Here is a 72,089-nt window from a genome sequence, read left to right on the forward strand (position 1 = left end):
GTATATTATTTACATGGTATAATTTTCATTAAATTTATTAGCAAAACTTGAAAAACATTAAAATTTTAATGTATTTTTGAAAAAAAAAACTATACATATAACTTTGGAAAATAATGAAATGGGAACAACGTCACCAATAATTATTCTAGATTACACCAAGTCCACAATTGCATGATCAACTCCCAATTACATTGTTTCCTCTTTGATATATACATTATAGGAAAGGTTTAAGGGTTTGGTTTTTCGGTCAAAATGATATATTTTATTTTTTGATTTTTTAGGTTTAAATTTTAAGATCATCTTAAGGGGATTAGTGTGTGTTCTTAGAATTTTTAAGAACAAAACTAATATTGATTGACATACTAATTAACTCAATAATATTTTTTATCATCAAATAAAAAAATAAACTCCACTTTAATTTGAAAACTTGCTAAAATCAATATGTTTAGTTTGCCAATTTTAAAAATCAAACCAAATGAAACTAGAGGTGAGCAAAAACACTGAAAAACCGAGAAAACTAAAAAAAAAATAACTGAAAAAATCGATTAAAAAAATTAAAAATTTGAAAAAATAACAGGTTCGGTTCAGTTTCAGTTTTATAAACTTGAAACCGAAAAAACTGAATCGATCCTAACCCAAACAAAAAAAAAAAACTGGACAAAAACAGAGCCAAACTAGAAAAAAAACAGAGCCAAACCGGTGTGAACCAGTTTTTTTACTAAAAAATCAAATCAAACTGAAATCGCCCAGTTTGGATTGATTTCGGTTTTTTTTTTTAAATTCGGCTTGGTTACCTTTTTTAATAAAAATCGAATCAAACTAAAAATAATAATCCCTAAATGAAGTTGAATTCTCACAAAAAAAAAAAAACCAATCATTGTTTAAATTAAATTCTTTCTCAAATCTATAAATTACTAATTCTTTAAGAAAATTGTTTCTAATCACTTTTTTAAAAAAATTTGAATCGGCTCGGTTCAATTAAAAAAAATCTCAAATGATTCTGTTGAAAAACTTTAATTGATCCGACAAAACCCAACTATTGACTTGTTAATATTTGTTTTAGAAAAATATGATCTTTTTCTAAATCAAGTTCAGTTTTAAAAACTATGTTTAAGGTGATGTTTGTTTCTCGGAAAGTGGTTTCCGGAAGATCACTTTCCAAACTTTCCTGTATTTGTTTGCCATTAGAAAAGTTGATCAACGAAAAACACTTTCCATTCAAAGAAAAATTTGATTTGGTTTCCAGGAAAATGTTTTCTGAAAAATTTGGGTGGAAAACTATCTCTGGAAGTTATGAAAAATTTAGAAATGTCATATTATTTGCTAATTATATTAATTTGGTCCTCAAATTTTTGATTGCTATATATATTTTGTCTTAAATATTTATTTTTCAATTTCATTTCTTAAAATTTAATTTTTATATTAACTTTGGTCCTTATTTTTATAATTGTTATTTGCTTTTCCCTTATCATTTTTTTATTGAAATTTTTTATCTATCAAATTTGATCTTTATTCTTTTGATTGTTACTTCTTTTATTTGAAATAATTTATGAAATGTTAATTATTATTATTTTAATTTCTTTATTTTTTTTTATTTTTTAGATTTAATCTCTATTATTTTGATTATTATTTATTTTATTTGAGATAATTTATGAAATTAATTTTTTTTTTAATTTCATTCTCATTCAACCTTTTAATTTGTAAGATTTGTTCCTCATTATTTTAATAAATTTAAGAGAAATAAAACATTAATAAGTTATTTTCCAACTCATTTTTCATGACATAACCAAATACTGGAAAGTGTTTTCCAACTTATTTGTCATTACACTATTAAACATCAGAAAATAATTCACTTTCCTGAAATTTATTTTTTTAAAAAAAACTAGTTTGCAAGGCTAAATCACATTCAAGAAGTCTTGGGTCAGTTTTTTCACAAAGCATGGTAAGGCTCTATAGCCCATATAAATAACCCAAAGACTACAAATCAGATTTGGAGAAAAGAGAAAAGCCCAGCTCAACAAAATGCAGTCCCAATAAGAATAAAAGGAAAATCCAAGGACCTTCAAGCAAATACAAATGATATTGCTCCGCTCATAAAACCCTAGCCACTTTCCCTCATATAAATTCCCCTAGTTTAGTCACTCTCCGTCGTCTGTTGAAACTTACAAGCTCGGCCATCAACCCTATTAGCATCCTTCGGCTTCTAGACCTACTCAGCTTTTAGCCATGGTAAGTGAAATCTCTATCACGTCCTTAAATCTCTTCGTTGTACTCTTAGCCTCCCTTTTTATTTTGCTGTTTTTGTTAATGTTGGTGTATCTGATTTGGAGGACTGAAAAAATTTAAATTTGTTTCTTTTGTCTTTTTTTCCAAGAAAATAAACAAGAAAGACAAAGGGAAGTGGGTTTTTGCTGATGTTTCGGATTTTGAATTTGCATATGTTTTAGGCGGAGAATGTTTGTGAATCGTAGGAAAAATATATTGTGCTTTGTTTTGATCGTTCATCACTGTGCTAGGGTATAGAGTAGTGGGGTTTTATTTTAATCATGCTTCGGAGGTGGTATTTGTTTATCAGATTTAGATTTGTTTCTTCTTAGTGTATTTTTGTTCTGATACAGTTTTGTTTATGATTTTATAGTCGAGGAGAAAGACAAGAGAGCCAAAGGAAGAGAATGTTACACTTGGCCCAACTGTAAGGGAGGGAGAGCATGTTTTCGGGGTGGCTCACATTTTTGCTTCATTTAATGATACCTTTATTGTGAGTATTCGTTCATATTAGCTAGAATGGAGTATAAATATTTTCATTATTGTCTGGTTTGATTTCATCTGTAAGTGATTTTGCTTGGTTGAAATAATTGCAGCATGTGACTGATTTGTCTGGGAGGGAAACCCTGGTTCGCATTACTGGTATGTGTTTTATAATGGCTTATTTTTCCTAATAATTGGTTCTTGAATCTGAGTAAGACATGAAAAATATATACGCTTTGCTTACTGCTCTATTTGCCTTTTCCATTTCAATTCCCTGTTTTGACTAGCATGATTTATTCTTTGTTGCCCGGACTTCTGTCTGTATTATACATGGGTGTGTTCGGACTCAATTAGGTCATTACCCTGATTACAGGGGTAGTGTTTACCTATGTCTGTGTAATCGCATTTGACACGTGCACTTAGGTGTGCAGTGGAAATCTTTTAATTATCTGAAAACACAATTTCTTACTGAATTTATCATTTTGTTACCATATATTGTTCAAGTATTCACTGTAGCCACCTTTGATGGTTTCAATGTTTTGAGCTGTCATATAATTGGGTAGTTTGCTATATTTTGGTTCTGCATTAACTCATTGAACTGTTGCTCTGGCATATGGCTTCAGGCCATTGTCTGCAATTAATGTAACTCTATATCTCCTTGAACCTAACATGTACAGGTGGAATGAAGGTTAAAGCTGACAGGGATGAATCTTCACCATATGCTGCTATGCTTGCTGCACAGGATGTTTCACAGAGATGCAAGGTTTTTGTTCTACTCTATACATAATACAATGATTTTAGAAAGTTCTTTTTTAATTTATAAGCTGTTTATTCACAAGTTCTTGCATCAACACTAACCTGGTTTCGAAACTAACAGGAACTTGGCATTACTGCTCTTCACATCAAGCTCCGTGCTACAGGAGGTAACAAAACTAAGACCCCTGGACCAGGTGCTCAGTCTGCTCTGAGGGCATTGGCTCGTTCTGGAATGAAAATTGGTCGCATTGGTAAGATATTGATTAGAAATAAAGTTCTAAAACTATTGATTGAAATTAAGTTCTAAAAAGAGTTTAAGATGCGGGTGTTACTTGATTTGAACTGTTGTTGGGGATGATTGAGGATTAAGCTTCAAGCTTCGGTGCACTATTTTATGTTTTCTGTCGAACACTGCAAGGTTTCTGGAGCTTGACATTTTAAATTTGTTACACGACTTTTAACAAATGTGAATTGTTTGTGTTCTGTGTTTTGAGTTATAAGTATTTAGCTCATTCAGTAATTGAACTAGAAAAGCATCTCTCTGAATCTTCCTCCACTGGCAGTAAATTTCATTTTTATTTTACTTTGCTGATGTCTTGTTTGTTTTCAGAGGACGTCACACCAATTCCTACTGACAGCACCCGCAGAAAGGGTGGAAGAAGGGGTAGAAGGCTGTAAGCTATCTCCCATCATAGCAGTTCCATTATGGGTGGTGGTGCTTTGATTGCTTGGTGACGGTTCTTTTCAATCCGGGATGTTTTTGTAGTTTTTATTATCCTATCAGGAGTTGACTTTGAATTTATATTTAAGCTTTGTAGAAACATAAAGATATGATGGAGTTTTGCTTGTGACTTTGATGTTCTAAATGAGGTCATTACTTGTATTGAAGTAATATTTTTTTTGACATGCCATTGCAAAGATAGTCATTTGCTCAAATTATCTACAAGTCATCCCTTGTTACATTATTTTTGAATCTGGTGTTTCATTCTCTGACTGTTAGCCTTTGCACTAAGCATTCCACCTGAATCTCACCGGCACTGGTTGTTCCCTTTCCGTTAACCATTCAGAAAGTGGCCTTTCATGTTCTATCTTGGGTTGATGTTATTTTGTTCTCGCACTAGCCGTTTGTACGTTTTGTTTGTAGCAAATGGTAAAACCTAGGAAACATTAGACGGCCTCTGCCATCAGAGCAAGAGCTTCTAGCCCTCAAGTTATCTCACTTTTTCAAGCAGTCTGACGAGATTACTAGAAAACAATGCAGTTACTATCTTAGGTTCAGAAATAATCAACAATCTTTCAGAACTCTATTCCTTTCTTGATTTAGCTTGAGTAACTTTAGACAACATAAATGCTCTGGCTAATTTTGTGTATCCTTATCTGCATCATGATGTCTTTCGGTTGATTCGGAATATACAAACATCAAACCTTTCCCCTGAAGGTTCATTGATGGATTATGGAGAGTAATTATTACCAATATAAAACAATTAGTTAAGATACCCCCTAGAGGCGATTGTTTAATAAAACTCAAAAACGAAAAAATAAAAAGGAGGAAAGTTAGAGATGGCAGAAGATCACCAAGGAACAAGAAGAAATGGTGGTAACTGTTAATGAAGTCTATCCTCAAGGTGTGGGTGCAAGACCAGACCTTGAAGCTAGAATGGTGGCAACACCGGTCTTGATGGCCTTAGCCAAGATGTTATCATCAATGCCAGCGGCGAAAAGGGTGGTGGGAATTGATACGGTCCCCGCACTAGCACTCACGAAGGCAGAAATTGCCAAAGCTGGTTCTTGAGCATCGACCCTGTATTGGAAGTGAACAAGCCCCTCCACCCTGTAGTGTGTCAACGAATCATACTTGAACAGAGTCGTCAACAAGGAAAAGGACCTCAGTTGAGCGAGGATGAGTGTGAGGTGGATTAGTAGTGCCGGCCGGGAATTGAAGCACTGCACAAGAAACACTTTGCCCGATACGAGCAGGGAATTCAGCTGCACTAACTTTCGAGACCGTGAAAGCTGTAGGTAGCGGTGCACCGACAGTGAACGTGAAGACTGTTCCACCAACTTTGGTTGCATTTAGTGGGACTAAGCAATCAGAAACAATATCTGGATCTCCAGCCATATCCATCGGGACGAAGGCAAATGAGGCTACTTAGCAATGAGAAGAATTTAATGGTGGGTGTAGCTGAGGCCATACTGAAGAACTTGATGTGAAGAGGGTAGGGCTCCAACGGTAAGATAATTTGATTTAAAAGATGAGGACGCACAAGCATTGAAGAGAACATTACCCTTCTGGCTGCAGGCCATCGCTAGATTCCTAAATTGGTCTCATGACCAATATAGATAGAGGTTTGAAGTAAAGAAAGACACCAAAAACCTTCTCGTGTGCCGCTGCAATTCTTTCTCAAATCCAGAATACAACTAATCCCACAATGGTCTCATCTTTGCTAAACAAAAATAAAATCCTGCCCTTTCTCTTAGTTGCTTTGTCCACTTCTTCGATGGTTCAGGCAAGCGATCCTGACATTGTATCAGACTCCGATGTCCCTGAAAACTCAATTCCTGATGCAGACCTCTTCACTTTTACTGGAATCCGCGATATCACCCCAATCCATTGAGCTTCCTTTTCTTGTTGCTTCTTGAGGCTCGTTTTATTGACACCACAAACAGACTTTTCACTCAAACGCTTTGAATTGGCGACACTTTCATGTTCCCGGAGGGACCTGTTCATTTTCAATACAATGCTGACATCAAGAACCCTGCCATCTCCATCTCTTCATTTCGTAGTGCAAATGCTGGAACCGTCTCGGTTCCTGCCTCTGTCTTTGCCAATGGAATCGATGGTGTGGTCCTTGCCAAGGCCTTCAAAACTGATGTTTCCACTACCCAAAAGATCAAGGCAGGCCTTGCAGCCAAGGCTTAGACTGAAGTTCCCCTTTCCTGTACCTTCTGTTGACACTATTCATCTTTTCCAAGGGGAGGCCAAGATTCATTGCCTACAAGCCATGTAGAAGTAGATTTGATATCTTAATGTTTCATTTCATCTTGGTTTTTGGCTAATAAAGCAGATGTGTTTTTATTAAATGCAATTTTAGTTGTAATCGTATGATTGGAACTGAATTATTATCATCAATTGTATGACAATATTTAGTTTCAGAAGCTGAAAGCAATTCTACTTGAAATGATTCATCACATATTGCACAAAACTGAGCCAGTCTACGAAAATAGTTTTGCTGCTGCCTGCTTCCTTCAATTAGCACAAGAACACAGAAATTTCCACCAGAATTTCAAATGGGAAGGATTAACAGCTCCCCATTTTTTCCAGATCTCCCCTTGGTTGCCAGTCTTGACTTCAACAGCTCCCATCTTAACTGGTCAACTTTGAACGTGGTATTTGGGTCCAGTGCCGGTAGCTGATCAACTCTGAGAAGCTCATTACCTTACCGTATTTGCTCGTAGTAATACGAATATATATTATCTTCGATCTTAATAATATTAATGAAATCTACATTTAAAACACAATTAACGAATATATATTACATGTTAAATAATATTTTATTTTAAACAATATTTTTCACTAAAATATTAATTATTAATTATCTAAAATATCATGTTTGATTATTATTGATAGAACAAAGTGAAAACTCCCTATATTTTTAGTTGTCAAAATTGACGGGTCATCTTTTACCATCCAATTTTTAATGTTATAAATTATCTCAAAATTATTTGAATTATAATTTCATCATTTTTAATAATTCATATATATTTAAAGTGAAGGTAAACACAATATAAGTATTAGGGATGCTACTATATAAGATAAAATAATTTTTAATGAATTAAAGGAAATAAAATACTTTTGTTTTAATCTTATATTATAATCAACATAAACAAGGTTATTAAGTCTTCGATGCTCCAATCTAGTTCTCTTCTTAGAGTGAATATGTTAAAAAATACTTTAATTTCTCTCGTATCCCGAAGAACTACAAGTTTGGCTTAACACTCGTATGGCCAACTATTGTGGATTTTGAGCACTAATTTCATATGTTATCCATTAATCTATATACAAAATTAATAAGTAAGACTATATCAAAGAATATTTGAAAATATAAAAATAATATACCTACTTTCCTAAACAACTTCATATTACTTGTAATTTTATTTTGCAATTGTAATTTTAAGAACATCTAGAAATCTAAAAATGGTGCTCATATGTTTATCCATTACATTTGCATCATATTAAAATCAAGGATTTAACCAAAATGTCACCATATAAAAATTTCTATATAGTTATCCATCCCATCGATTATTGATAATACCTATGAAAGGTTGCACTCTAGATTTTCTCTTTTGAAATCTTCTCAACATATCTTCCTTTACACAATTAATAACATCATACAAATATCTCATTAAAGATCTATCATCACCATCAACCATTCGTAGAACTCAAGCTAAAGGTCCAGTCATTAACATAATTATTGCACTTTCTTCCCAAAATAAAGAGTTAAACACCATGTTAACAAACTTTTTTCCTTTGCTATATTTAGCAGAAGCAAAGGAGACTCATTCTTTAGATGTCATCATAACTCTCATCCTATTTTTATGAGCTAAAATGCTTTGTAATGCAATGATATTGATAGCAAACCGAGTAGAAGCCATACGAAGTATTTCTTTTTCTATAGTGAATTTTATCATCAAATGCAACAAATAACAATGATACTATAGATGATGACAATTAATGATTGATCCTTTAGTCTAAAATATTATTTAAAATAGAATATTGTATAACATGTAATATTTATTTGTTAATTGTGTTTTAAATATAGATTTTATAAATATTAATGAGATTGAAGATGATTGTGATGATGAAGTTATAAAGGAGCATGATTATGTTTTATTTTATATTGATGAGACTGACTCTATTCCATCGATATTTGATTTAAATTTTGCTTCTATGGACATTCAAGAACTTGGAGTGTTCATTCAACAAAAGTGAATGTGTTGTTGATTCAGAATTTCTGTTTTTGAATTCTTTATTTTAAATATTTTAGAATTTATATTTGGTTTGTATTTTGGATATTGAATTAAATTTATGTTGTTGGTTTAAAATTTAACTTTGGTTTATATAAGTATTGCATTGTAACTAATTAGAGGTTTTCTATAAGTGTTGTATTAAAATTCTTTTTTTTTTTTTGTTGATTTGGGTTGACTCGGGTCAACTCAGATAACCCGTAATATAGTCATTATACTGGGTCAAATTTAAAAACTATGATAAGACAATTAGCCAATTCTAGAGAAGTAAAAAAGATCACTAATTATTACACTTGTAGAAGGGCAATGTTGGCTGCAATTATGAATATTAATTATATTCTGATACAGATTATATTACTTATTTGCTTCCAATTAGAATGTTGGTAGCAACATAATTAAATTAAAGTTATAATTTAATTTAAATTCAATTAATAATTTATTATAATTTTTCAATTTAAAATAAAATATTAAATTAAATTAAATTATATTGTTTGGAATACATATAAAAATAAATTACATTTATAATCTTATCTATTTTATTTTATCTAGAAAAGTCTTTTACGGTTCAATTAGAGAATAAAGTTGATGCATACTTTTTGTATGAAAACTTCAAAGTTCTTAAATTTTGAAGATATGCAAAAGCTTTCTTATATGATTTGAAATTAGAAAAATTGATGCATGCTTAACATAAAAACAAATGTCACCATCACGAAGATATTTTTTTAAAAAAAAAATAATTGACGGTCAATTTGGCTAATTGGATTGTCATTCATAGTTTAGTATATGTTTTTACGATAGATTCTATCCAAGTAAGTTAAGATCAATCTAATTGTTTTTTTTAAATAAAAAATAACTTTATTTTGATTAATTTTTTTTTTAAAAAAAATTAATGCTTTATGACTTGACTTTGCTAGATTAAGCCAGGTCAACTACATCACTATCACTAGATCCATCTAAATTTTTAACTTGGTTAACCTTTTTTTTTATTTTTAGCCTAGATTATTCCAGATCATTAGGCCGCTAGATCTCAAATTACAAAAATGAAATTGTGCTAATTGAAAAGAATTAAGCTTAAAAGCAGACTAAAGGACTAAATAATTAAGTTACAAGGAAACCAAAATAAAATAAAAGTTTGCATTAATATTTTTTTTGACAAAAGATATTTAAAAATAGCTATAATTACAGTCCAATCATCACTAAAATAGATTATGATACATGTGTATGTTAAAAAAAAAAACATATATATATATATATATATATATATATATATATATATATATATATATATATATATATATATATATAGAAAAATCCTTCACCTAAAACATAGACCAATTTTTGTTAGTTTTCCTACAAATACTAATAATAATTGAACCTAAAATTAAAATCTACAATTATTAAAAGAAATTCTACATCTGAAATAAAACATTGTATTCTGTTTTTTTTTTTTGGGGACATTAAACGGCAAGACCCAAACTACAGAAGAAAACATTGTATTCTGATTCATAAACCTGGTTAGTTTTTTTTTTAACCATTGAAATCTTTGATCATCTCCCGTAAATAGCTGATCAAACTCTATCGGTAGTTGTCGCTGCAGCTAGCTTTTGGCAAAACCAACCTTTTTCATGTTCTTTTTTTTTTTTAATAAAAATAAATCTGGTAGAAAATAAAACTTGAGTTAATTACTTAATTATAAATAATTCTATAAAAATTCCACACATCACTTGCCTTCAATACTAAAAAAAAAGAAGAGATTATTCTAGATTTATTATTTAAAAATCACTAATTTAAATATTACAAACTTTAAGATCATTGGAAGTTTACATGATTATTAATCTCAGGATTTTAAGAAATTAGTTGATAAACGCATAAGCTAATTCGGATATTCATGATTATATATATATAAAAAAAATTAAGTTGTTACGTATTTAAGCAAGTAAAAGCTATTCATTTTAACTGCAAGAAATTAATGTGAAAAGATCCATCAATTGGGGTGTAATGCAACACACAACAAATCTTGCCGACAAAAATGTTACCACTTGGAAAATGAAAGCATAGTTACAAATCCCTAGCCGATAATTAATTTGGAGTAAGATTGGATTCATGGTCAGGAATGTTAATTTAAAAAATATTTTAAAAAAATAATAAATTGATGATCAATTTTTTATCAAGTTAAACGACTCAAATTAACCAGAACACCAAGTTAATTTGAGATTTTAATTGTATCAATTGAGTTTTTTAATCCAAACTAGTGCAGATGATAAATAGTCCTGGTTTTCTTGCTAAGGATTTTAACACAATGAAAGAAAGTAGGTGAAGAAGGTAACCACCCCAGTTCTGGAAATGTGAAGTAGCTCAACTTTTATAAAAGTAGAAGTAAAGATACATTAACGATTTCCCCTTTTGCAGACTCTTTTTTAATGTTTAATGACCTTACATCTTAACAATATGAACTTTCATGATTCCATTCATGTGGTCATCAAGCTTTTCATTTTCACCTAACATGATAAATGACAAAAAGACATTCTCTAGCTCTTCTATTTTTTTATTTTTTTTAGATTAACACGGTATTCGAGTCAGTTTACACGTATTTTAATTAACTGCATGAGCCCTAAAATTAATAATTATGTAAGTCTCCAGTGGCTCTAAATTTATGAGATTTAAACTAGTGATCTCTAAGGAATAAATTTAGAATCTGATCAATTGAGTTATATCTTTTAGAGTTAATTTTATTTATTTATTTTTGGGATGAGGTGTTATTGAGGAAATGAATGTATAAATCTTGCATGTGCATTTATTGAGCAGAAATGAACCGACAGGATTCAAGATTGAGCTTGACCAAGTATGATGATGATGAAGAAGAAGAAGCAATGCATTTATTATTACGATATCACAAATTACAATGAGGCAAAGCATGGAATTCTGATTGCAATATTAATTAATATGGAAAAAATAATTAGCTTGACTGAGGCGCTGAATGTAATTCTAGAGAACCTAAATTATGTGACATGGTGTTCTGTTTCTATGTAGCAAGATCCAAAAATCATGCTATTAAAGATATTCTTTTCGATAGCAGTGGCTAAAACTATATATATAAAAAAACTACAATGTTTTATCTCCCAATGTACCCATTGACACCTTAGCTAGAAAGAAATTTTAATGTGTACTAATTAAGGTTAAAAAAAAACTAAAATTAACCAAAATCATTATAACATTAGTTAATATTCCGAGATAGACAAAGATATTAAAGACAAAAACATAATTAGTTTGAGTGACGGAAATAAAAATATAAAAATAAATTTGTTTTTGGAATAATTTTAAAATAAATTTGTGTATTTACAAAATAAAAAATACAAAAAAAAACATGTCTTATACAATTTTTATTTCTATTGTCTTTTTCAATAGCAGAATGATAATTGAAAATCATAATCGCTCAAAGAATTAAGTGTTTGTTTTTTAAATAACTTTTGTGATTGTGGTTTTAAAAAGTTAGTTTCAAAAAAATATGATTTGGTGTGGTTGGTTATATTTAGATACATGTTTGGTAAAAATTGTGGTTGAGGTTTATGTGTAGTAAAAAAATATAAAATGTTTGGTTAGTTGTATTTGGAAGATTGATTGATGTTGTTTTTCAAAGTGCTTTTTACTTAGAAATGTATCGAAATATTTTTTTATTTTTTAAAAATTATTTTTGATATCAACGCATCAAATTGATCTGAAAACACAAAAAATATTAATTTGAAGTAAAGAAAAAAATAAAAGATTTTCAAAAACATTTTTGAAACATAAAAACAATCAGCATTTTATGAAACTCAGTTAAAAAAACATATAAAAACTACTTCATAAAAACTGTGTTTTAAACTCGATTTTTTAATGGGTCTCACAGTATAAAATGCATTTCGGTATGTTGCCAAACATCTTATTGTGTTTTTTGTGCCGCAAACACAAAAAATAAAAATAAACAAACACACTCTTGGCCGGCATTGATCTTTATCAAAATAGCAAAATTATTAAGTTGAATAAGCAAGAATCATATTCACTCAACTTGGTTCTACTTAAATCATTTATCAGTAATGGTACTAAGATATAAAATTAAACATGACTGGTTGTATTAAAAAAATATATATATGAAAAATAAATTTCTTTAAATTTCAACGGATAATCAATAATAAAAATAATAAAAACTCAGAACCAAGTACCCTCCCATAAAACACAAGTACTAATAACATGTTTTATATTTGGAAAATATTTCTAACATTGACTACACTCAATTAATAACAATAGAATCCATATGCAACCATCAAAAAAAAGAAAACAAAGAAAAAAAGAAGCCCTTGATTCATTGGAAGAGGAGAAAAATAAAAGAAATAACATATGGATAGTGCTAGCTAGAAGCGCACTCTCCTTCGCTTAATCATCCACATGACAATGCTGTACAATCTGATACTTGATCCCTGTTCCGACATTGATTCCATTACTCCGGCTGCCGAGAGTTATATAAGCCGGACAATTCACAAATATTCTGTAACTGCCAGACAACCAAGAGCCAACCTTCCATCTTAGCTTCCCGTTGATCTTGATATTAAAGAGCAGAACCCCAGCATTCACGTCTTGGTTAATCGAAACAGCAAGATATGGAGACACAGGCACGGCGTCACCACACAGAAATGGAGACCATTCTGAGACGTCACTGTGGCCTTGGTAGGTCGGAGGCAGTTCAGTTGCCAAGGTTATCTGTTGGTTATGGTAAGAAGCATAGATGTCAAGCTTTTCATAGTATATACCAATCTTGTCGTTGGGGTTTTTGGTGGATATGGTAACCTGCATGTTAGAAGAGAGGAAATTCGGGTCTGACAGATTCAAGCCATAGATGGTAGTGTCTTGAAGGATGAACCTAGGCTTGTGGGGCTGCAAAACTATCCATACAAGGAAGATTACCACCAGAATGGTGATGATGACGGCAAGAACGCCTATGATTATGTGGCGGTGGTGCTTGTTCTCATCGTGGTGGTGGCCACAGTCTTCCACTTCCTTGGACATGGTTGTCAAATCAAGTTTGGGGGCGTCTAAAGAGAAAGATATTGCAAAGAAGGATTAATTAAATAATATTACAGACAAAGGAAACTCATAAAAATAATGCGAAGAAGGATTGATCGATGAAGAGACTGGAGAGTGTCAATTGTGTGCTATATATAGAGGAATTGAAGTGATTTATGTAACTAGAAACTATATAGTGTCAAGTGATGTATCGTCAGTTCAATATATCATATGGCGTACGTGACTTATATATATATATATATATATATATATATATATATATATATATATATATATTACTTTTGAGGGGCATAGAGTTTATTTGAGAATAGAGTCTTGATCAGCAAGATCTGGTGAATCATGAGGCCAACCACCAGCAAGTGTAGAAGGGGAGTGAAGCATAATACGTGTCTCTCTTTTGAGCGATACAATTTATCTTATACCATCATCCATATGTGCATCAATGGCGAAGAACGTACGGATACAGTAGGAATTGAAGGAAAATATGAGTTAAGTTGAAAATTTAAGTAAATTATTTACTTAATGGGTACATTTTATATTTTGTTGATTATATGTTAAGTTGAAAATTTAAGTAAATTTAGAGGAATGTGGCTTATTTTTTTAGAAAAAATTGATAATAATTAAAAAGTACTATTAAAATAGACTGGATAGTTTTAACTTCATCAATGATAGCTAATTAATTGGGTACTAATAATTTTTTTAGTTTATATTATTAATTAATACATGATGTCATTAATATTTTATATATGTTTCATAGAAGTAATAAATAATTATTTTTGAATGTATCAAGTTTCACCTGAAAGTTGCGCATGATGAATTATTGTAATGAGGACGAGGGTCTTATTAATTAAACACTATCTAATCCAAAAAAAAAATATATTAGTTTAGACGATATTAGATGTTCACGTAAGATGTGTAAAAATAAAAAGATTCTCAATCCAGATGTTGTCACAATGCATCTTTTACAAAAAGGGTTCATGGAAAACTACTAGTGTTGGTTTAAACATGAAAAACCTTAAGTTCCTTACGAGACCATGGTAGAAAAGATGGTTGGGTCAACTTCTAGTTCTAACAACGTGCATGGAGTTTTAGATGATAACAATAATCGTTATAAGAGTATGGTTATGGATACAATAAAAATGAATCATAGTTATGTAGGTGAATGTTTAATTGTAGATGAAGAATAAAATGAAGACGCAACTACGTTTTTTAAAATTTTAAAAGATTCTGACGAATCATCATGGGATAAGTGCATAAATCATAGTAAATTATTGCTTGTTACACAAGTGTTCACAATCAAATCAAATCATGGGTTAAATGAGGTCGATTATGATATTCTTATCGAATGAGCAAGAAGCATTTTACCTGAAGAGGATAGATTAAAAGAGAACTTCTATATTGCTAAATCCACTATGAAACCTCTTAGCCTAGAATGCTAGAAAATTGACAAGTGTATAAACTTCTACATGTTGTACCAGCGTGAAAATACATATTTGACCAAGTATAGAACCTATAGGCATGCTCAGTATTATCAAAGAACCATCTGTCCCAAGATATGATTTATATTATTCTCTAACACATCCCCTCAAGTGAAAGCCTTTTTGACTTGAAACTTACAAAGGTCCACACTACCTTGTGCTTAATTTTTTTTATCAAATAAATAGGAATAGTGAGATTCGAACTCGTAACTGCTTGGTCATTAATGATTTGATACCATGTTAAAAAATCATCTTAACCCAATAGTTTAAGCTGTTAGGTGAAGTCTCAAAAATATGATTTATATTATTCTCTAACAAGTATAAGCTCAAAACTTGCAAGGGAATAATTCTCTTCGCACGTAGAAAATTAAAATACTTTTCAGTCACTCTTAGACTATAAAGATTATTCATATCTTTAAAGATTATTGAGCACATGACATAATATCATTCACATGATATGGTGGATGGTGCATCCTTTTTGATGATGTTGTATGAAAGCAGTTTAATAAGTTTAGTTTTAAATAGAATTACGGAATGTACATATTGAGTAATATTAAAATTAGTTTAACTCATTCAAGTCATTTGTTGCACCTTATTTTTGTTGAACAATGAAACTCACGATTTAAAACTAAAAAAATGTTAAACCCAAATCATCGGAATCCAACGGATACTTAAAATATAGGAACTTTATGCTTTTTCCCTATAGTTTAAATTAAGATGAGTCAACTGCCAAGATCGAAAATAATGTTTGAAGAACATGGCAAGCAATTCTGATGTAGCATCTTCTTTTTATAACAACCGGATTAAGAAAATAATATTAGTTAAACGACGACGACAGATTTAGACACATCTATCGTCCTCAATCCAGCTGAGATTATTTTAGGTCAAGATTGATTGGATCAGAAGTTTCCACACATCATTCCATGGGACCACATAAATCCATGTTTATTAATTAATCATATGGAGACAATTGCAGCTAGCGGGTGGCCTCATAATTATTGAATCAAGAAATCGATTTCGAATGGTTGTTGCGAGGAGGAGGTGATTGACGAGCATGCAAGTGATTGACGACAACTACAAATTAATATCATGTTTGCCTTGCTTTGAAGAGAAACATCTATGGAGGACATTAAGCTTTCTCTTATATTTGTGAGAGAATAATCAAAGGGCCCTTGCTATACTTTTCCTCCCTTGGTCCCTTCTAACTATTATTAACAATTAACACAGAAAAAAAAAAAAAAACAAAGGTTTTACTGTACATGAAAACTTGTGCACAAAATCATTGTTCGTTAATTGTGCATTTTTAGTTTTTACATTTTAGTCCATGCAATTTGCGTAGCTTACGATTCGATCATTAAACTTTATGGTTTTTCAATTTTATTATTTAAAGTTATATTTTCATGATTTTGTGTGTTGAAATCTATTTCAAGTTATTTTCTCTTGCTTGCCTAGTGAATTGATAAATGTTCTAATATTAAGTTAAAGATCAATTTTATAAAATAAAGTTTTTAAGTTTTTTGTTAAAAAAATCAAGAGATTAAGAATTGAAATTAACATGAAGGAAGAAACATAGTCCTTTTCTACAAAAGGTACATAAAAATTGCGTTTGATCCTTTAAGTTTCCATTTTTGTATATTCCTTTTTTTTATGTTATTACATGTTGATTTTAAATTTTATTTTTGTCACTATTTAGTTCTTAGAGATTGAAAGAAGATAGAGAAAGTTATAGAAAATCTAACAAGAAAGAAAGCTCTTGAATGATTGGATTCCAACCAACAATAACTTTGTTTTTAGTATTTATAGATTAAACTATATAAAGAAACTTAATGTAACTTTTAAAAACAATACTTCTAATGCAAAAAAAAAAAAAAAAAAACATATTTTTTTTTTTATCAAAATTGAGAGAAAAGGAATGCTTAAATAAGGGAATGAGGTTTTGATTAAAGAGATTTTTCTTTCTCCTTATTTAAAAAAATAAAAACAAAAATTTAGACATTTATTTTTATTGCCTTCAGTTTATATGCTATAAACCACATAGCTAAAAATATATTTTTGTTAAAAAAATTAGTAGAAAAAAGAGAATTAAGACTATAAAATTACATTTTTTTTACAAAATTTAAATCATTACTTTTTTCACAGATTTTTTTTATTGTTATATAATTAAATAAAAAAATTAAAAATACCCCAAGGCACGATCCACATTATCTTTTCATCCCTACAATAAAAATCTGCATTCTACTTTAGACTTTAATTAATGTTACAATTTTTTTATGATCTATTAATTTATATATTTGTAATATATTTTATTAAACATAACTTTCTAATTCTCAGTACACGATTACAATATCTGCATATTATTCTATGATTTAAAAATTAACTTGAAATCACCTTCCTTATCCATGCTACCAGGTGAATTGACTGTTTATTGACAGTAGTATTTTCTCATCTTATTGATAAATTATTTATGCTAATCTCTTTTTTTTTATATAAAAACTAAAAACTAAAAATAAAATACCTCATTGAAGATATAAGAATTATTTTTTATCCAGTATTTTACAGAATAATAAATAAATAAATAATTTTTTTATGATACATCAGATTGAACTCAATTATTTATCCCATTTGTAAGAATTAATTCTTTTTGAGAACACCACGTCTCTCTACAGAGTGAACTAGTCTCGGTACCTGTGCCTGTACCCTGTTGTGAGCTGAATTAAAAGCCAACTCTAAGTTTTGTTTTTTTTTCAACATTGGCCTGTCAAATTAATAAAATTAATAAATTAATAAAATTATTAAATTGACCTGTCAAATTAATAAAATTAATAAAATTATTATGTTTGTTAATAAATACTTGAGAGTCATTAAAGATAAATAAAAACTGAAATGGGATGCTAAGCGATAGACATAGATAAAGAACTTCACTTTTTATTGATATGACTTTGTCTTATGATGTGCCAACTTGAAAACAAACATAATTAAATTATTTTTTCAACCTAATTTAAAATTATATGACTTTGTCTTATAATTTTAATATAATTTAAAATTAAATTATATTGAAATTAATTTGATAGATCTTATTTAATTTAGTGGGCTCATATACAATCCGATCACTACATTTAAAATTTAAAATCTGACATGAGTTTAATTTTTTAAAATCTTTATCATTTTAATTATTTTTTAACAAAAACTGGAAACATCATTTTTTAATTTAAATTAATCCATTAAAACTATCATATAAATTATTGACCCGAGTAATTCAACAATCTTTTTTTATATATAAATCAAGTTTTTTTTTTATCTTATATGATACCAAAAACAAACACGTAAAGGAAGGCCATTGCATTAAATACTAGGAATAAAAAAATTATTCTGGGATGTGAAAAAAAAAGTGTTGTAATCCTATTAAAAAACGAAGTAGCAATTGAATCATATCCTCTCAAATACTATCCCAACAAAAATTTTAATTAATCTATTTAAATGAATCTCTGTCACATAATTCAAATCCAAAATGTGGCTTTTTAAGGAAACCATTTGGATTAGAAAAAAAAAAAAATAATCTCATGGTGGCCTGCCTTCACCTTCATTATTTTTAGAGTATATTTGTTTTGTGCCTCCTTGTACCTTTAAAGACAAATCATAATAATATAAAAACATAGTTTAGCGTTTGGAAATATAAATCAATTTGTATTTTTTAAAAAATTATTTTTATTATTAAAAATTAATATATTTTTGTATATTTTGAATTATTTTAAGTGCTAATCTCAAGAATAATATTTGTTAAATATTATATGGACAACTATAATGATGACTGTTTAAGTTATGTGATTACAGTTGGAACATGACAAGTGTGTTCCTACAGAGTAAGGCACAGATTTATAAAGTAGTATAAATAGGATCCATTATTATGATCAAATTACCTTGCTAGGATACACATTTCAACAACATTTCAGGCCTTGAAAATTCAAATTCCATTATGTTTTCGGAGTGAGTCTACAATAAAAATATGATGCCTTTTATTTTTTTTATTTTTAATATCTATCATTTCTCCATCCAATCTTTTTAATTTTAAATAATATAACATCACAATTTTGTTAAATAATTACAAAATATACTAAAAGGGTTAGGCAACAAACCACAATACCATAGTTTTTTCTTAATTTTATTCTCAGATTTGTTTTCCTTTTAATTGCAGCTTTCTATGACCCAATTAATGGCCAATTTCTAAAAATATATTAAAGAAAGAAAAATTTCAACAAAAAAGAATCAAATTGTTAAACAATGAGAAATCACATGATCAATTTCAAACGTATATAATATAAAAAAAGAAAAAAAAAAAGAAAGAGAAAAGACCAAGCACTCGAGCTTGACCTGGCAAGCTCGAACGCGTGGCCTTCTTTATTAATAGGGTGAGAGGCGCTGAGCCATCTAGACTTAGGTAATGATTCTTTTTTTAGCTTTGATTTTTCTTTTGTTATTTAAATATAAATTAATTAAAGTATGATGCTTTGACATCAATTAATTAATTAAAAATTTAGGATTTTTTTAATAGAATATAGTTTTGTTTTAGTTAGTTTTTGGACAAGATTGCAATATTTGTTTTACATTAATAGTCATTCTTTCTGTACAACCCAACTTAATTTTTTATTTTATTTTTATTTAATCTTTTCCTTTTGTATGTCTTTTTATTATCTTTTTATTAAATAATTTTTTTTTTGAAGAAACAAAATTATTAAATATAACCGATTTCATGGCTCATATTTCGATACTAGACATGTAGATTGATGAACTATTTTTAGCTTTTCAATTTAATCTTTGATTAAATAATGTTTAGTTTTTTACTTTGCTTTCATATAAGATGATAACAATTTATTTTTAATATTAGTAGGCATTCTTTTTGTGCAGCCTTCCATAATATTTATTTTTTGTTGGTTTTATTAAATAGCTTTTATTTAGATGTATATTTTTATTATTGTTTGATTAAATAAAAAATCAATTCTAAGAAACAAAGTTGTTAAACATAACCGGGTTTATGATTTGTGTTGTAAAATTAAATATTTTAATCTACATCTATCTCTTAATTTTCTAGTTTAGATTTTTTTTTTATTAATTTACATGCATCAGCTTTTTAATTTACAATTAGAATTTTTTCTTAGTGTAAGAAAATATATTGGAAAAGCCTGCAAATTCTTTTGTTTTTTTAGAGAAAAAGGTTTTTATTTTTTATCTGCTGCAAAGCGCTAAGCATTCTAAGGTGTGCTTGAAAACACAATGCAAATCGTGTTGCCTAAAAAAATATTTTTTTATTTAAAATGATTTTTTTTATATATAATTTCATATTTTTTTAATATACTGATGAAAAAAATAATTTTTTAAAATTAAAAAAATTAATTTTAATATATTTTTAAGTAAAAAATATTTTAAAATGCTTCTATTACTATAATTTCAAATAAATCATAAATCAGGTGGTTGTAACTTTGCGAGCCAAGATGTGAGAGTGTCTAGGTGGGCTGTACTGTTATGCAAAGGTTTAATGCTTCTTTGGATCATTGTGTCGGAAAGTATTAGTAAAGCCTTATGCAACTTGTAGCTCACGGCTAAACCCATGATCCCATTTTCTCATGGATCAGGCTCTGGATTCTTGCATTTAGATTATCTCAACACTGAAAAAAACTAATTAATAAAAAATGGATAAACATCTCAATATGATTTATACAATTAATTGGATATTTAATGTATTCTTGTATTTTTAATTTTATTTATTATATCATTGTATTTCTTATTATGTCATTCCGTCAAATACATTTTTATTGAAATTGACAAAATTATATTTGTAGAAATATTCTTCAGTTGCTTAAATAATTAAAGTATTTTAAGAAATAAAAAATTCCTATATTACTCAGCCAATAAGATTTTAAGAAATACATTAGTTAGAGTTTCATACATAACATTAATAAAATAAATGTAACCCTCGATTGGGAGTATAGATAAACAAATTCGGAAAAAGAGTACACCTAATTAGATAAAAACACTTTGTGTTCATTTCACATATAATCGACTTGTTTTATTTACAATACATCGGTACAAGTTGCTTTTTCCTCGTGTAAAAAAGTTCAGATACCAATATCTTATATTTTTACTTAAATAAGACTGAAGAGGTTTCAAATTCAAGTATCATATCATAAATAAATAACTTAATAAATTCAAAACACACGCAAATATAAACAGAAATATTAATGGAATTTTTCTGTTAGTATATTAAGATAATCTATACCGACAAAATTTTTTATTTTTGTATTCATTGATAAACACTAATAGAAAAATTAACTCGGTGTATATCAAGAAAATTACAGTGAAAAAATAAGAAATGAAAAAAAAGTCAATCAGTACAACGACATTTAATTTTTACAAACGATATTACTAGTAGAATTAACTTGACAGTAAAATATGTCTGTAAATATACTGACTAAAAAATTTTCTCAATATATACTGAGAGAATTACGGATGGTATTATAGTGGGATTAAAAAAAAAAATCATATGGTGACATGATATTTTTACCAATAGAATGACTGACAGAGTTACTGACAAAAGAATTCTTTTGGTAATGTTATTGGTAATATTTATTTTATAACATGACTATTGATCCTAATTTCCTCCTATCTCATTTTTCCTTGTGTATTTTTTTATGCAACAAACATCTCCCCCAATCTTAATACAATTCAACTTTTAATAACAAATTTGATCATCACAACACTTAATTTGTCAGTATTTGTATTCTGATTCCAATTATATTGAGATTTCTCTATTTCAAGTAAGCAAATCTAGCTTTCTTTTTATTTGAACTTTTTCTTTTGTAATTTTTTGTAGTATATGTATTTTGTTTGGGTGTTTACTTGTTGTTATAATTTTTCCTTATATAAATTTGTTGTATGAATTTATAATTTATACATGTTAGGGTTTGTTTTAAATTTTTTAAAATTATATTTTTTTATAATTGATGAAACTTGTGTCGAATTTTTTACCTAGATATTTTGTGATGAAATAAATAATAACTTATTTAACGAGTTCGCTTTATATTTTATTAATTTTATTATTGAGTTGAAATTTTTAATAAATATGTAGAAACTTAAATTTATATAGATAATTGATAATAAATTAAGAGTACAATTAAATTTATTTAATCAGCGTAATTAATTAATACATTTTATTATTATTATTTTATATAGGTTTAATGAATTATTTTTCATTGTTTTATTTACATGTATATAAGAACACAAAAGAGATGAAAAAAGAAAAAAGAAATTCAGATCAATTGTAATTATTGTTACATGTATCTTCTTTCTGGGGAGAGATTTTGGATGAAACCCAGGATACTCTCTTCATGTTGCGAATCAATTAGTTTGAGTGCTTCAAAATTGGCAAAACTTTCCCTCAACCAGCAAGTCGAGCAATTCTTTAGCTTTGCCTACCTTTGCAGCTCTAGTGTTCTCCACTAACAATCTGGTCTGGTTTCAGACAAGACCATCGACAAATAGAGAATTGAAAATCTCCATTTCATGCTTTAATAAAACTAATCCAATCTCAATTCCTCCCCTTCCGTCTGCGTTCTCCTGCATGGATATTGATCCTGTCTTGTCAATGGAAGGAGTCTCCACCTTCCTGGGCACACCCCAGCCAAAATCAGCTTTATAAATCTGGAATTGAGGCGACCCAGACACCGTAACCATTAGCGTGCCAGGCCTGATAGTCATAAATTCTGCAAACTTTTCTTTGGCTCCGTCAAGAACTCCTTTATTTAGCCTGACGATAATCTCACTCAGTCTTTCTATAACATTAAGGAAACCATTTTCTTGAACAATAGTTTCTGGATCTATGTGTACAAAAAAGGGCATCACACAACACCCAAAATAGTTCTCAGGTATGCCTAAACGGGCTCTACAATCTGCTGTGAGTCCAAGAACAACCTTGTCATCGCGCTCTAGCCCTTTTGCCTTGAATACACGAACGAATACGTATGCATAAGCTAGGACGAAACTGGATAAATGCATTGGTCTTGTTTCCGTATCTACGTGGAGTTTCTCAATCTGACAGAGAACCCTTTCCCTCAGATTCTTTATGTCTTCTCGAGACAACCTGACCAAGGCCCGAACTTTGCTGTAAGGATCTGTTATAGCTTGCTTAAAAGGCTTCAAGCTTCTATGAATATTGGTGTCCAAACCTGGCAGGTTGAGTCCCAACCAGCTGTTCAAGTACAGCATGTCAATCCCATCTGGATCTTCGATGATTGTTCGAGCAAGAAAAGGGGTTAGTTCGGGTGGCAAAGTGATTAGATCGGCATTTTCGTTTTCGCTAAATTGTTTGTGCACATGAGCCCATGCTCTAATAAACATGGCTACGTTTTTAGCATCAAGAACTCCATGGTGTACAGTGGCACCAATGGAAACGCCTTGATTAGGAAATAATGTTATTTGCAGAGCTAAAACTGATACTTTGGAGTCAGTTATTATAGGTAATTGGGGTACGTAAGGATGTGACCCGGTTATTTCACAGACATCAGTTCCCGAAAGATGATCAAAGTCAGCATTGGACTGTGCAATTGTGAGTGAGACACCATCATTAGGAGTGTAAAGGATGATGGGTTTGGTGCTTTGTGCAGGCCAGATGAGGTTGCCTGCAACAGGGAGGAAGCGGGGGAGAGTATGAGAAAGAGAGAGTTTGAGTTTTGGAAGGATCACTGAGTTAAAATAATCCGGTGTTGCCTCGGTGAGTTTGTAGAAGAACAAGCGTTCAGCTGGAGCAACTTTCAAGAACAGGATATCGAAAAAGGAGAGCGGAAAAGATAACTCGGTGGGTGGGTCAAGTGAGTTCAAGGATGGGGTGACTTGACAGACCTCAAGTATCTTTACCTGTACTTGATGAGTTAATGCCATGATAAAAGCAGAGGAAGAAGAGAGAAGCTGTAATGGGAGGTTTGATTTAACGTTGAAAACAATATTTGCTTATAATTTTTGTTCCTCTTTTATTTGCTTCTGCATTAATCATAACTCATCACAAAATTTATATCTCTTTAATTATTTGCAAACGTTAAAGATAACTCATCCACTCTTTAATTAGTTTCTATAATTAATTTATTCGGTTTCATGTATCCAATTATTTTAGAAACATTTTTTTAAATTATATTTTTGAATTAGTTTATATGATTAAGTATTATTTTTTTTAATTATGTTAAAGGCACTATACAAAATTTTGAAAACAATTTTCACTAATAAGTTAGATATAATTTATTTATTTTTAAATTTTCTGCACCCTCACCATACATGGATGGCATGCGGTTTTTTTTTCTAGTTCCAACCTAATGTCTTGCCATTTCAATAGTTTCTTTGATTTATTGGCAAATTCGACATGCAGAGGATTTTTTCTTTTTGACATAAATGATAACCATATTAAACCTTGAAGAACACATAACAAAACAAGCTAGAAGACTTCCATGGCCTCTTGATTGCTTGGATTTTCTGGGTTTGCAGGTTATGATCCTAACTTACTTCTAGAGCTCCTCGCCTTGAAGTATGGCCTCTTGATTGCTTGGATTTTCTGGGTTTGCAGATTGCAAGAAAAAAATGCAGATTTTGATAAAAAAAAAAAAAAAAAAAAAACTGTGGTTTCATCAGAATTTAACCAGTACTGTGAGCTTTGAAAGTGACTATTCCAGCTAAACAAAGACTTGTGCATTTGATCCAGGGAACAGACTACTTCAAGAGAACAAGCACTGATGGAACACTACCAAACATATACGACAGAGGAGCTAAAACAAAGAATCAAAGGAAACAAAAGCAAGAGCTGTGCACTCCATGTCAGTTTTGCAGAATTATCTGCTATATAATTTAAATCCACACCAGCTTACCTTCACCTATAGCAATTTATCATGGCAAGAATCCATACGAAAGCAAAGGATAAACTAGCACTTAGCAACCAAACAAAGACTTCACCAATAACATTCACCTCTACATTCCATTGATTTCAAGAATCATTTCCTTCCTCTACTTATATTTCAATTTCACAGCAAAAAAAACTCTAAATCCTCGTATCAAAAAACTAAAAAAGAAATGGCAAAATTAACCGTGCATCAAATTAGTATGTATTTCAAAGCACTATACAGATCCACAAAAACCTACCTCAGTGTACCCTGCTAACGACACCATAAAAAAAAAAAAATACCATACTCTCCTTTCTCCAAATCTCAATACAAATTACATTAAAAACACTGCTAATCATCAAGAACCCACAATCCCTCGGCTCAGGAATAAACTTTACATTGCCTAGCACCGCCAGTCAAGTTCCCAGATCCACCATTCCCGGAAAATCCAACCGCCAAATCATCACAAAAAGCCCTAAGCAACCTCCTTCTTGCCCTAAACCCACCAACCCTATACACCGCATCAACAACAATCTTCAAATTAAAACTCACCGATCCACGCCCTTTATCCCCATTAATCTGATTCACCGCCCGCCCCGCAATATAAGAACCCATCGCCCCATATTCCGCATTGATATCAGTAACATTCCTTTTGCCCTGTTTGAACGGAGGAATCCTTGTCTGGGACAAGAACTCGGATTTATAAGAAATCGAACTCTGTATATCATCGTACGAGATTTTCAACTTGTTCGGATTATAAACCTGAAACCTGGCGTTCCAGTTACCAGTTACACTGGAGGAGGAAGAGGATACATTGAAGCTGGAGACAGAGAGGGAAGTGACGCGGAATTCGGGGAGATGGGGTCGGATAACAAGCCAGATAATGAAGAGAATAGTGAAGAAAATGACTGTGACGATGATCAGAGCAGCGATTAAGCGGCGGAGGAGGGTGGCGCGTTGGTTAGGGTAGGGTTGGTTGGTGTTGTAGTAGTAAGGGTTAGCGGGTTGTGGTGGTGGGGCTTGGTAAGGATAGGCGGTTCCGGGTGGCGGTGGTGGGTAGTTGATGCCGTTGGGGACAAAAGGGTAGCCGGTGGCGGGTCTAGAAGGATCCGATGATGCCATCTTGTTCGGAATTTTTTAGATTTTTGGAGTCTAAAAGGAGTCTTTCTGTTTCTAAGCTAAGTTTGGATTTGGAATCTCGACTCTTTGATCGAGAGAGAGAGATTTTTTTATGTATTTGTGTTCTGGGGGAGATGGCGATGGGCTGATACTTATATCAGGAGGATTAGAGTAGTTTTAGGCATAATTTTTAAACTCGATCTAGTGGGTTAATTTAGAACCAGATTGATTGGGGATTGAAACTAGATTAAGTTGAAGAAAAAATAAGAGAATAAAAAATTTGGTGTGATCTAACGATCTGGTTGACCTAGCAAGACCCAGTAAAAAACCTGGTTACAACCCATTGATTTTTTTTTTTTTTTTACTAAAACGATATCATTTTGATTTAAAAAAATTAACTCGGACGATTCGTTCAAAACTCAAAATCTAGATCTTGGACTGAGCCAGCTACCAAGCCGGGTTTAAAAACTATGATTTTAGGTGTTTAATAACTTATTATAATAAGCAAATTATATGTTTAACATTATTGAAAAAAAATCACTTATGACTTACTTGTCCATCCTAACCTGTCATCTCAGCTACGACTTTCAACCAAATTCTATAAAATGATAAATTCAAAATGTTAAATTGATTGTGTCATGAAAATTCAAAATATAAAATAAACAACTTGTAAATTTATAAGATTAATCATCTAGTTCAAGCTTTTTATAGTTTTTAACATTATTCATCAAGGCTCAAGATCAATTAAAATTAGTGTGGAACACAAACAATTTTGATGATAAAATACCAATTGCATTGTTACTAGATATATATTTTTTTAAAAAAAACTTCAAAATAGATTAAGTATATATTTCATGCTAAAAACTAATTCACAATCAACAATAAAAATAAAAAATACTAGTACATGTCGTGTCATCTTAAAATAAACCTTATATTTAAAAGCATTATACCTCAGCCAACCCAAAATATATAAATTATAATTATTTGGATTCTCACAATCATTTATCAAATACCACTCAATCTCATTTTTACTATTCATACTATTTTTTTTTTGTAAATATTTTTTGAATTAGAAAGTCAAGATATTTGACATATCATCTACTATTATGCCATCAACACTAATATTTTGTTGAGATTGACTAACACTAACATTACGCATATCCTCCTTATCTCATTAACTTTTAAATAATGTTCATACATCCTTGTCAAAGTATCATTCACCTTTCTTAGCTCATTTATTTTGTCAACATCATATATCTGGTTAAAATATAATTTCACATATTTTGGATCTAAGACAGTAGCTATATATAATAAAAAAAATTCTGATTATCTTGATTTCTTTAATATTTGTAGCAGATGATATCTTGACAAACAATATTTAAAAATGATGAAAAAAAAAAAAATAAGTCACCTCTTAGTTTTATGGTAATTAATAAACATAATTGGTCTTCAAATGATTTAAATAAGAGGCTGATAATGCTAAAAGAAAATTAAAATCATCATAAAACATCTTTTCTAAAGTAAAATGGGTTGTATTTGTTTTTAGTGATAATTTTACATATTGTACATACATGTTAAGATTTTGTTTAAACTGATATATAGATTTTGGTTATTGAAGGTATGAGACTACAAAAGCTTAGGGCAATGATCTGGGGCCTAAGTCTAGTAATAAGATTCGATCCTCACTTTATGAATATAAACCTTCAACCCGAGAGGATGTTTATAGCTTATTGGTCTTTGGCCTATTTTCTAGTGTCATGTTCAAAATTATTAATTAGGCTATGGTATCTTATTTAATTATATTCAAAATGGACTCGTAAACAACCATTCACCCTCAGTGTGCCTCTAAAGAATTGTGTTGATCCAGTCTAAACTCACTAGACATGCTAAAAGAGCAAGATCATAAAACAAGATTCACACACATCAACTCATTTGCCCTTAATGCGACATTCGAGAAAAACACTTTATTAATATTTACAATTACTTGGTTGGTTTTGAGTTAAAAAAAATACAAATTAACGAAAAACACATGAATACAAAAACAAAAATAGTGACAATGATATTTATATGCTGATGATAAATGAAAAAACTACATAGATATTTTATATAATGTACACACATCCATAAATATCTTTATAAATATCTTAGATATTAATAAGATATTTATATTAAATATCTTAGATATTTCTTAAGATATTTATTTTAAAAAAGTCTATATAAATAGAGCTTCATCTCTATAAATAAAAGGTCTATCAGAGCTCATATCTAGACTTTATCTCTCTAGGCAACATATATCTAAAAAAGCATAAGTTTGATGCAAGATTTAAACAAGGTTTAAGGAAAATTCAAGCCTAAAGAATATTTATTCTCCACATATCTTGGACAAACACTACACTGACTTAAGTCTTAGAGTGTTTTTTTTGTAGGTGTCGTCGAACCTACCAAGTCTTCTGAGTCTAGTTTTATCAACCCTTAGAAAGCATCCTTAATATTTCCACTAAGGATTTTTCCAAGTGCAATTTTTCTAGCTTGATTTGCAAATCCGATTCCAGCCTTCGGCCTCCGGCCAACCATTGTGCAGGGATTGATTTGGTAAAAACCCTTCGTATAGTCCCAAACAAAAACATGGAGCGATTGATGATGCGAGGATGAGGAGGTCATGAGATTGTACAAAGAGAAATTTATAGATTTGCTGTAATTTCAGAGTATGGTATTTAAGGGCGGAGCCAAAATGATTTAGTTATGGACCAAATTAAAAAAAGATTTTCTTAGGGGGGGCTAGAACTATAAATTGTTACATGGATGACATTTTTTGTTTTTGTTTGGGGGGTCTCCACTCTTCACCGCTAGTGGTATTTGACTTGTGAATTCGATAAAGTATATGCAAAATAAATGAAAAACATTGTCAGGGAAGATAATTTAATATGAATTTAATAGATTCTCATCAAAATCAGCACGAATGGGTCGCTTTTTAGATCATCTAATATTCAAATATTTAAAACCTAATATTTAAATGTGGTATGAATATCTAAATATTTTATTTAATAAATAAGAGGTAGGGCATGAATATAATAGAAACTTTACTCGTTGTAAACCATTGTCATTCCTAAAAATTATTAATGATTGCATTTGTTTTTTTTTTTTTTTTTTTTTTGCATATCAAGTATGATCAATGTTATTACACTGTCAATCTAACTCAACAACTAAACTTGGTAACCCAATGACCCTGGACATGGTCCAAGCAGGATTTTAAATTAGACCACGTGGAAGTTGATGCGGTTAAATTTGATAAATCTAGCGGATCAACACGTAACTCGTTCAATCTTATTAAAATTTAGTTTGACTTAAAAAAAATATATAAAACAACATTTTTTTAAAAATTTCTTTTAAAAAAGAAAACATTATTTTAAACTTACTCAAGTTAATTCATCTAACCCATGAATCTAACCATATTAATAGTCTTTTTAGTTTCTAGCACAATAACAAAAAAAAAATGATAAAATAACATAGTGCAAAAAATATTTAAAAAATAACATAATTTAAAAAGTCGCAGATGACATTTACGACTCACGAGATTTAAGTGTCATTTGCGAACTCTCTCAAATTATAAAATTGCTAGACACTAGATTCGATAAAAAGAGAGAGGAGAGAGAGAAAAAAGAAAAGAAAGAAAGAAAAACCCTAGAGGCACATCAAAATTCTGATAATGACACTACCGACACCGTTGCAAAAATCTCGACGAGACAAATCCAACGACATCAAGGAAGGTCACTAATGGTGACAAGAGTGAGCCACATGAGCGGTCCAAAGACGAATCGTCATTGGAGTTTCGGTGTCTCTGGGATCTATATTTTTATTTTTGTCCCCCCCCATTCTCCTTGTAATTTGTGAAAACAGACGGGAAAGAAAAAAAGAAAAAATAAATAACTCTAGAAGCACACCGAAACTCCAATGACAATACTATCATTATCGTTGAAAAGATCTAGACAAGACGAGTCAAACAACACAAATAAAGTTACAAACGATGAATAAAGTGGACCACACAAGTCATCTAAAGGTGTTGGAGCTCATTTGTCTTGGGGCCGCTTATGGAGCCCACTCCAGTCACTGTTAGTAACTTTTTTTTATATTATTGGATTTATCTTGTTAAGATCTTTTCAAATGTATTGATGTGTCATCGGAGTTTCGATATATCTTCCATTTCTTTTATTTTTTCCTCTCTCCTCTCTCTTTCTTTATCAAACCTTATGTCTAACACTTTTACAATTTGAGAGAATTTACATATGATATTTGGGGCCTGCAAAACGTAAATATTATTTGTGACTCTCTAATATATTTTTTTACATTGCTAAAAACCAAAAAGTCTGAGATTAATAACTTAATTTGATTATGATTAGCTTTGCCCAGTGTAGCAGGCTGTCAGGCTCATGTAATACTCCTTCGAAGTCGGATGATGAGCTCACCAGCCAGATCTTTGGTACTGTGCAACAGTGAAACTGGCTAGTGGTTCATTTGAAAGGCAATCTATCCAGAATAAACAAAAGAGGAAAGAAATGCTGGGGGAGCTCATGAGATTCAGAATGCTAGGAGTCTTGGATAATTAGAGAATGCAATTAATGATTGGATGTGTTTGAGAGGGAAATAATGAAGGCATATATATCAGCTGCTGCTGCTCATTGGTCAATTCATTGCTCTAATAAATAAGAGAAAATCACATTTCCATGTTAATTTCCCTTGCCATATGCTTGTAATGATCAACCCAGAAAATGGACTTTTGAGATTCTTCTCAGAACTTGAATAGCTAAAAAGAGGGAAAATATACAAGTAATTGCAGGAAATTAATAAGCATGCAATGGCTCTTCAAAAAACTAACGAAAAGATCAATTATATCAAGAACGCGTAGAAGCTTGCTATTGATGAAATCAAACGATAGAAAAGACTAATTACAGGGCTAATCTTGATCGAATCAGCAAATACAGACAGACCCTAAAGTGAAACAAACAAAATGAACAAAACAATGGCAACAACATAAATGTAATTCCAAAATAATCTGCTGCATTTAGTCACAATTCTTTTCCACTGCCCATTGACATCACATTCACTAGAACCAAACACCAACGTTGTCACCTTGGAAGGAAACTCTACCTTCACATTCTCTTCACACGTTGCCTTCATCAAATCCTTGTTTGCAGGCCACGTCCACCTTCCATACCTTGCCATAGCATGCAACTTTATTGTCAAATTCACTCTACCACCACTAGAATAATTGTCATTCACCTGTAAAAAGAAGCTAGGAAACACAGTTAGTAATGTTTTTTGGGTTTTCCCAGGTTGCTGAAAGGGTGGAAGAGTAATGCTAGAGAGACTTTCATCCCCATCGAGCACCAACGCAGTGATTTTGTCATAGGACATGGCTTTGCTATTTGGGTTTTTCATGGAGAAGGTAACGTTAAGGTTTGCGGTTATGGTGTTAGAGGAGACATTAAGGACTGTTAGCGAGGATGAACTGACATTGAACTGAGGGATTTGAGGTTGAAGAGAGATTATGCCACGAGTTACGACAGGAACAGAAACAATTAGTATGGTTGCTACTGTGATGAAGAGAAGGAACACGAAGCAGTCATGTGCTCTGGCTTTTGCTGCGTCAGATTTGGTGGTGGTGGTGGTGGTGGTGGTGGGGAGATAGCTTGGTTGAGACATGGGAGGTTTTTGGTGGGGAGTGGGGGGTCGATTTTCTTGGAGTAGTGATTATATCACGCTACTGGGTTCCTTTTGTTTCGAGGAGAATTCACAACGTGGTGCGGAGAAATTTTGTACAAGCAAAAAAATAAAAATGAAGTTTTTATGAGCCCACATTATCAATGGAATGGGCCAAGTATGGGCTCATATTTGCTTCTTCTTTTTTTTTTTTTCCTGAAGAACAGAGAAATAATTCATCAAATTATGCAATCCATCCACTAAGTTATGCGACTGATAGAATGTCAATGTCTATTTTACCATTGCATTGTAATATTGTGATTAATTTTTTATACTCTCCATTTTAACATGATTCTTATATCACTAATGGGTTTTTGGCTTACCGTCAATCAATTCATTGCATTTACAATATGTTAGATTTAATCCGTTTATAATAATACTAATAATAATAATTAACCATTAATATTAATAAGAATACTTTTATTCATAATTTGTAAGCTATATTAATTACCAAAAAATAAAGGGGATATAGCTACAATAAAAATTACCTTCTAAATCTGGTTGATTCAAGTGGTTCAATGCTTGTTTTTTTAAAATAAAATTCTGAATTCAAACTTTATATATAAAATACAACAATCACTAGGAAAACTTTACTTTTTTTAATGTATCGATCCAATTGGACCAGATTAATCTTGTTCTAGTAGACTTTGAAGACCCTGGCCCTTTCCTAGTGGTATTGTTTCTATTATCCTAATATAAATTCAGCCAGCCCATTGCTCGACGACTACAGGAAACCTTCGTCTTGTTCTTCTTTTTCTTCAATGGCTTCTCATACTCAGATTCTCCTCACCTCGCTCATCATCCTCTCCATGGCTTCAGGCATAAACTAAATAAACTTGCCTTTGCTTTACTTATTATTATATTTTAGATTTTTCATGGTAAAGGACAACGTTTATCGCGTTACTACTTTTGATAATTTTATTCCTCTATAGGTGTCCTGTGCCAGTTCCATTCTCCTGGAACTCTCGTCCCCAAGACTGCCTGTTCATGCTCACCTGCTGTGTTGCCTGTTCATGCTCTGTTTCAGTATATTATTATTGAAAAATAATAAAAATCTCCATTCCAATCCATTAGATTGAATTTACGAACTGTTTTTCTTTAAAATAAATAAATTAAACCTCGACATTAACCAAATAAAATCGAGATGATTCCTCTGGCTTGTCTTCTAGGTGGAGGAACCATCTGGGCATTATCGTCACTCATCTACAGGAAGGAAAAACAGAGCACCTTTTCCTTCCCTTGTCATCTGACTCGTCAACATTATTATTCATACACGAATCCCGACAACCAACTTTCTTAAATCCCCCATTTTTTCTACCTCAACATTTAAGAGGCATCCTGGAAGGAGAGATAGGCCCCATGTAAACGTTTCAGACGGAAGTTTTGACCAACTCAAAAGATTTGAGTTTTTTCATTTGAATAATTGGTTTCTAATTTTTTTTTTTTTAAAAAAAGCTAAAGGTTTAAGCTAAGAGATTCTGATGTGCCATAATTTATCAGTATTTTCTTAAAACAATTTTTTGATGGTCCAAAGTTTGTTTTAACAAAAATCCAAGTACTTAAGGATCTCCCAAAATTAAATTTAGACTCAAATGATTTTAGACTTGAACATCAACCACGTCTTAGCGATAATAATATCTGGTATTTTTAAACTCAGACACCATATCCAAACTTAAACATCAAATAAATAGGTTTAAGCTACATGTTGAACCCGGAAACATCCTACTAGATCATTGGATTGAAAGAAAGAACAGGAAGGCAGGCATCGTGGATACCGCACTGAACAGAGCATTCCCTTTCCTTCACTCATGACCTTCCCTGTAAACTAGAAATTCAAAAGCTACCGTCGATTCTTTTTTACTTCAAACTTGAGGAATCATCCTAGAAAGGGCGATAGGCCCCATGCAGTTGTTTCGGCCAAGTTTCCGTTGAGTAACTTCGTCGACGCAGGGAAAGCTTGTGGCCGGCACCCAATCAAAAGATTTGACAGTCACCAACGTAAACAGTAAGCTATTAAGTCCCTGTGGTTTTATGATTTTGCAATTTCAGTCTTTTTGTTTTTTAAAATCATAATAAGTTTGTATTTTGACCAATGTTGACTTTGAACATTGTTCAAAATGTCCCAAGTATCCTCTTAAAAGGTCCTCTTGGTTTTCTTTTAGGAGGCAAGGTTGTAAATTTTGATTGAACAAGAAAAAATGGAGAGAAATTTTATGAGAACAAACAATTAAATTGTAATGGATAATTTAATATAATAATATTATTATTATTACCAAAAACTAAAATAGAAGGCTAACTCGCTATTAATTTTCTCACAAAGCACTTTTTATTGGAACAATGTTATTTTTTAATTTAGTTTTTTTTTTAATTTTACCATTAAATATTAGGTTTATTGGGAATTTAACTTCATGATTTATTTATTTTTTTCTATGGGTTTATCTCAGTCTCATAAATTGCCTTGTGAGTTTGATAAGTTGACTTGAGTTGTTTTATGTGTTTTTTTTTTAAATTGATTTTTTTTTTCAATTTCATCATTTAATATTGGATTGGTTGATAATCAAAATTTATAATTTGTTTTGATTTTCTTTCTATAAGATTACCATCTTTTTTTGTTCTAAGTCATAGATTTAACAAGTTAACCCTCGATTCAATATATTGTCGTTTCTATTTTTTTACAGAAAGCGTTATCTTAATTTTTTTTTAGCCAAACTATATTTTTAACGATAATTTGATTAACTTTGAACCCGTCAAGTTAACCAGTTCATATTAGATCAACCTCCACATTAACATTGCATGTATATATTTTTTTAACATTCAAAAAATAAAAATGAATTAACCCTCCAATCTAGTACAAGCCAATGATCTATTACCGTAAGCTAAAAGGGATGATAATTTTACTATATCAAGCATTATTTATTAAGGCACTTTTGTGGATTGCATTCTTCCCCTACAATGCAATCTTTAAAACCTCAATTTGATCCTTGATGTTTTCATAAAAGTTCAATTTGTCCCCTAAAGTATTTTTATTTTTATATTTTTGGTCCCTGTAATTTTATGTGTTTAATTATGTTTCAGCACTAAAACTTTAATTTTATGTGTTTAATTACTTATATATTAAAGAATGAGAGAGAAAGTCATAAAAAAAAACATAGAAAGATTTCAACCAACTATAAAAAATGTGATTTTTTGTGTTGGTGAATTTCTCTTGAATATGAAAGTTCAATGAAGGTGGTATTGCTTTTTAACCTTGTTAGAAAAAATAGATGAGAGTTCATTAAAGTTTTTTTATTTGATTTGATTTTTATTTTTAGACTGATAGTAGAGTATTTTGAAGTTGAAAATTGAATTACTGAGATTCATAAAATATTTTTATACAAAAACAAGTTGAAATTCAAGTTTCAGGAATAAAAATCTCAAAACTGTGGATGAGATTATTGGAATGTATTCTAGTAAATGACATGTCATAAATTTTTATGTTTAAGAAAACTCTCAAGGACAGTGTGGTTTGGTTATTTAAAAAAGGCCCTTAATTTTTTTAATTATATATAAGTTTTAAAATAAAATTCTCTTTAGATAAATAATTATAATAATATTTAAAATATCAAATGATTATGTCATTCTCTTCAAATAAGATTATAACTTTTATGATAATATTTGCAATTACTTTATGATAATTATACATGAATCTAATATATATTTTTTTTAAAAATTACACATGAATATTCAATGAGAATAACATATTTATTTTGTTATTTCTTATTATGAATTTTTATTTTTCATGAATTAATTATTCTTTTATTTTTCTATACAAGCATATAAATTTATCAAGACATGTTTTTTTTTTTTTTTTGTTGAAACTTTCTTTTCAGATTGTGATAAGTTTTTATTTAAAAACAATACTCCTAGAAAAAAGATATTTTTTGTCAAAATAAAATAAATAAAAAGGGCAAAGGAAAATTTGACTCAAGAAACACATTTTGCGCCCATGAATTATTTAAATTATTATAATTATTATGAATATTTATTTTAATCGCCTTTAGTTTTTGTTGAGAAAACCATGTCATTAATAAAAAAATGTTTTGTGAAATCAAGAAAAAAAACTATATTTTTTCCTTTAGAATTTAAATCCAATATTTATTTTAATTGTTATAGGATTTCATCATGGTACCAGATAAACACATAACTTTGGTCTCTTTTTCTCTTCTTTAAAAACTAGCTTAGAATCCTGTGTGCAACATAGCAAGGGCTTGTTAAAAAATAATAAAAGATTAATTAATTATTTTTCCAAAAAAAAGGGAACAAAATAGTAGTTTACACTAATTTAACAATTCCATTGATTCATATATCTTTATTAGTTTTTCCTTAGAAGAAAAAAGAGGTTAATAACTTGCATGGCTGGACTACTAGATTTTAAAGAAGCTACTAATTTGCTACTGCACATCTATGGTTTAATCTAAAAACCTTATCATAAAAATAAATTAAAATTTAACTTATATTCAAAGATCACATTATTATGTAAAGGACAGGCGGCGCTGGTAATTGGATCGGAAGGAAGAGGCAGGAAGACTCAGGCACGAACCAAGCAATCCTTCCCTCCGCTCATGAGCTTCCCTGTCCCCTTTGTAGAGAAGAATTCAACAGGTAAATTCATGCACTGAAACTTCATGAATCTTCGCTTGGTTGGCAGAACACCACTTTCAAATCCTGCAGTGATAGACAATTTGACATTGAAATTTACCATCTTTTTGCTCCACTCATCACTTATATCCTTAAAAACCCTATCTTTCAACGAACAAACCGCGTCCCTTCCTAACTCAACCTTCAACCTTGCCTCACTCATCTTTCCAAGAAACTCACCTTCTCCAAGAATCTTACTGGAAAGGCGGCCCTTTCTATAATTCACGATGACTTCGACTTGGTCGACGAACAAGTTGACTTTCTTGTTAGTGTTATTCACAGTGAATTCGATGTCGTATTTTGCAGCAAATTGAGGATTAGAGACTGTGATGTTGGAGACAGATAGGGAATTGAGTCGAATAGCAGGATCAAGAGGGTGTATGACAAGCCATGCAATGAAGATGACCAAGCATAGAATGAAGAAAAACATCACCACCATCAACGTTAACCGGGGAACAAAGGAAGAACTCTTCCCTGACCCAACAGGCGGAGTGGCATCGGAGGGGGAGGAGAGAATTTGAAAGGACTCCTGGGTTGGCAGCTGATCGGAAGGTGTACGATTGTTGTAGTTATTTGTGTTCTCCATGAGGATATTCTGGCTTGGCTTTGTGTTTGGGAAGAGTCACAGAGAAGCTGTGGTTAGAGAGAAATATTCGACTGTCGGGTAAAGTTTATAGAGGAAAATAACGCGTGATTCTTTTTGAGGAAAATTCCTAGTAACATTAGCCGTCCCTGTCCGAAGAGAGGAAACTTCATGAAGTGACTTCAGATTCTTCCAAGTGTCATGCGATGCTCACTAGGTGAGGGAGGCGTTTCTGTTGGGGGCATGGAGGAGGCCTGACACAGTAGATACGATTTTTATCTTTGGATTATTGAGCATGGAAGCCTCTCCCAACAGATATAAACTTAAGTGTGTTTTGCCATAATTTCTTGAAGGAAACCATTGAGGACGCTGTTGTTTTTGCCCATAAAATACTAGTTGTGGGGTGAAAGAGTTTTGAGCTATTCAAATTATTAGTAAACCAATTACATCTTTGATCAACATCTTGTAGTTATGAGACTTGTATTGAGGGTCAAGACTAGTGAGGAAAGAAAAGAAAAAAGAAGTTTTTTCTTTGTCAAAGACAGGTTTCTCAATAGCCGCAAGATTGTTGTAAAAGGTATAAAATGTTGTAAAAGGACATTAAACCAATGGTTTTGTCATCATTTTCTTTGCGGAGATACGTAGCCTGTTGTCTGAGAGTGAATTCATGTTCTTGTAAATCTTATGCATATTCATTCTTGAGAGCATTCTTGACAGCATTCCAAATCCACATCAAGGAAGAGTGTTTCTTCTAAAAGCGTCGACGATCTGCCTTCCGCCGCTAGACAACGTATTCTTCAGTTAGTTTTGGTGCAGAGATCTACATCTATAGTGTTGTTTGAGTATAGTATGATGTACTACTCAATGGGGGATTGATCTTTATTAGTGAGATGCCAAACCAGCTCCTGACTTTCTGCAAGAGCCAGGGCAAGTTCTCTCCATACCGTGTAATGCCATTTGCTAATTTACATGACCTTTGTGTCCAAAACACGAATTCCGTCAGAGAATCTGTATCATATGGCTCAAACACTGCATGAATCAAAATGATTTTTACCGCTCTGATCTCCATGCCTGTATTGATGTTGTAATGAAAAACAAATGTTAAATGTCCAGCAGACTTGACCAACGGGCGACACCTCGACTTCACAACAATGCATATCCAAATGGAAGGGAATAAAAAGGGAAAAAGTTTTGACATTTTTTTCAATCTATTCTGAAAATGAATAGTCACCTTTGACAGAAAAAACCAAGAGCATCGTAGCCAAATGGAAAAGCTTCAAAGCCAAAACTTATATTTAACAATTACCACAGCATATCCATGCGTTTGTCCTGGAGACGAAGGTAATCAATTGTATGGTTACCACGTACAATGACAAAGTGGATAGAAAGAATTAAAAATAAAATGAAAGACGAGACAAGACCTGGCTGTTCTCCGTAAAAATTCAATTGAACTTGAATGCGTGGAAATCATAACAAAAGGCTAAAATCAAATGTCAAATGCGCGTTGAAATAGAGCAACTTACCACGGATATCATGATTCATGAACTCCGTCCGCTGTCATCGGCCATCATTCCTTTCAGACTCTTAGCTAACCAGATAGCTGTCTCCCTTGGAGAGACTTTATCTTTCCCGAAAGGTTTTAAAACAACCGCAAGCTCTTCTAACCTGCTTTGCTGAAGCAACTCAGCAGACAATTCTAGAAGTCCTTCAAGTGCCTCTGCCCTCTGCCTGAAAGATGTAACATCCAAAGTTTCCCTTGCTGCTGCTTCCTCTTCAGTGACGGGGGCGTTGGATTTTGGTAGCTCAGATAAATCAAATTGTGGAACCAGAGGGCTGATGTTTCTCAAATCAATTTCTTTAATGCTGAAATGATCTGAAAGACTTGATTTCAAACTCATAGCTTCAGAGCAATTTGATGATTTTAGAGCCATCGGCGTACTCACATTTCTCATTTCGAGTTCATCTCCTACTACATTTAATAGCTTTCCCACATCCACATTTTGAATCCCCATCTCCACAGTTTCCATAACTGCCTGCTCAGTCCCAACACGGAAACTACTGTGCCGTATAACATGTATTACATCATCAAAAGCAGGAGACAGATGGGCAGCAGTGGGTTTTTCAACAGTTGAATTTTGTAAAATGGCAGCTTTTTCTGACTGCAAATTCTTTTGGCTCGTTGACGTTGGTGAGGTGATGGAAGGAGTGGTTTCTGAAACTGGTGATAGAAGTTCTCTTACTGTGAACTTGTCGTCACCACCAGATGCAGATATAAGATATGATTGGGGCACCATATCAGGGCCAGAACTTGGCCTGCTTAATTGGGTATTAGTATCTTTACAAATAAATCTCTCTTCAGAACTTGAGACTGTCAGATTCAGAGCACTACTTACACCCTCTCTCCCATCACCAACAGTTTTCTTGTGAAGATCTGTGACAACATTCGAGGTTTCCACTGAGCATAGTATGGATTTATGAGCACATCCAGCACATGCACTGTTGTCCCTAGACAAATTTTCAGACATGCCAGAATGCAAAGTGGTAGCAGGAGAACAACCAGGTGGATGATTTTCTAAGTTTTCCGTGCAGATGACTGCCTCGTGATTAGGAAGTGTATGTTCAGGCATGGCAACAAATGGAGTTGTTGCATCTTCACAAAGCTCAAAAGATTGAATTGACATTGAAGATGAGACAGAATTACTGCTTTCTGCCTGCTTTCCTTTGCAAGCTCTGAATAGAGCTTTTTGAGACTCTTGCGATACCTCCTTGGAAAAATAAGGGCGACCATCAGGAACTTGATAAGTATTTTCAGGTTCTTGGTTTTTCTCAGTTGGACTCGACTTCATGTTTCCATTTGGAACATCAGCTCCTGTTTGTCTTGTCCTTCCAGGAAATGAGGATCGCCTAAATAGATTAGGTGTTCTTTGCCTTGGCTTCATGGCAAGTCCATCATCAACATGTTTAATTGGACCAGGTGGAGGAGTCCCATCATGTCTGAGTTTAGTCTTCAGTGAGGACTCAATTATAGGTAACTGCAAAAGTAATTTGGAAAGTAAATGATTATTTCAGCACATCTATCAAACTAGGGAAAAAGTATGGTCAGTTCTGATTATACCTGGTGTTTCAAAGGATGTGATCCCTGGATCTGCTTTGCAGAATCCAACGCTGCTTTTGCTGGTGCAACAGTTGGTGTATCTGCATTAGACTTTAAACCAGATGCAAGGGAATTAGGTATAAGAGCTTTTGGTGATGCTTCTATGTTACTTCTTTGTGTTGGTGCACTTCCAGACTTCGTATGATTTCCTCTCGACGAAGAGGAACTATTTTCTCTAGGTTTTCCTTCTTTTAAGGCCATCATAATACCTTTGATAGTTTTTGGTTGCTTTGGTTCAACATTGCATCCATGTTCATTATGAGAAGGTTTCATCACCCTCTGCTCATTCATTTTGACAAAGCAAACATTGGGACTTTTTTCTTCTTGGCTTGGCATGGGCTGCTTGGTCCCATCTTCATCACCAACAGAAGCTAAATCTGTATCAGCGGCTTTATTGTCACAATTTGAGACCACTGCTGGGATATTCCGATCAATTGAAAGCAAACTATCCTTATCACTTGTAGAACTATTACTGTTTTGGCTTTCATCCATACTTCTTTGAGATTCATTACTTCTAGAAATAGGTTTCTCCAGAGAGCAGGATGTGGGAGGACTGAAGGATGGACGGTAGTGATCGACATATGTCTGCAAGTATGGGTGCTTCAAAATCTCGGATGCCTGACCAAAAGGAAATGCAGATTGCTAAGAGGAAGTCCTGTAATGACAAACTGTTGAAGATGGCACATAAATTTTAACAGTCTTACATTTGGACGATGCTCAGGATTCTTTCTCAGCATGCCTTTAATGAGTGTTTTCCTGCAGGCACAGACATTTAATATTAGAGCTAAGCAGTGACTAAAAGGTGGATCGCCATCAACATACCACAGGACAGAAACAAAACAAAAACACCAAAGCTATCCATTTTCGTAGAGGTAAGGTGGTTAAATTGCCAGGACTCAAACGAGATCCATTATATGATCTTCAAAAATCTAGTCTTCTGTTCATCATCAAGCCTTGAGGAGTAGTAAGAAGGAAAAAACGACACGTAGAAAAGATGAAGCTACTTCTCAGTGCAAATTTATTCAATACGAAAATTTAGAATGAAGGTGTTCTCAGCTTGCGCGTGATGCATGTGAAATCAATCATCAGGTGTCCCCATTTAAACCTAGCAACAAAAGGTATAAACATGAGAGAAAAGTAACAGTTGCTTGATTCCAGGGACACCGTGTAATAAAATCTTAATCTATTATATAATTGAATATATGATGTCCATTAATGTTCTCTAATGAAATTTGGGGTAAGTGAATTTCAATCCTCTTTAACTTTTTCAAAACTTCTAATTCAATCTTTCAACTCCAGCTTTTCTTGTTCAAATATCTTAACTATTTAACAATTCCTAATCAGGTACATTGTTTCACAAATACCCTTATGAGGATATTTAAACTAATTGTCATGCTATTGATAAAGAGGGTATTGTACAAAATGAACTTTATTGGAAGTCTGTACACAGTTTAGGTATTCAAATAGGAAGAGTTCAATTTCAGAGACATAAATAGATATCACACTAAAGTTGCAAGTAAAAATGCTATTATTATCCCACCAAGATAGAGACTGCATGTCCACACTGTTGTTACAAGCAATGATTGAAGAGCATATTAGATCATTAACGTAGTTTATAAAGAGGAATGACACAATTCATCTTCAATACTTGTATCAGCAAAACAACAAAAAGACCAACAAGATAATTAACATGCAGAAATCAGTTTGAATAATCACACCTGCAGCAATAAATGATAGGAACCTTGTCTATCAATTAAATGATCAATTAAAATGTCATATAGTTCCAGTTTTCTGCCATCACTGCATGGATTGTTTTGGTAGCCTGTGGCATGGCTACAAATAGTAATTGCCCAGTCAACTCCTAAGTACAGTACCATAGTAGGCAATGTGAGATGGATGTTGTTTATTGTCAAATACACAAGCAATAAGCTTTACGACAGTCAATGGAGACTTACAAAGATGGAGAATAGCAGGAAGGCAATGGGCCAATAGAAGAACGATTTATCTTGCTAATCAATCCTGCCATGTCCTGAAAATTTGACATCTTGAGGCAATTAGGGAGTGAAAATAAAGAAACTTGTACGATTAGATGTAGATGAAGTCAATCAAGTAAACAATGCCTTCATGAGAAGCTTCACATTAAACCCTACATACTTGGCATGCCAAATTGAACTCAGAAATTTTGGTGCAGGAATAAAGGCAAATAGAACATAAGTTGGTTCCTGATTTCTGAAAATATATTATACTGAAATTACATAGCATCCATGCTCTGTCAAATTGTTGGCAGGTCATGGGTGCTAGTTAGCTTAGCAGTTAAAGTCACTGGCATCCCATCAAGCAATCTGGGATCAAATCCCGCTCACACCTAGGATAGAAACAATTTAGGGAGGTCTGGGGCTACCCCCTATTGTGAAGCTCAGAGAACTTGAGGCCTACTGATGAAAGAGCCATGAATGGGTCATTACAGTATTTCAAATCCTTTAGAATTTCCAGTGACTATCGAACTCCAGGAACTACTTACGAAAGTCAATGTTGTGTCGTTCTGTTGCTTTACATAAAAAAATAAAAAATAAATAAACAGATTGATAACAAAGATACAAGTGAATTTCAAGTTCTCATTTTACAGTGTCATGAAAGATATTATTATACTGACAAGCAATTCAAGTAATAGATTACACAACTTGTCATAAAACATCAAGCGAGATATCACAATCCAAGTATTAAGCAAGTTGTAGGGGCCAAAGAGCTTCAACAAATTTCCAACGATAAGATATGTAATGTGAAAAGAACCATGGGAAATCTTACAAAAGCTTTAAAGGCAGGACGACGAGCAGCCATCTCATACATACAGCACCCTATTCAACAGAGGGACGTTTTAGAAAGGCACTACACGTAATAAAAATGTCAGATATGACCTACAAAGCACATACCCAAGGACCAAATATCTGATTTGAAACCATATGGAATATCTGCAAGTAGTTCAGGGCACATGTAATTAGGAGTTCCAACCACCTGCACAAAAGATAAAAAAACAACTTTTAGTTTCAAGGTGGATAATTGGAAATGCCAGTAGTTATTATGTCTCTTCAATTTTAGTACTGTACTCGGTAATTTCTTTGGTGTCTAGGGCAATTAACTTCATCATAAAGGAAAGTTTCATATATTCTTGCAGTTTGGGTTTAGATCTATCTCCAACTAAGTATTCAGAATAATTTGCTCGACTTTACAACTACAAATGATTTTTAGTTTGACAGGATACATACAATTGAGAAATAATTAACCCTGGACATCCTACATGCTATTTCATAGTAAATTTTAGATGATATACAGGTATTCTTTTTTTGGTATTTAAGGAAACTACATAGTAGTTGGAAAAGGAATTTGATTATATAAATTTAGAAATATTAAAGCCTGGACATCCTACATATTATTTTGTAGCAATTTAGCTGTTATGAAGTTTTTCGTTTTTGGTAGATAAAGAAACTACATTAGTTGGAAAAGCACTTTGATTGTTTAAATTTAGATTTACAAAAAAGAGAAAAAAATAGTGTTATTAAAATATACAATCCAGCATCTTCTCATAAGCAACATGGATTTCAATCAAATTAAGATTTGTCGATGAGAATACATATGAATCCCAATGGAGTTCGAGTATAGAGTTTAATACCATAGAAAAAAATTAATATAACAAAACTTTAGCAATCGGATATTATAGAAAAAAAATAATAAAAAAACTGCAGCATTTCAACTAGCAAAATTCATAGATACACTCATACACATATCACAGTACATTACATCCATCTGGCTTGATAGCAAAGATTTTAAAATGGGTCCTGGATTCAAAATGAGATGGTTCCACAAGCTCATGCTTCACATATATTCTATTTCTGAGAAAAAATATACCAGATAAAAAAAAAAAACAAAAAACATCTTTAAGGGGAAGAAAATGCAGAACAAACTCTTCTCTGTGCTCAATAAACAAATGACAGCAAACGACCCAAAAACAATAAAAAAAATTAAAGAAAAAGCAAAGCACATACTGAGGAAGCCAAGTCATCTGCTTTCAGAGTCTTAGCAAGTCCAAAATCCCCTAAATAGTACCAAGAAAAAGAAAAGCAAAATCAAGACAAAAACATTAAAAAAAATCCAATGATACAACAACTAAATGTTGATAAAAAGAGCAACTCACCAAGGCGAACATCCTGTTCTTTGGTAAGAAAGATGTTGGAACACTGCAAAGAGAGTGCTTCATAGGTTCAATCCATTACACCTCCAAAAGCAATAGAGAAATTCAAATTCCTAATCCAAATACTGATAATTCTTCTTACTTTCAGGTCCCGATGTAGAACAAAATTGCCATGCAGATATTCCACCGCTAACAGTAGTTGAGTGAACCACTTGCAGAGTTTCTGAACAATTTTCAATATCATCAACAATACGACGAGTCAAAACAAAACCCAAAAAAAAAAACGACAAACAAGCAATTGTGATTACTTACCTCTTCAGGAAAATACACCCCATTTGATTTTTTCATCAATTCAGCCCTGTTACCAAATCCCAAAACCAAAAAAAAACAATCGAGTCTCGTAAATTACCAAAACCTTGGAAGCCAAAACTTGATTGCTTAAAAAACAACACTCACATGTCTCCACCTTCACAATATCCGGTAACAATACAAACATAGCAACCCTACAACGCAAATGAACACCACAAATTAGCTCAATTCCATAAATATAAATCGTAAATCAAAAGAAAATCTCACCTTCTCAACCCATGCTTCTTTAAATTCCACAATGTACGGATGCTGAATTCGCGCAATCAGCGCCATCTACATTAAATATAATTCTCAATATCTCCATAAAAAACAAAACCTAAGTATTCTTTGAAAAAATATGAACAATACTGAGACTTACTTCTTGATGAGCAGATCTCCGGCATCTCTCAGTTTGTCTCGCAAGCCTGATCTTCTTCAACACATACCTAACCATTTCTCAAAATAAAATAAAATAATCAATACATTGCTAAAAACAAAAAACTGTTACTAAAATACATCAACAGCAGAATAGAAGAGAGAGATTACTTCTTCCTCTCGGATTTATGATGAACAAGAATAGCAGCACCAAAAGCACCACGACCGATCTGCTCCATGATTTCATACTGATCCATTCGTGACTCCATTTCTCTCTCGATCTCCTCTTCTCTTCTCTTATGTCTGTTAAAATCACAATCACATTTTCTTCAATTCAAAATGCATTATCTGAATCTCCACCACCGACGAGTCTTCTTCTTCATACATCTCAAACCGCAATTCCTTTGAACTGTTTACAATTAAGATTTCATTAAACTTGAATCCAATCCACTTCCTTCCTTTATCTCGCTTACTTCACTCTCTTTCTACTTCCAACTGCTACTTTTGAGTAAAACTTATATTAAAAAAAAAATGTATGGTCTTCTTTTCAATGAGTTACTTAGCTAGTGAGCATTTAATACATACACTTACACTTCTATTAATACTTGCTTTAATTAATTTTCAAGTAAACGCTCCCTCCTCACTTTCTTTGAGTGGAAACCAGAGGAGTTATGGGTATGGGTGAGCTTCAGTCTACGCCGACATTAACAGCTGCTTTCTCTGTGAGTCAATTACATTCTTCAACTTAAACTTAATTAACGAATAAGATCACATTAAATTTATTTTACCTTTGTCATCTTTATTTTAAAATTTCTAGATAAAAAATGGGCTCATAAATATTTTAGAAAGTTAATATTAATTTAATTCATAGTTTCCACTATACGATTTTTTATAGTTAGAAAAATTAAATAATTTTATAGTATTCACTAATGACTTTCTATTAATTATTTTTACGTTTATTTAAAATATATATATATATATATATGCAAAATATCATGCTATTATCACTCACTTTCAAAAACTAAATATATATAAGTAGAAAATAGACCATGAATTTTATTTTTTTTTCCTTGAAAATAAAATTAATAAATAACTAATATAATACCGCTAATCACTCTATATACATTATTAAATAGTATTTGGTATGTTGAAAAGTATTGATTGAATTAGACCAAACTGGACTTGTTCTATGTTTGGTGTGTTTTGCATTGAATTGGACAATGTATAAGAGACTCAATTGACCCGAGATTTGGACCGAAATAGATTTAACAAAAAAAAATGAATAATTCGACCTGACTCATTCAAAAACTCAAGTCAACCTATGACTGAGTTATGACTGAGTCGACCCGAGATAAAACATAGATAAAATATTCATCGACTTGGTCAAAATGAGGCTACTTTATTTTTTAAAATAAAAATTATGTCAATTAGGTTGATTATTTTGATCCAGAACTTGGATCTTGCTTCGAATTTACCTTTAAGTAGGTTTTAAAATTTTAATAATAATAATAATTTTTATCCTTACATTAACTTAGGTCAATAATCAACCCGAACCTTGACCCGAGCTTAACCCCAGGTTGACCCCTGAATCGAGTTTTAAAACTTTAATAATTATTATTTTTATCCTTACATTGACTCGGGCTAATAGTCAACTCGACCCGTGACCCGAGCCTGGCCCCAGGTTGACCCCCGATTCAGGTTTTAAAACTATGATAATAATTATTTTTATCCTTATGTTAACCCGGGTTACTGATCAACCAGACCCGTGACCCGCGCCTGGCTTCAGGTTAACCCCTGAACTAAGTTTTAAAACTATGATAATTTTTATTTTTATCCTTACGTTGATTCAGGTCACTGATCAACCCGAGTTGTGACTCAAATCTAGCTCCAGGTTAATCCCTTAACTAGATTTAAAACTATAATAATAATTATTCTTATTTTTATATTGATCTAAATTAACTAAATTAATTTTTGTATAGATAATTAGACAAGTTTATCATATTCCTTTTGAGAACAAAATTTATTCACTAGAACAGTCTTTCACAAGATGAAAATTAATTTTTATACTATCTATAAGGTGCATGAGACAGCTCCACCGAAAAAATTATCTTAGTCCATCATTCTTCAGTATATCTAACACTACCCGAAATCTTCCATGAAGATTATTGGTCGAGGATGAAATGCCACCACTCTCATTTATATTTTAACTAAAATTAATTAATAATTAAAATGACGTGATTTTGTTTGAGATATTTAGACTTAAAAATCATTAACTTAAAAAATATATAAAAATATATAAATTATATTTTAAAATAGTTAAGTTTTATTTAGCTGGAATGATTTTTATCTGAAAGCATGTGAAAAGAGCATGAGCTTTTTAGGTATTAATTGATTAAATTAATATAGATAATCATGATTGATGGTAACGCATTATTATAACACTGAAGCTCACATGAGCAAAAGAAATCATTTTCTTTAGACTGAGCGAGCAGGTGAGAATTGTTTAATGGGTTAATTATACTAGCATTAGGAGGTTTATTTATTTTTTTTTTTACTTTGCTTTTATTTTTTAAAAATCATAGTTTATATCTTATAATTTATAAATAATGCAATACTCTATGTTCTCACCTATGTATATAAAAAATAAAAATAACATTTAATTATTTACAAAATTATCATTGTATTTTAATCAATGACTAAAAAGTTTTTAAATCAAATATTATAATTTTATTATCAAATTAAAAAAAAAAACCTCTAACCATAATCTCACTCTTTTCTTTTTTATAAAGATTTTTGTTTGTTTCTGTATTTTAAAAGCGTTTTTAAAAATATTTAAATTTTTTTATTATTGTTTTAAATTAATATTTTTTTAGTTTTTTAGATCATTTTGATAAGCTGATGTCAAAAATAATTTTTAAAAAATAAAAAAAATTATTTTAATATATTTTCGAGTAAAAATTATTTTGAAAAGCAATTGCGACTACACTCGAAATCCACCGCCTAAATCCATCAAACCAAAATAACAATTTGCTGGAACTCAAATCCGCTGCAAAAGATAGTATTTGCTATTATTTTTCATTTCTAAAGATTTGCATCTCTTTTATTTATCAATTTTGAAAATCTATTTGAACTGTGTAACCTAAGGTCTTTTCTCCAAAACACAGTACATTAGGGAAATTTCTCAGAGCACTTGAAGTCTATTGAAGAGTACGAAAATACAATGTATGCAAAAAGATTTGCCTAAATCATGTCATATAGTTACTAAACTCGGAATATAGTTCAAGTAAGCTAAAAGGTTCAAGGCCAAGTTTTGAATTAACTAGAAAAAATTAAAAAAATATATTTAAAATTTTAATATCTCACATAAAAAATTAAAAAATAATCCGTTTAGATTTAAATTAAACATATTGTAAATAATGAAATCTAAGAGATTATTTTAAAATATTTTTTTATCCTATACTAGAAAGATATTATTTTTTTCTTTTAAGTTAAAGTATTTAAACCAAAATTTTTTTTATCACACATTAAAAAAACCACAATTCTATTCTTATGAACATAAAATATACATACTAATAGGTTTTAATCTTATATGAAAAAATAAAAATTTCTCCTAGTATTTATATAATAAATTTTAAAATAAAATAATAACTAATAAAAAAATAATAAACTCGTGTGTATAAAATTAAATCGAGTAAAAACAAAACCTTTGATCGTCACCATATGCACAAGGGAATTCCCATGCTTTATTGAACTTACCCTTTACCTTTATTTATAATTTGTTCTTGTCCCTCTTTTAACTCTTTTAACTGAAACCATTATATTTTTGTCCCTCCTTTTGGTTCCAAGTCATGTTCATGGACATGCTTTCAAAACATATCAATTAGATCAAAGATTAAATTTTTTAGTTTGTCGAAAAAATGTCGGGTTTTGCTCGAACATGGGTTAACCCAACATATCAATTAGAATTCACTGAATCATTACATACTTTATTTTTTATTTTTTAAAATTTAACTAGAATTTTAAATTAACTTGCCAAATCAAACTAGATTTTATAACTATGCCTTAACTAGCATGATTCCTTTTCCTTACTCTTCTTCTGCCTTGCCAAGAAATCATCATAAAATTTACCACATGTGCTAGATTGGTTGGGCTATCTACCAAATTCAAATTTCCTGACATGATGAATGAACTATTAAATTAGTGTCGGGAAGAATGATAATAGTTAATTTTTAAATATATTAAAATAATATTTTTTTTATATTAATATATTATTTTAAAATATATAAACAAAATTTAAAAAAAATTCAAAATTTAATGAAAAACTGTTTAGAATATAGTTCCAAACAACCTTTGAATTGTATGTCTTTCAAACTTTTTTTTTATATAACTCAATCAACTTGGGTATATCACTTTATCCCCAATTTCTCTTTCAAGCCAGATAACATTTCAACTCTTGCTTTACAAATGCCTCTAAAGTTTTTGATTATGTTTAAAGAATAATTAATGGTATTCTATTAGTTATTTTATATCTTTATCTTGAAGAAAAATTAGACACAAAAAAAAAGAAAAAAATAAAATTTATGATCCATAAAAAATAATAAGAATATTTTTACCTCCAATTTCTCTCTTTTACTTATCTCTAGGGCACCTAATAAAATACTACTTATTATTTACTAAGCATTGCAAAATTTCTCACTTTATCTCCTTAGCCAAACAAGCCATAGATAAATGAATCGTTTGACATTGCAGTTAAACCATGTTTTTAAATTTTTTTAGTTTTAAATTAATATTTTTTTTATATTTTTTATTATTTAAATGTAATAATATAAAAAATAAAAAATTTATCTTGATATATTTTTAAATAAAAATTATTTTTAAATACAATTTCTATCAAGCATGCTAACCAACAAAGTCATCTCCCTCAAGCTCCAAAGATGCTACTACTCATATTTTAAATGCGTCATCTCTTGATTTGCGAGGATGTATGATATAAACTCTATAGTCGATAAACATGACTAATTTGTCACCGCTGGCAAAACAACTTAGACTTGTTTAGGCAAAGATCTTGTGATTTTTACTGGTAATTAATCTGTCTACTCCATTATTATATATTTTGGCTAATTAATTTACTCTTGTATGCTCTAACTACAATCATCTATTATTTTTTTATGTACTGATACTACACAAGGGAGTCTTGATTTTATGTCAAAGAATTTACATGTATTTCATTAAAAAAAAATAAAATTACATGGACGTTCACATGTCAAATTGGCCTTGCTAATTTCATTATAATTAGTGTTCTGCCACGTGTGATATTTATCCTCTAGATGCATTGCATCATGAAGGGTCGAGCATAGATATTCTAGAAATGATATTCAAAGTTTTTTTTTTTAAAAAAAGTAACATACTATAAATAAAATATTAAAAAAATAACAGTGTAGTGCAATTGTGTTATATTCTAATTAAAAAGTTTTAAAACATACTACTTCTCTAATTAAGTTTTATATTAGTTATTACATATCATTAATTAAGCAAATCTCTTTAGTAGTATGTTCATCTTTAAAGTTATAGTAGAGATGAAGATATATAAAAAAATAATTTTATTATTACAATCATAATTTTAACTGTTATATTATCGTATAAATAAATGAAACATCATTAATAAGGGAAATATTTTAAATTTTTTTTATTAAACATGTTTCTAAATCAAAATCATTCTAATTCATTTTTATCACAAGTTATTGATCTCAATTTCAGCAACAATTAATTCATTGACTCTGTTTAATGCGTGATTATGCTGTAATTTGTCACTGTCATGAAGATATCCCAACTAATCGCTTAACAGTAGTATAATAATTAGTCCATTTTCAGTGTCTTGATCGAGAGGCTTTCTAGTTGATTTAACAGAAGATTAAGCTATGTGATCTTAATATTAAATGGTGCAACAACTCTCCATTGCATTTAAATGTAAAGGGATACAATATAGGAGGAGCCATGAAAGTTACCTAATTTGCCACCCTATACTAGTTGATAAGATCAATGCCTTTAATGATATTCTTTGCACACCATTTTCAAGTTTAGGCCAATAAAAGTATTTATATAATACATCTAAAATCTTTGTGACTCTAAAATATCCCATTAAACCACACAAACATATGCTTTACAAACAAACAATTCATGCATAGGACTCATAGCTAGGCACACACAATGTAGTAAATATCTATCAAGTCTTTATAATCTAACCTCTAAAAATCTCTATAAAAAAGTATTTATATTAGGAAGAATCCTAAATCTAATATGATATCCTTAGTAGATATGGATAAACCTAATAATAATAATAATACTATTTCAATTAACTTAAATTTAAATAAAAGCCCTAATATTGCTAAAATGTATAATAATAACGAAAAGATAAATAAAATAATAGTCCAATTAATTTAAATAAAACTAAATTCATTTTTGTAATCTGCTAGGAGAATCAAAGCTCAAATTAAAATGCATAGTTATCTCTCATCTTAATAAATTAAAAAACGTGTTATATATCACTGAAAATCTACGGATATCTACTTTTAATGTAACTGGAATTGCATTAAAATTCCTTATGTTTATGACCTAAACAATAGAGAATATCAAAATTGACAGATTTGAATCTTTTTATTTTAATATTTTTGTAAAGTATGAATGCCTATCAATAAGCTTTCTTAAACATTAATTAAATTAATTAATATTTGTTCTTTATTATTTAATATCTTCTTAAAATCTATTTTAGTTTATATATCTTGAAGAAGTCCAATAAAAATCTCTTTGAACCTCTTAGCTTTAAATCATATCACTATACTAACTGAAATTTCTAATGAATTTTTTAGTGTTGTTTGCATCACATCAAGAAATTTATATAAGGTTCTTGCTTTCTGCTTCATTCGGACCAGTTTAGTTTCAAGTCGAGAGAATAATCATGTTTGGTCAAGTTAATTTATATATCTTTACTCGTTTTAATTCACCTATGGAAAGCAAGATGTATAGCTCTATAATTTTATTTTATTTTATTGTGTATGGACAAATTTTGTAAGAAAAACCTGATTGTCTAATATATGTGAGTAATGAAGACTACTAGAAATTCTTTATGTCAGAATTCCCCCCTTTTGGAGTGGAAATCCAGCCATTATTCTGCTATTCATTCATGTTTTTGTATTAAAATCAGCAGGTTTTAATGATATATTAATTCTTGGCCAACAATTCCTTCATCAGAGTAATTTTCTTTAGTAAAAAAGTAATCATTAATGGCTTTCCTTTAGCCACAACCTTATTGTGGATAAATAATTGCAATATAATAATTGAAATAAAACACTCAAACAAAAACAATCATACTCTGGACTAAATATTGGGAAAAAAACACCAAAATCTTGATGAAAATTGGGGGAACCAAACAAAAGCCCCGTAGTCACAACTTAAACAAAGAGTAATGACATCATTGCAACTAAATATTAAAGATATTAATTAATTAAGACCTATTAGTGCTATGAATCCACAAGATGAGAGGCACTAAGCTAGCCATGGTGTCCCTTCGATGGTTATACTGATAGGTCTTGAACCGTGAGATCCTTAACATTTTCTGCTATCATTTTTGCTGTTTTCTTAGATTCTTCAAGGGAGGGCCGGCACAGCCAGAACAGAAGTATGGTAACCACGATCATAGCTGCTCCAATTACAATACCAATTACAATCTTCATCTTCTTTGTTGTGGTGGTGGAGGGTCTGCAGGCAAAGTAAGATAAAAAAAAAACAGGTTATTTAGCTGAAGAGGTGATAGAACAATTGGAACATTGAATAGAGAGACATTTTCTCTCTTTTTAGATTAAAAACCAAGTAATTAAAGAACAAGAATCTTTATCAAAGTGGATTCTTAACATGCGAAAGAGATATTAATCATAAATTGCATATAGTTAAGTTTAAGGTGTGGTTATGGTTGCTTTTCAAAGTGTTTTTTATTTAGAAAAGTATATTAATAATTTTTTTAAAAAAATTATTTTTAAAATTAATAAATCAAAATAATTTTAAAACATAAAAAATATATTAATTTAAAATAAAAAATAAATTTTTATAAAAATATTTTTCAAATATAGTGCTAAACACAATTTAGAAAATAAAAAATAGCTGATGAGCCAAAAAAAAAAAGATTTGATAATTTAATCTACGCACCCTTACCAACGCAGTAGAGAAATCAACTTGATAAAGAGCGTGTTTGGCAGTGTGGTAGTGGTTGCTTTTCAAATAGCTTTTCGTGCCGAAATACATGTCAATGATTTTTTTTTATTTTTAAAAAATTATTTTTGACATCAGCACATCAAAACGATCCAAAAAGTACAAACCGCACTCAATTTTAGCAAAAAACAAATTCAAAATTTGGCGAAACACAGGTTGAAACGCACTGCCAAACACTACTGAAAGTACCAAGATTGCAAAAAATTCTCTAACCCTAAATGCTATATTTATACTTGACCATAATCATTAGGAAAGTACTATATAAGAAATAAACTATTGAATAATAAATTCGTATAAACAGGAAATTCTACTATATATGTATAGGAAAGGCTCCTCGACGAGTCACATTTTTTATAAGAGTAGAAAAGGAAATGCGATCTTTCTATACAGGAAAGGTGATTTTAGCTTTATAAGTGTTTTTTTATATATATTAATAATGCATTAAATATTCTAATATTTTTTTTTATATAGAGAATATGATTTTAGATCTTTTTTTTCCTTCTCGAAGGAGGAAGCACTTTACTACTACCTCAATATAAAATAAATATTTAAGAGTATGGTAATGATTAATTTTTAATATTTATTTTTTAAAAAATTATTTTTGATATTAACATTACAATATAAAAATAAAAAATAATTAATTTAAAATAAAAAATAAATAAATTTTAATCTCTTTTTATTTGGGTTGCAATCCAGTAGAGGCGAAATGTAATCCTCCTACCATTTTCTTCCTTTTACTTTCTTTTAATGATTTGTATGTTTATCTCCTCTTTTATTCCTTCGTATCTTCTCCACTCTTTTACCGTTTTCTTCCTTTTACTTTCTTTTAATTATTTTTATCCTTATTTCTTTGTTGCTTGGAGAGGGGGCAAAGTTTTATATTTATTTTGTTCTCTATTTTATTTCTTGATTATCATTCCACACACTAATCTTTTTTATAGTACTTAATTTCTTTTTATCAATTTTTTAATTTTTGAAAATCATCGGATAAAAATTTGATTACAATACATGAAAGGATAAAAAAAAATATGTATGAAATAATCATAAATTAGCTTAATGGAATTAAAAATACTTTTAAAAAATTTATTGTTTTAGTAAATATATTTGAAAAACGAGGAGGGTCAAAAATGAGTTATAGCACTAATAAAAATTTATGTGATTATTTTTTTAGAAGACTAATAAAAATTTATGTGATTATTTTTTAGAAGATTAAAGCTTTTATGATGATGTTATCGATTTCTTTATAGATAATTATGTATTAGTTTCATATATAAAAAATTTAAAATAATATTCTTATTAATATTGAATGGGAATAAAATATTTATTTTTCTTAATTTTTTATTTAAATCTTTTATATAATTTTCTCAAATCCATTGTTCTTAGATCTTTACATATGGATGCGTAAATATGATATGTTTGTGATTTTTTTTATTAAAATTTTCTATCATGATCAGAACAAGTTTTTACTTAAAAAAAATGCTTCTCATTAAAAAAAACATGTTTTCATGACAAAAAAGTGTGAATAAAAAATTTAGGTTTTTAATTAAAAATATTTTTTTTTACTTTTTATTACAAATTATTATATATTTCTCGAATATATATATATATATATATATATATATTTAAATTTTCTTATTTTTTGATTTAATGAATTATTCTGCTAATAAAAAAAAATTGTTTTATTGTCATATAAAAAAAAATTACATGAGTAAAAAACACAATTTTGATGGGAAAAAAAAAACATCTCTCCACCATAGTTTTATTTGTTGTCGGGTGTCTATATTATTATTGTATAATTAAATATAATATATTGTTAAAAAAAAAGTTATTAAAGCAGATCAGATCTACGTTTATTAATCACGGTATTTTTCTACACTGTTTTTTGAAAAATTCCAAAGACATGGTCTTGAGCACCTTTTTAAAACATCTTCCTTTCGAAATGGTTTTAATTCTTTTACAAAATTAATTAATCGAGAGGTTGGATTCAATATTAGAAAAAATAACCTAGAAAATGACTCATATTGAATTATAAAACTACTTGTTCGATCAATGAATTACTAAAAATATCAAGTTTAAACCTAATAAATAACAATTTTCTCCTCTCTAAAAATATTTGTGGCAATATTAGACCTCACTAACCCAACTTGTTGTGTTTTATTAATTATATTTTTAAAAATATTTGGATGATTAATATTAATATAATTGTACATAAATCTCACTAAATTTATCTTTTGAAAACAATATAATTTTATATTTTTTATAACAACTATAAAAACTACCATAAACCACGTATACTTATAAATAATTTTTTTTTATGTATCGAGGTTCATGGCCTAGCGGTCCTAGTAGGGAATTTCCTGCCTCTGCACTCAAGGTTTGAATATTAACATATATGTTTGTTATCCTCGCGATGTCTTATTTGTTTATTGAACTTACAGGATGTTCAGTAGGCCTGAGAATTGGTCGTGTGATGTGTATAAGCTAGCCCGGATATCCCAGGTTATAAAAAAATAATAATAAATAAAATAAAATAATAAAAAAAATATTTTTATTTTTTTCCATAAGCAAGTGAATAATAATATAGAAGTAATTAAGAGGAATCGACAAGGACGTCTAATATATATTCCTTTAGTTATTTACTCTTATTTAATTAACTACAGTACTTTGGCAGGTGTCAAGCAGAATGACGTCAACGCCAACTGAAGACGGCGCCGTCAGACGAATGTCCATCATGGAATATATAGGGAGAGGATCCTACTGTGTCTTCTCTAATAATTTCTCCAAAAATGGCTGCATGAACAATCATTTGCTATCCGTTTCAATTTGGAAACCTTCTTGTTTTGCTGCTCTATAAATTGGGTCTCACTCGCCGCTCTCCTACTGCACATCTATCTAAACAGCTGCTCCTGTCCGTCACCCTACCTCCATATACACGCTCTCGGCTTCGCTAAGATTTCCTTAGGTTTCCACAGAGATGGCTTTGAGTTATAAGTTTTACTCTCTCATATTCTTACTAGGCTTGCTCTTCATGGTCTCGGAAGAATCTTCTGGTCTGAAACTCTCTCTCTCTCTCTCTCTCATTGAATGTTTTGTTGAATATGAAGCATGTTCAGTAGAAGTAATATGAGGCAGCTGAAACCTTTATCTTACCTGTTTTAATAGGATGTAATACTGGGGAGAAGTGCTTTCATGGAGATGCAGCATCTCTCGTGGATGTTAAAAGCAGAAAGGTTAGGTTTACTTAGCCTTATTTTTCCTCTATAACTTATAATGTTTTAGTTTTTCTCGTGTGTTAGTGTAGTTATTGAGCTAATTAGCTATCGTTTACTCAGGTGATGGTTGTTTCGAGGGGTGATGTGCGTGGAGAACCAACAAGCAACAGTGCAGCTGGGAATCGAGAGGAATTGGAGATGAGAGAGTTGAGGGCGGTTCCTTCTGGCCCAGATCCGTTGCATCATAACGGTGGTAGCCCCAAGAAGCCTAGAACGCCATGACTGCATGCACCAAGCAAAAACTATATATAGCTTAGGCAGTATTAATTAGTAATTAATTAGGTTTAGACCAATGATAGGAGATGTTTTGCATCTGCTGTATCTGTGACTGATAGATGCAGCAGCCTTTTGTTTATCCTCAAAGAAGAAGAAGATGTTAAAGTACCAGTGCTGTTTTGTATGGGAGGGAGGCCAAATGCCCTCTAGCTAGCTCGCTATTTATGTGGTTGTGAACTCCTATATGTATATTCAAACTCCTGTTTTGACGTTCCTTTTCTCTCCTGGTTTTACCAAGACGAATAGATGTCTTCTCTTTTATGCATATGGCAAGGTATCTTGTTTAGAGATGCTGCGATTTATTTTTAAAGAAAAATAAATTTTTACTCCACTTTTAAATATCTTACAAAAAAAAAAGAAGAAGCTATGGATTGTATAATTTTAATCTGATTACCCATTTTGATCCTTGGAAAAGCAAACTCATGATTCTCCTTCTCATGTACAATATCCAGAAGTTTGTCGAAGTTTGATCCCATCGATGGCATCAAGAGTATATGTAAACTTTTTTAAGAAAATAAAGTATAAATTAAGCAAAGTGATTATGTTTTAATAAAAAAATAAAAAAAACTAATAAAATTGATGAAGTAACACCCACATTTGGTTTTTTTTTTCTTTTTTTAAATAGAGTGTTAGAAAAACTAAATTGTAAACTAGTAAAATTAAAAAAAAAAAAAATGGAAAACAACTACATTTAGTTGGTTGCGCTAATGTACCAGTCCATATAAACATGTTGCTCCTTGAAGATACATTCTTGCCATTACTCTATATACAGTGGCGGAAGTAGGGAGGCTGGCAGGAGCCCGATCGACTCCTTCAAGGAAAACCTTTTCTCCGGTCCTCTTAAAAATATGTTTCTAGCTCTAAAAATAAAATAAAAATAAATTTTATCCCCTTCAATTTACCTCTCAAAACTAAAATATTCATACCTTTGCTCCTATCTATACATAGCACAGCCAGCTCAACCTTGCTTCCTCCTTTTTTTTTCCCCGCTGACAGTGCTAGTTTACAAGTATTTGAAGAAATAAAAACCCTCCCGTTTAACCTGAAATCTCACCGGACTGGCATGATTAAGGCTTGACATGCGAGAGCAAAAGAGAGATGTGATTTGTTTGAGAAAAGAAAGGGGAACAGCTGGTGATTACGTCAGAAGTGTAAGAGATGTGATCGTTTAGGGGCTGAGCTGGGAGTGTCAAAGTCAAGCATCCATGGCTGAGACTACTTGCAGGTCACAGGGCTAGCAAATCTGCTGACAGTGATAGGAATGGAATAGAATCGACAGGAGTTGTAGGCCTTTATGGTAAGTCCTGCAATAACTAACCTCGAGCTTCTATACCAGATCTATCTCTAATCATGGTGGAGATGTGACGGTAATGGCGATGCTGCATGCATGCGAGGCCTGGCGTTTATGACACCAGTGAAATCATTCCTCTCGTTTCAAACCACGGAAGAAGATCAGTGTATTAAAATTAAATCAAAAATAAAAGAGATTGGAGATTCGTTTTTTACCGAGACACAATTTACTCTAAATTAAAATAGTGAAATTATCATTTAATTATTCTAAAAGTAACTAACAGAGCTTGCTATTGGATTAATATCACTTTTTCATATTATTCATTATTGGACATTACTTAATTGATTGGGGATAGTTTTTTAACATATTCAAATGATTTTAATATATTTAAAAGCAAAAGGTTGTAAAATAATCATTTGGTTATTCTAAAAATAACTATATTGGAGGTAATTAGTTCATTGATAGGGGATAAATTAACGTGTGCATATTTTTTTAGTGCTTTGAAATAACTTTAATGACTTTAAAAGCAAGCCTTTTTAAAATAGGATTTTGGGATGTTTTAATCTTTTTATATTTTGTTAGTACATTAAAATAACCGCGTTGCTATTAAAAAAAAAAAGATATCCAAATACCTTCTTTGTAATTTCATGATGGCTTTTAGCTATAAGTTACATGAAGTGAGGGGAAATTAGTGTTAATAGAGCTTAAATTTGTATTTTCAATACTTATAAAGCAAAAATTTGTTAGTGTGTTCAAGTCACGTGTCAATAAGTTAGAGATAGTAACACATTTTTAATAATACGTGTTGTACTTTCTAGTAATATTTTTTTTTTTATTAATGGTTAAAAGCCGCCTTCATAATAGCATCGTAAGCGTCACACTATCCTTTGCATAGTGGTTAGGCGCATGCATATGAAGGAGTAGTAATTGGCTCAGGTGGACTTTTTTTTTTTTTATTTTCTCTATCTTTTCTCTCTCCTCGTCTTGAATTTCATATCAACCCTTCTAAAAAATTAAATGTCATTCAATTTGTATTAGTATCAATTTTGGTCCTTATTCTTTATATTACTATTTGTTATGATTTTAATGCTTATTAAACTTTTTTTTTTTCAATTTCATCCTTAAGCATTTTTATTATTATTATTAATTTGGTTTTAATTCTTTTGATTTTTTTTTTCATTTTCTTGATTTCATTTTCAATTTTTCCCGTAATAATTTATTTTATTTTATTTTTATCCGATTTTATCCTTATTCTTTGAATTTTTTTAATCATTTTCTTGATTTATTTTATTTTTCAATTTAGTATCTCATTGGTTTTTTTTTTTTTCCATTCAGTTCTTATATTGCATTTGGTCTTTATTGTTTTAATTACTATTTATTTTGTTTTAAAATATTTCATGATTATGAATTTTACTTCGTTATTTTTTCATGTTTGATTTCTATGGGATAATTTTAGTTTCATAACACAAATCACTGTTTTGAAGATTAGGCTGAGTTAATTTTGATTTTTTTTAAGGTGTTTTTTTTAATTTGATCTTTCGACATGAAATTATTAAGCTTTGAGCTTCTTGATTTTTGTTACTTTTCTTTTTGTCTGTTTTTCTTGATCTCATATCCCATATCATTGATTAGTCGAGTTAATTCAGGTTGATTTGAGTTTTTTTTTTAATTGAATGATTTTTTTTCAGTTTCATCTTTTATTATTTTGTTTACTTAAGAATTGATAACCATTGTTTTATTTAGCAGGTTGACTCTTTTTTTTTTTTTTGAAAATTAATTTTTATTTTCATTTCATCCTTCAATGTGTTATTTACCAATAATTGAGTTTTATATTTTTTTAATTTTTTTTATATAAGATTATCTCATTCTTATTTAATTTATTTATTGATGTTTTTGTTTTGAAAATAAAATTATCAAGTTTTAATGTTTAAAGACAAAAAAAAAAAAAGTTCGAATATGGGTTATGGGTCCAAAATAAACGAATCTTAAATTTTTGGTCATCTCAGGCGGTAAAAATTTGTTGCAATGAATGAAACATTACCTGCACAAATGAACGTGGTCCCCTTGAGTTTGAAAAAAAAATACATTGCATGCTTAGGTTTGATTCTTTTAGCCCTTCACCCTATTTGTTTTTATTTAATTGTTTTACTTCTTTTTTTTAAATGAAATTCTCTTTAAATGAAGTCATTAAAATGGTATTAAAAAAATCAATTGGTCATGCCATGATTTTTAAATTAGATTAGAATATTTTATGGTAATATTAATAATTATTTTATGTATATATAAGTATAAAATGTATAATTATTTTTTAAAATATTTTTAATGAATATTAAATGAAAATAAAATACCCACCATCAAATTACACGTATCCAAGCCCAGTTTTCGCACGTACGCGTGAAGCAAGGAGCCAAAAGCTTTCCCTTCTGAAGGAAAATCTGTACACCTGAAAGAAGAGTTCTGACATTGAGATGATTGAGATCGATTTCTAAGAGACGCATTTGAGTGAACTGCGTGGCGGTTTGGTGCAACTGACCACTGCGTCAATGGCGGGAAATTGAAGAGGTCCATGAAACAATGGGATCTATTGAGGTTAATGGGTCGGGTTAGGTCTTGATGATGGGTGGTGTACGGTGGTTGTTTGGTGGTGGGATGGTGAGGAAGAGTGGTGGTGGTTGTTTACGTGGTGGATTTGAGGGCGCGTAGGGTCATCTCGTTCACAATACCGTTAAGAGAGGGGGGTGTTTCTTAGCCATTTATTTGTATTTCGTTTTTTTTTTTTTTTTTTTTTTTTTTTTAATTTTTCAAGTTTATAATCACAACAACTATTTGAACTGCGCTCTATAATTGCTGCTGCTTGTAAGGTTTTTTTTTTTAAAAAAAAAAAATTGGATATATAATATATTTTTTTATATAAAAAGAATTATAAATAAAAATAAAAAATAAAAATAAATATTTAATTAAATAAATGAATAATCATTTATATAAATAAATAAATAAAATAATTAATAATAACTAAAAAAAATAAAACAATTAAGAGATAGATGAAAATAATAATATTTGATCCACCATAATAAGATAAGGATTGTAAATGTTTTTTTTTTTTTTAAGTAGATATGTAGGCTATTTTCATGTGTTTTTTTACATAAAAAAATTATAAGTGTAAATCAAAAAATTTATGTAAATATCTAATTAAATAAATCAATAATCATCTATGTAAATAAATAATAATAAAAAATTGTTAATAATAACTAAAAGATAAACAAAAAAAATTAAGAGATAAATTAGATCAAGATATTTGATTTATCAAAATAAGATATTTACCCGGTTATGTTTAATAAATTTATTTATTAAAATCAATAAAAATAATAAAAAATAAAAACACACACGAAACTGATTCAATAAAAAAAATAAAAACAATGTTATGTAAGGCCAGATATATTAGAAATACAGTTTAAAAGCAAATATTTTTTTTCAAATAAAGTTCATCTATATAAAAAAAATATATATAAAAGAATGAGAATAATTTCTTTATATATTAAAGGTATGCAAAACTCATGGTTTAGGTTACGAAACCAAGAGAAACCGATAGAAAAAAAATTGAAGATAACCACAAAACCAATCTTTAAAAAAAAAAATGTAGAACAATAAAATCATAAGAAAAAATAAGCAAAGAAACAATGTCGAACTACATTAACTTTTTAAACCCGTGACTCAGATCATTAGATTGGAAAAACCATAAATAAAAAAAATTACGAAGCCCAATCTCCAATTAAACAAATATCGAATGATGAAATTAGAAAAAAAAATAATTATACAAAAAGACTTAAAAAAAAAAATTATAATTATAAGAATAATGGTAAAAATAAAAATAAAAAAATAGGAGGCAACAAAAAAAATTAATTGGAAGGTTAGATTGAAAATATTACTTTGAATTCTAATTAATTTGCATGATGGGGCACCAAATGAGGATTCACCCTTCACTTAGCATTTTATATGGGGACAATACAATGGGACATGTTTATACAAGAAATAAACCTTTAGGGTATGATTTATGGGAATAAACCTCATGGTGACTTCTTGTTAATTACGTTGTTTTTTTATATAAAGTTTAGTTTTAATGTTGTATTTGGATGAATATACAATATGTAAGTCAATAGTGGTTCATCTATGATGACAAGATGATGGTGACAATGTAGTATCAAATTTTAAAGAAAGGAAAGTTTTGTTAAGGCATGAAATGTAAGTTTAAGGCTAGCATATATGTTTGATACTATGATAAATGTATGAAATATTGTAATTTTAACTATTTGGTATCATTTTTAAGTCTTAGGATATTGATTTCTATTGAGTTTTGAAATAAAAAATTATTTATTCATCTTGTGTTTTTATAAAAACTTCTAAAGCTTTTATTTAGACTGATTGATTGGGTTTACTATTGAGCTGATATAATATGTAAAGGATAGTGTTATCATTGTTGTATTTTGGGTTAATATTATTCATTCATATTTTAATTCCAATAACTTTATATTGTAATGGGATTATAATTTCAAAACCCTTTGAGTAAGTGTAATGTACTTCTTAAATAAGTATTATAATGTATATTGTTTATTAGGTTTTATGGATGATAACATTTGTATTACTAATGGATTTAATAATGGCAAGGTCTAAAGCCCTAATGCATAGACATTGATGTTTGAATGATTTAGAATTCATTTGATTGTTATGTAGGTGTTCTCAGGTGAAAATACAAAACTATAAAGGCAAGAAAACAGAGGAGACTCTATCAAATTTTATTAGGATTTGAATACATCAAATATAATAGGATGAAGTTAAGGTTATGTTAGTAGTGTTAAAAAGATTGGTAATGAAAGTCAATGGTAAAAAAAAAAAAATTACCTTGTTTTTCATTGAGTTTAAAGCTCAAAGTATCTTGCGATGTTGTCAAGTTTCAAAATGTTACATCAAAAAACACCTGTCAATCACCAATCTCTCCACTAATAGTATATGATGGCATCATAACCAATGGTGGCACTAAACTATCCACCAATTATACAACTCATTTTTCTCTACTCACCACGATGTAAATGTTCTTTCTCCACTTTTCACAAGGAATGTATATTAAGGTGGATACAAGAAAAATAGCACCAAACAAAATAGCAAACCACACAAGGCCATATAGCCACTTTCACTACTCTTGCTCCATGTCATTACCACCTCCTAAGCCAACACTTGCTGATCACTACAACTTCATTGTTGACACCTCTTAAATCACCACCCTCCTAGTCATTGCCACCACCTCCTAGTAACCATCTTCCCATGCCCTAACCCCTTTCACATCTTGACTATTTGCTTTGACACAATATTCTTCTTTTGCATTTACAAATTTAAGTATCAGAGGATCTTCTATAACAATAAATAACTTGTTTTCACAGCTGAATGTGAGAGTTACCTCATCAACCTACTAGACCAGTAGTCAAGCAAGTCACTTGTCATTCCATAAACTCAAGGAACAATTATGGTAGAACATGTCCAATATAGCAATATTTTCACAACTTCATCAGAAACATAAACAATTTATTTTATTTTTTTGTAATAAGAAAAATTCTAAAAACAAATGATGTGAAGTTATCGTAGCTATCATCAAAGGAAAATACAGTGTTATTGTTGAGCCGATAGTTATTTTAGCTATTTTTGATCAAAAGTAAGCCCAATCCAATGATGTGAGGTATGTTTCCTAGAACCCCATCTCCATTCCTATATAGGCATTAACTATTGTGATCTTTCAGGGATTTGTCGGGTCTCTGTCAAGGTGAAGGATTTTTCCATTCATAATTTATCATGAATTTAACCCCTTCTTTTCAAAGAAAACTTCTCTAAAACTATTTATTGGGTAGGTGTCAAGTTATTGATATGAAATGGATAGAAAAAAAAAATACACATTTCAAACGTAGATGATTATTATAAAAGATTTTCTTTTTTGAAAATCCAGACCCAGAAAACAGATGGAATTCTAGAATTCTTCAGTTCAAAGAGCTTTCTCGATTTGGTTTGAAAGGAAAGGACTTTTTCCATTAATGGTCTCCTCGTCTTGATTGACATCTTTTGCACAGATGGTAGATGGCATCCACCTGAGCCACCATCAATCTGGCTGTCGGTGTTTGGGTGAAACGTTTTGATTCCAAACATTTAATGTAATAATTTGAGGGTGTTTGTATAAATTATTTCCATTCAATGATTGTCTATGAAAACTAAAATAAAAATATTTGCAGGTTTAATTTCAAATTACAAAGTGAGATTAAAAGGTCATACATTCACTAGGAATTCAAAACTTGACTGTTTCTCTCTCTCTCTCTCTGCTACAGGTTTCTGAATTTGCTCAACTATCACAACAGCATAATTCTTCAATTCAGTTCAAAATTTGACCTTGGTGCAGAGAAAAGCCACAGTACAAGGACTTCTAAATGTGTAGCCGAACACACATGAGATGTTTTTTCGAACAATGGCCACCTGATTAAGGGTTACTGGCCACAATGTGAACCTCCCTCATGTTTCGTGGATAACAAGTACCAATATTTGTCTTATAAGGTGTTTTTTGCATTTTTTTTCTTGCAAATGGAGGCATTTAGGTAGTGAAATTAACATGTTGATGCAGTGTCTGATCTAAAATAATCAAGAAAAGGCAGAACTGACATGAATCGAGCAACTTAAAATTCCAAACGACAACGGTTCTTTACAGACATTACATATGACAAGCAAATGCTGTATTAAGGAATACCAAAGTGAAAAACTGAAAATAACATCTATCTATCTACAGTTATAAGGGCTCAAGAAACAAACCCAGAACGTCTTTGTGTGGTTGCTTTTAGACTTGTGTTTACAGTGTGCAATAACCTAAATAAAATGCTTGATGCTATTAAGCTGTAGCATGAAATAGAGCAACTGACTCCAACTTAATAGAACTTAAAGCTCTAGTCCAATGCTTAGGAGCTGCCTTCATTTAACGACCATCAGCAGACGTGAAGGACTCAGCAAACCCAGCTGGTCTTGTCGGAATACTGCTCTTGCTGTCATTAAGACTGGTATAACTTAGCCCAGTGCTTTCTCCATCCTGCCAAGCTTTTAACATCTCTGGAAGTGGAAGGCTGTAGTCGATGCCAGAAAAGTCCTCGGATTCGTCGTTAATTGGTTTCCATTTCTCAACAAGGGGTGCCAACACATTCACTGCATGACCCATATCAGGCCGGTGGTTTGGTTCCCTCAAAGTGCAATGCCCAGCCAATTCAGCTATTGTGTAGATGCTCTCAAAAATCTCTTCACTGGCATTAAGAGTAGGGTCAATGGCAGTCATAAGCTTCTCTTTGCTTGATTTGATTTTCCAAAACCACTCAGCCAAGTATCGGCTTTCCTCAGAGCGCTCCTCATCAAGGGCTGTTAACCCGGTCAAAAGTTCCATTAACACCACTCCATAGCTGAACACATCAGCTTTGGTTGTTATCTTCCCCATAACTGTGAGAATAAAGAAGTAAGAGCAGCAGTCAATTCAACCTTCTAATTGTTGGTGTTATCTTCGAAATTAAATCCAAAAAAACCACCAATCACCACAAATGTTATGTATTAATGATCTGCAAATTTCTCAAGCAATTCTACAGTGTAGACTAAAGGAAGATATACAAAGATCGCACGCACTTACCATTTTTACTTTTAGCCGTAAAAAATAACTATTTGATAAATCCATATATTAATGTGATTCCACGTGGGTTCTTTTTGATGATTTAAGATACATATCAAAAGTTATCAATCACAATAAGATAAATCAGAAATGACTGCATAACCATCATATCTTCCAATAAATCATGAGAAAAAGATTTTAAAGGGCAATACAAGTAGAAATGTTTTACAAAGATCAGTCAACAGAATGTTTGGAGCACACAAAAGGAGGGAAACATGTTTTATGAATATGATTAATGAGCACTACATGTTTCTGTTCTACATATCATTAACATCATTATCGCATTCTTATTGATAACAGGGTTGAATAAGCTCATTCCACTAAGAAGGATATCAATTACCAATGTGATGTATTGGGAAAAAGCTTGTCAGTAACTGCATCATAGCCAAACAGTTGAAAGGGGACAAAAAGTAGTAGTTCTGGGCATTTCACAGCAGATGTTTTAACCAAGACTTTATATTATATGAACAAATGAGGCACGACTGGAAAACCATAAAAATCTTACTGAACCGAGCAATGCTTCTTAGTTTCAGTTAAATTAGCTTCTTTCTAATTCTAAATAAACCTTGTTCCATGCCCATAATAAGAATTTGGAAAACACTTACCAGCATATTCAGGTGCAAGGTAGCCAAAGGTTCCAGCAAGTCTCGTCACAACAGACTTCTCTCCGTCTGGAGCAAGTTTCACCAACCCGAAATCAGAAACCTTGGCACGGAAATCATCACCTAGAAGAATGTTGGAAGATTTGAGATCTCGGTGAATAAATGTTTGTCGAGCCAGACCGTGAAGATATTCCATCCCCCGGGCCACATCCAATGCAATACTCAACCTTCTTGTCCAAGATAGAGGCTCCAAGTTTAATTTCTTCCAATGGAAAAGATGCATGCTTAAAGCACCTTCTGACATATACTCGTAGACAAGAAGCCTTTCATTGCCTTCGATAGAATAACCAAGAAGAGAAACCAGATGACGATGCCGAACTTTAGAAAGAACAGCAATCTCAGCCTGAAATTCATCCACAGCTTTACCGCTCACCACTCCGGCCTCCATTCTCTTAACAGCTATTTTTGTCCCATCTTCCAATTCACCCTTGTAGACAGTTCCAAATCCACCAGAGCCAAGCTGATTTTTTTGGGCAAAATTATCGGTCACCTTGCGAAGAACTTGGAAAGATATAATAACACTTCCAGCCTCAATTACACGGGAATTTTCAGTCAGACTACTTGTATTACTGACAGAACTAGTTCCAGTTTGAGTGGACAAGCTTCCAGTGATGTTGTTGGAAACTGCAATCTTGACAAAATTTTCTGAATCAGATGGATCTCTGGGGTGAACCACAATGGAACAAGGAGGATTTGAAGTTTCTTTTTTCTTCTTAAAGCAAGAATATAGACACAAAGCAATCAACACAACAGCCAGCAATGAACCGGCTAAAATTCCACCCACAATTACTAGTTTGGTTCTTTCAAATTGTCTTTTAGTTTGGGCTGGAACTTTTGTCGAAGTAGACTGATTAGCGCGTGAGCTTGAAGTTGGAGAAGGCGGACTAGAAGGCATAGTGAATGGTGAAGGCTGTGCACTGCCTGGTGGAGAATTCTGTGGTGGAGAATTCTGTGGCGGAGAACTCTCTGGTGGAGTGAAACTCACAGGAGGTGGGCTGCTAGCAGGGGCGGGGGATTGCTGACTCTGATTCCCACCAACCAGAAGAGGATTTCCATCAACAACAAGCTTCACGCTATTCCGAAACTTGGGCAAAGGAGGACCTAGATTGTTTTCACTGACATCGAACAATCTCAAAGACTTCAAGTTTGTCAAATTGCTGGGAATTGTGCCCTCTATATCGTTTCCTCCAAGTCCAATTTGAACCAGTGAATCTAATTTTGCAATTGAAGGATTAAGGGTGCCAGTAAGATTACGTCTAGGCAGATTTATAACAGAAACCTTTGAATTATAATCACAATTCAATCCCAACCATGGCCCATGACATGGATCATTACCAGACCACTGAGGAGCAATATTTGAAGGATAATTCACTCCACCAAGAAAATCCAAAAGTGCATAAACTTCTGGGGCGCATTCAACTCCAGGTTTAGATTGACAAAAAAGATTGGAGTCATAAGAAACCTTACCAGCCTTGAACACTGGCACTGGACCCATTAGCTGATTATTGTTCAAGTCCAAATTCTCCAGCTGCATATCTGCCAAGCTCTGAGGAATATAACCGACAAGTTTGTTTCTGTTGAGATTAAGATCTCTCAACAAAGACAAATCTCCAATTTTCTCAGGTATTGTTCCAGAGAAAGAATTCCCATGAAGCCATAATTTTGACAATGATGTCATGTTCGCAATAACATCAATTGAACCACTCATGCCCCCTCCTTCTTGATTATTCAGAAGCAAAATTGACATCAAAGATTGCCCAAAACTTGAAGGAATTTCACCAGACAATCTGTTGTAAGAAAGTTCTAGATTACTAAGAGATGGCATGCTGCCTAGAAAATCAGGCAGTGGACCAGCCAAATTGCACGAAGACACTGAAAAATTCGTCAACTGAACAGAACTTGCCAGTTCACTGGGCAGAGACCATCCTGTACTCTCATTCAAACGATTGCCATCCAAGGCCAGAACCGCTATGCTACCAAGTCCCTCGAAGAAATCAGATGGGATAGTGTCAAAATTATTGCCATTCAAGAAAGCATATACCAGTTCAGACAGTCCTTTAAAGGTGGGTAGTTTTCCATTGAAGTTGTTTCTTTGAAGCCCTATATTGTAAAGTTTTGAGAGCTGGTTGAAATTTTGAGGGAGGGGTCCTTTAAGACCCATATTTTGGACCTGAATTTGTGTGACTCTGCCATTCGAACAGAAAACGTGAGGCCATGAAGGAGGGCCACAAGGATCGTTACCCTTGGCTGGCCATTTGAGAAGCTCTGGATTTTCCAATCCATTCTGGAAATCTAACAAGATCTTAAGGTCATTGGGATCCGTAAAACTATAACAAAATGTAACGAAACCCAACAAAAAACATACAAAGTTGCAAAGCTTCATACTTTCACCTCCCATTATCAAATCACCTTACTAAAAGAACGAAACTCACCCTCCCAATGTACCTTATAATCCCAAATAAAAACTAAGACTTTCAAATGTCAATTACCATAAAAGGATGTAAACAACATGATCCAGGTGCAAAAAATTAAGATTTGTTTCAAAAGTTTTTGAAGAGAACAAGAAATGGAAGTAGAAAGGGGATTAGATTTTGAAAGAGAGTGGAGATGACGAAGAAAAGGAAATCGTGCCCAAAACAGATTGAGATAAAGAAAAGTACGTTAGCCTATCATCCACTACTTTAGGGTTTTTTATTATTAGCTAAATCTTCGAACAGCCAGACCTAAAAAGTGTAGTAGTACACCAGTCACCACCATCACTGACACTCTCCCCAACCCTTTCTTGATCTCCTATTTTAGCAAAAGGTGACGTAATAATAATAATAATATTTTGTTTTCCAGTGCTAAAAGAAATGGCAATATTACCCTCAAAAGGTGGCAGCTCAGAAGATAATGCCAGTCGGTGCATGTAATCACAGGATCCAGAAAAATATTTTCTGAACAATACTAATGTGAGAAAAAAAAAATCTTGTTAAACATTTTGCAGTGTCATGATTATAATAACTATATATTTTTTAATCTTTCTATAATATAAAACATGTGGGCCCTAGGCTAGGGAGCTTATGAAGCCAAGAAGCTCGATGTCGGTAAATGGAAGCTTAAAAAATCTCTTGGGATTAATGAGGAGCGGGTCTAAATATGGATGACTAAACTACTTTTATTATTAATTTAAAGTTAAAAAAAATATCAAATTATTTTAAAAATATTTTAAAAATACATAAATAAACTGGCTGTTTGTGTTGTCTCGTGTCGTTTCGTGTCGGTTGAATGTTGACAGCATTCACTTGCTCTTGTATTGTTTTTGTTCACTGCTTCCTTGTATCCAGGAATTTATAAACTCCCAAGTTTGCCCCCCATAGAAGACTTTGTTAACTTTCTGCTTTTTTTTTTTTTTCAAAGTATTAGTCTATTTACAAGGTATTATATATATATATATAAAACCACTCCCTCCTCTCCTCCTCTCAGCTGATTAAAAAAGTCGTTAACTAGCTCTTGAGGTCTTGGCCCAGCTGTTGAAGGGATTTGTTCCCTTCCTCTGCATCTTGGGTTCAAACTTCACTGTGCACGCCTGTCACCCTCGCGGTGTCTTACATGCTCACTAGGTTTGCAGGATGTTCAGTGAGCCGTGAGATTAGTCGTGGTGCGCACAAGCTAGCCCGGACATCCACGTAAATAAATAAATAAAAAAAATCATTAACTAAGACGATGTTTTAAGAAAATGGATTTTAATTAGGGTTATTTTAGAAATAAAGGCATTCTTATATAAATAGATATATTTCATATAAATTGATTAACAAATATTTATTGAAATGTTTTTGACTTGTTAAGAAAAACTTTTCGTCAAAATCTCTTCATTGGGATGTTAAGAAAAAGAAAATGTATAAATATTCCAATAAATTTTAATTAAGAGCACTAACAAAGCTCGTAGTTCATAAACATGTCAATGATTATAAATTTACAGGCCATGTACTGGATAAGCAAATGATACTAAATAGTAGATAGCAATTCAAGAAATGATCTGAGTTGGCTAATAAACTTTACCTCCCATTACTCCACTTAAAAAGTAGAAATTGATAGTTGTTATCCATTTTTTCTATTAAAAAAAAAACAAAAAAAGAAAGAAAGAAAGATTTGGGCAAAAACTATATAAAAAAAGGGAAAAAAATTAATAACAGACCTTATAAACAACAAGAATATCTTGACATGATTGTTGTCAAGTAAAGAAAGAAAGGATATTGTGTTGTCAAATGTTTTTAAGAAGAAAGAAAGAGGCTAATGAGATCGAGAGAAAAAAATAGGGTATGTTAACATGTGAGTATTTATGGAATATTGTTTTCAACATTAATTTCATGAGATATTATTATAGAAAATCAAATGGTTTTTCATTTGATTTATTTTTGCATCTTTTTTTATAAATTTAATTTAATTTAAAATTCAAATAAATATCCTTAAAAAAGTTTAAAACATGAGAATTCATTCAATTTTATGAATTAAATTTAATTCACATGGTTCTAAATAGACTATAGGATTATACATCAAGTGATACTAGGGATGTAATGCAAAATACATCATATTGCATACCTAATTATAGCATATAAAAAATCAACGTAAAATTCCTAGGATATCATGCATATACAAACAAAACATGTCATAAAACTAGACTTATAATGCATTATAACACCATGGGACCTGTATTGTGCACTCATTTTTAGAAATTTAATTTCTAAATATAGTAGTTCTTAATCCCTTTGCATAGATTATGGAAACGGAATGATAGTAGTGCAGCTAAAAAATAGGTAACATAAGACCCCATCTTTGAAACAAAGATTTAAAGAGAAAATCCAAGTTTGCAATATAATCAAAGGGACCATAGGGTCATTTACCCACCATCCCATATATTATGTAGAATGGAACATTTTTTTTTCTCTTTTGAGAAAATAATATAAATATACATAGAAAGAATGGAGAATGGAACACTTTTGAAATTTGTGATCATAGTTAAAATCTTATAGTAAGGAAATAATTTGATATAAAGATATTGTCACAATGTATAACCTAAATTTTTAATTTTGCATCAATCCTAAACAATATATATATAAGGAAATAATTTGACGAGGCCCCAAAATCTAAGATGCTTAGGAATATGGTTGATATGTTGAATAATCAATTAATTTTTTAATTCAAGCAATCTAATCTATTCTTCTTAGGCAAGGTGTTTAGTAGCTTGATATGGAAAGCTCAGGTGGTTCGTAATTGGTAGCTAGTGATGCCTAGTAAGCCAAGATGATTGCTAGTTGTTACATGCAAAAGATCTTTTTTAATGGATATAGGGACTCTCAGATATTTAAGTCAATAACTTTGTAGAAAGAGAAAGTGCAATGATATTTTAGACAGAGACTCTTAAAATATATATGCTGAAAAT

At 31.0% G+C, this 72,089-nt stretch overlaps 5 protein-coding genes and 1 pseudogene across 7 annotated transcripts; 1 reads left to right on the forward strand and 5 right to left on the reverse strand.

The window, feature by feature from the left end:
• The first annotated feature begins 2,067 nt into the window (after positions 1–2,067).
• LOC118053818 (small ribosomal subunit protein uS11z) lies at positions 2,068–4,408 on the forward strand. Its single transcript, XM_035065199.2, has 6 exons — positions 2,068–2,229; positions 2,639–2,758; positions 2,862–2,907; positions 3,426–3,511; positions 3,626–3,755; positions 4,115–4,408. Exons 1-6 carry the CDS (start codon positions 2,227–2,229, stop codon positions 4,180–4,182), a joined length of 453 nt encoding a protein of 150 aa, XP_034921090.1. The 5' UTR covers positions 2,068–2,226; the 3' UTR covers positions 4,183–4,408.
• Positions 4,409–5,112: 704 nt separating this feature from the next.
• LOC118053816 (germin-like protein 9-3) lies at positions 5,113–5,696 on the reverse strand (annotated as a pseudogene).
• A 7,041-nt stretch (positions 5,697–12,737) lies between these two features.
• On the reverse strand, positions 12,738–13,797 carry LOC118053866 (NDR1/HIN1-like protein 1). Its single transcript, XM_035065269.2, has one exon. The coding sequence runs from the start codon at positions 13,567–13,569 to the stop codon at positions 12,940–12,942; it is 630 nt and encodes a 209-aa protein (XP_034921160.1). The 5' UTR covers positions 13,570–13,797; the 3' UTR covers positions 12,738–12,939.
• Positions 13,798–36,162: 22,365 nt separating this feature from the next.
• On the reverse strand, positions 36,163–45,912 carry LOC118053785 (serine/threonine-protein kinase Nek5). 3 transcript variants are annotated; one of them, XM_035065160.2, is made up of 15 exons: positions 45,347–45,906; positions 45,180–45,246; positions 45,029–45,094; positions 44,909–44,955; positions 44,765–44,810; positions 44,595–44,675; positions 44,456–44,498; positions 44,307–44,356; positions 43,197–43,278; positions 43,072–43,121; positions 42,222–42,295; positions 40,971–41,022; positions 40,228–40,884; positions 38,636–40,144; positions 36,163–38,183 (listed from the first exon to the last, which is right to left on the reverse strand). In XM_035065160.2, exons 1-14 carry the CDS (start codon positions 45,442–45,444, stop codon positions 38,651–38,653), a joined length of 2,907 nt encoding a protein of 968 aa, XP_034921051.1. In that variant the 5' UTR covers positions 45,445–45,906; the 3' UTR covers positions 36,163–38,183; positions 38,636–38,650. The 3 variants fall into 3 exon arrangements, with proteins under 3 accessions (XP_034921051.1, XP_034921050.1, XP_034921052.1); XM_035065159.2 differs by lacking the exon at positions 36,163–38,183 and having other exon boundaries at positions 38,373–40,144; positions 45,347–45,584; positions 45,767–45,912; XM_035065161.2 differs by lacking the exon at positions 36,163–38,183 and adding an exon at positions 38,373–38,441.
• Positions 36,420–37,115, reverse strand: LOC118053796 (uncharacterized). The gene has a single exon (XM_035065172.1). It carries the CDS (start codon positions 37,113–37,115, stop codon positions 36,420–36,422), a length of 696 nt encoding a protein of 231 aa, XP_034921063.1.
• A 19,050-nt stretch (positions 45,913–64,962) lies between the features above and the next one.
• Positions 64,963–69,436, reverse strand: LOC118053807 (receptor protein kinase TMK1). Its single transcript, XM_035065187.2, has 2 exons — positions 66,611–69,436; positions 64,963–65,782 (listed from the first exon to the last, which is right to left on the reverse strand). The coding sequence occupies exons 1-2, from the start codon at positions 69,063–69,065 to the stop codon at positions 65,274–65,276; spliced, it is 2,964 nt and encodes a 987-aa protein (XP_034921078.1). The 5' UTR covers positions 69,066–69,436; the 3' UTR covers positions 64,963–65,273.
• Between the last annotated feature and the right edge of the window lie 2,653 nt (positions 69,437–72,089).

This window comes from Populus alba, chromosome 9 (genome assembly GCF_005239225.2).
Source record: "Populus alba chromosome 9, ASM523922v2, whole genome shotgun sequence".
In the NCBI taxonomy this organism is placed as follows: domain Eukaryota; kingdom Viridiplantae; phylum Streptophyta; class Magnoliopsida; order Malpighiales; family Salicaceae; genus Populus; species Populus alba.

Excerpts from the sequence above, each read along its gene's own strand:
- LOC118053818 (XM_035065199.2), top strand. Across the intron at positions 2,759-2,861 it reads CATTTAATGATACCTTTATT|CATGTGACTGATTTGTCTGG; the intron begins GTGAGTATTCGT and ends AAATAATTGCAG. Across the intron at positions 2,908-3,425 it reads AACCCTGGTTCGCATTACTG|GTGGAATGAAGGTTAAAGCT; the intron begins GTATGTGTTTTA and ends TAACATGTACAG.
- LOC118053796 (XM_035065172.1), bottom strand. The coding sequence starts at position 37,115 with ATGGAGAACACAAATAACTACAACAATCGTACACCTTCCGATCAGCTG.
- LOC118053785 (XM_035065160.2), bottom strand. The coding sequence starts at position 45,444 with ATGGAGTCACGAATGGATCAGTATGAAATCATGGAGCAGATCGGTCGT. Across the intron at positions 44,956-45,028 it reads AAGAAGCATGGGTTGAGAAG|GGTTGCTATGTTTGTATTGT; the intron begins GTGAGATTTTCT and ends TTTGCGTTGTAG. Across the intron at positions 44,499-44,594 it reads TTCTACATCGGGACCTGAAA|TGTTCCAACATCTTTCTTAC; the intron begins GTAAGAAGAATT and ends CTCTCTTTGCAG.
- LOC118053866 (XM_035065269.2), bottom strand. The coding sequence starts at position 13,569 with ATGTCCAAGGAAGTGGAAGACTGTGGCCACCACCACGATGAGAACAAG.
- LOC118053807 (XM_035065187.2), bottom strand. The coding sequence starts at position 69,065 with ATGGGAGGTGAAAGTATGAAGCTTTGCAACTTTGTATGTTTTTTGTTG. Across the intron at positions 65,783-66,610 it reads CCTTGCACCTGAATATGCTG|TTATGGGGAAGATAACAACC; the intron begins GTAAGTGTTTTC and ends TTATTCTCACAG.